General features: G+C 41.1%; 2 protein-coding genes and 1 pseudogene across 5 annotated transcripts; all 3 read right to left on the bottom strand.

The window, feature by feature from the left end:
- Positions 1-961: 961 nt before the first annotated feature.
- On the bottom strand, positions 962-2,179 carry LOC117196046 (zinc finger and BTB domain-containing protein 44-like; annotated as a pseudogene).
- Positions 2,180-10,203: 8,024 nt separating this feature from the next.
- Positions 10,204-37,978, bottom strand: KNG1 (kininogen 1). 4 transcript variants are annotated; one of them, XM_004278470.4, is made up of 11 exons: positions 37,596-37,976; positions 35,268-35,378; positions 34,187-34,271; positions 31,046-31,218; positions 29,811-29,918; positions 20,548-20,632; positions 19,514-19,686; positions 14,054-14,161; positions 13,849-13,935; positions 12,388-12,465; positions 10,204-10,436 (listed from the first exon to the last, which is right to left on the bottom strand). In XM_004278470.4, the coding sequence occupies exons 1-11, from the start codon at positions 37,785-37,787 to the stop codon at positions 10,356-10,358; spliced, it is 1,281 nt and encodes a 426-aa protein (XP_004278518.1). In that variant the 5' UTR covers positions 37,788-37,976; the 3' UTR covers positions 10,204-10,355. The 4 variants fall into 4 exon arrangements, with proteins under 4 accessions (XP_004278518.1, XP_033259120.1, XP_004278517.1 ...); XM_033403229.2 differs by lacking the exon at positions 10,204-10,436 and adding an exon at positions 10,519-11,946 and having other exon boundaries at positions 37,596-37,977; XM_004278469.3 differs by lacking the exon at positions 10,204-10,436 and having other exon boundaries at positions 10,519-12,465; positions 37,596-37,978.
- Positions 37,979-40,789: 2,811 nt separating this feature from the next.
- Positions 40,790-51,945, bottom strand: HRG (histidine rich glycoprotein). Its single transcript, XM_049709847.1, is given in 10 exon segments — positions 40,790-40,920; positions 43,081-43,302; positions 43,305-43,782; positions 44,918-45,019; positions 46,892-46,972; positions 47,971-48,137; positions 49,509-49,599; positions 50,363-50,386; positions 50,388-50,462; positions 51,838-51,945. Coding segments are annotated over 10 exon segments (1,479 nt in total).
- Positions 51,946-54,959: the final 3,014 nt, after the last annotated feature.

The raw sequence follows: 54,959 nt of genomic DNA, 5'->3' as shown, positions 1-54,959 counted from the left end.
CTTACATTGCGTAAAAACTATCCTAACTGCTTTTAATATGACATTTGGCAATGTCTTAAAATATTTTGGAGTAAGGACAATTTATCACTGTCATATGGGTATTTTGTAAACAATCTCAGTTGGGTTAAGAATATAACCTTAGGGCTTCCCTGGTGGCGCAGTGGTTGAGAGTCCGCCTGCCGATGCAGGGGACACGGGTTCGTACCCCGGTCCGGGAAGATCCCACATGCCGCGGAGCGGCTGGGCCAGTGAGCCATGGCTGCTGAGACTGCGCGTTCGGAGCCTGTGCTCCGCAACGGGAGAGGCCACAACAGTGAGAGGCCCGCGTACCACAAAAAAAAAAAAAAAAGAATATAGCCTTAACAGAGAATTCTTTATTTTGTCCAAAACAGCAGAATAAAAACATCCTCAACAATACACAAACCTATGTATAAAATATAGAACATCTCCAGTATATCTCCTTTTCATGGGATCATGCCAAACATAGGCAAGAGAAAACTGATTTAGGCAATGACCCAATTAGCCAGGCATTAACATTCAAAGACCAGGTAAACAATAATTTTATCCAGAAAAGCTGTATGAAAGAGTTCCTATGAAGCCGATTCACACACTATATTCTCTGTTCCTGGTCATTTCATGCACAAGTTGACTATCCTTAACCATGCTCCTTCGCCTTCTTTCACAGAAGAAGGATTATTTGGAGGAGTGGTACTATAAAGGTACAGGGAATACCTATCCCAATACCAAATTTTCACCATGAAAAATTATAGTGACAAAGCTTAAAAAAAAAAAAAACACAAAACACGTGGGATTTCAGAAGTATATACCCTAATAATTTTTAAGAAAGCTCACCATAAATACTTCCAAAAACAACAGGCTTTACAAAAGACTGTACAATATCCTGTGTATAGGATATAGGATATTCAGGCCATTTGCCAGATTCACTCAGTAATACGTTTCTGATGTACGCTTTCATTTCAGGAAGGTCAATAATCACCTGATTTCTTCTTGAACTAATGATCTGTTGTTAGCCTACTCCTGATAATGGAAGAGGAAACTGATACCAGTTTTAAGTCAGCTGGTTCTCCTTAAGTCTCAAGGTTTCTATTATATTTCAACACCATGTTATTGTGCACTTACAGAAGCAATCTCTCAGTCATGAAAAATAAAACATCAGTTGCAGAACTTACAAAGTAAAAAGGGAAATTCTTTCCCAAACCCTTTTTTGCTTAAAAAGTTAAATTAAATTCAAATGTACAAGACCAAGCACAGGCACTTTCCAAAAATCAAAAATGAAGCCAAACCATGAAATTACTCAATAGTTACAGAAGACAGCTCTGATTTTGGGGGGGGGGGTCCTCTCTGGTTGCCTCGGCACAAGCACTGTTCTTTGGCTGCCCTGGCATTTCCTCCTCTTTTTCTGTCAGCCCACCAAGAGACCCCAAGGGAAAAGTGCTTTCACAATTCTGGGTCGAGAAGACCTGTGAAATTACAGGCATCTGGACAGAGGAGTTGTCTTCAAAACTGTGTTCTCCAAGATCCTACTGAACAAGGGTCTCTTCTTGCTCCTGGTTTAAGTAGTCCGGTACTAGGAAATCACTGCTCTGGAAGTAGTTTGCTAGCTCTGACGTTTCATGGTTCAGACTCCTCAGGGGCACGATTACATTTCCAGAGTTGGTGAACATGGCGCCACATGTTCTGCACTCGTAAATCCGAGGCTTGCGGATAATGTGCCGGGAAACCCTCATGTGGTGTTCATATTCCTCGAAGGAAGTGAAAGTGGCACTACATATCTGGCACCGGAAACAGCGTTTACCTTCATGCTTTAGGCGATGCATCTTTAGCGAGTAAGCCCTGGTGAACTTTTTCCCACAGCGGTCATACTGAAATGGTTTAATTCCTGAGTGGATGAGCATGTGCTGTTTCAGGTTCTGAATCGCACCCCACATGTTGGACACTGAAAAAGTCTATCTGGACCATTTGGACTTGGCCGTTCTGTGCTGCGATCATCATCATCTGCGTGAGCACTGGTGCTAGAAGTGCTCCGAAGTGTAGGTAACCCTTCAGTGACGCCTTCATCTACTGAACATGCGGGCGGCGGTGCCAGGGCCCGGAGACCTGCTGCTCCTCCTCCTCCTCCTCCTCCCCGCCAGGCTGAGGCGGCGAGGGGGTGGTGGCGGCGGTGGCGGCGGCAGCCCCAGGGGGAGGGGGCAGAGCGCGCGGCCTCGCTCCCTCTCTCCTCCCCCGGGGGCGCAGCTGTGTCTTTTTTAAAAATCATTCTCTCTATATATATATATATATTTTTTCTTTTTTTTTCTTTTGGTTGCACCGGGTCTTAGTTGTGGCAGGCAGGCTCCTTAGTTGCGGCTCGTGAGCTCCTTAGTTGCAGCTCACGGGCTCCTTAGTTGTGGCTTGCAGGCTCCTTTGTTGTGGCATGCAAACTCTTAACTGCGGCATGCATGTGGGATCTACTTCCCTGACCAGAGATCGAACCCACATCCCCTGCATTGGAAGGCAGATTCTTAACCACTGCGCCACCAGGGAAGTCCCAGGAAGCTGTGTCTTTATAATTCATCATCTTACAAATGGAAAGGGTCTCCTGTATTTGTTTTTTTCTTTCCCTTTTTGTAACTACTCATTGTTGGCTTGTTGTCAATTTTCCTACCTCTATTTTTTATGTTATAAATAAGAGAGACAAGAGGTCATTCAATGAACGTTAAATTTTCCTTTTTCTCATCTAAAAATGTTTTTGAGAGTGTTTATATTAGAAAACAATAGACATACTCTTTAAATTTTCATTAATAACTTAGTTATCTTTATATCATAATTTATATGTTTTAAGTTTTATTTTGCTCAGAGTTTTAACTGTCATCTAAAACTTAAACTTTTCCGCTTGGAAGGCATCTTTTCCTAGGAAAAAGACTTTTTAAGTTTCAATATTCTGAAGACTACACGTTAACCTACTTGAGGCCTTTCGATAGGCCATAGAGTTTACTGCTGGGCACTTGCAGACAGAGTGACAGCCCAGTATCTATCTTTCCTCACAGCCTGGAGATTTTTTCCTCAGGCGTAATGTCTCATTTTTTTTGAAAATCCTTATGATCCCTTCCCCTAGACTCATAAAGTCTTAGTGGTCTTTTGTCACCAATTATAGGAGTCCCATTAAATTTGAGATATTTTACTGGACTTTATTTTCTAATTTCCTCCATGGGTGAGTCATCCTATATAAGGCAAAGGCACCAAGGCAGGCTCTTGTCCTCTGTCTTTAGTGGCATATCTACACTGGTCTGCCAGAACAGAAAGCTTTTACTGCCAAAGGCTTCAGAAAAGCTAGAGTCCCTTTTGGGGTCCTACATCCTCCTGGGTACATATGGACTTTCACATAGAAAAGTAACCACGGCCATATAACAAAAGGAATCAGTAAGCTCTTAGGCAAAGTGAAATAATACAGCAGCCCTGTAAGAACAAGGAAAAGAAAGGATGCAAATGTATTCATTAAGAAGAGAAAGCACTTTTTCCCAGTGGCCTTGAGTTTCCTAGAAAGACCTTCACTTCTTTTTTTTTCAATCTTTAATTTTTTTAATTGGGGTATAGTTGTTTTACAATGTTGTGTTAGTTTCTATTGTACAGCGAAGTGGAGCTCCCTGCGCTATACAGCAGGTTTTCATTAGTTATCTATTTTATACATATTAGTGTATATATGTCAATCCCAATCTCCCAATTCATACCACCCTCCCTTCCCCCCTTGGTGTCCATACGTTTGTTCTCTACATCTGTGTCTCTATTTCTGCCCTGCAAACCAGTTCATCTGTACCATTTTTCTAACTACACATATATGGGCTAATATACGATATTTGTTTTTCTCTTTCTGACTTACTTCATTCTGTATGACAGTTTCTAGGTCCATCCACATCTCTACACATGACCCAGTTTTGTTCCTTTTTATGGCTGAGAAATATTCCATTGTATATATGTACCACATCTTCTTTATCCCTTCATCTGTCAATGGACATTTAGGTTGCTTCCATGACCTGGCTATTGTAAATAGTGTTGCAATGAACATTGGGGTGTATGTGTCTTTTTGAATTATAGTTTTCTCTGGGTATATGCCCAGTAGTGGGATTGCTGTGTCATATGGTAGTTCTATTTTTAGTTTTTTAAGAAACCTCCATACTGTTCTCCATAGTGGCTGTATCAATTTACATTCCCACCAACAGTGCAAGAGGGTCCCCTTTTCTCACACCCTCTCCAGCATTTGTTGTTTGTAGATTTTCTGATGATGCCCATTCTAACTGGTGTGAGGTGATACCTCATTGTAGTTTTGATTTGCATTTCTCTAATAATTAGTGATGTTGAGCATCTTTTCATGTGTTGTTTGTTGGCCATCTGTATGTCTTCTTTGGAGAAATGTCTATTTATGTCTTCCACCCATTTTTGGATTGGGTTGTTTGGTCTTTTGATATTGAGCTGCATGAGCTGTTTATATATTTTGGAGATTAATCCTTTGTCTGTTGATTCATTTGCAAATATTTTCTCCCATTCTGAGAGTTTTTTCATCTTGTTTATGGTTTCCTTTGCTGTGCAGAAGCTTTTAGGTTTCATCAGGTCCCATTTATTTATTTTTGTTTTTATTTCCATTTCTCTAGGAGGTGGGTCAAAAAAGATCTTGCTGTGATTTATTGTCAAACTGTGTTCTGCCTATGTTTTCCTCTAAGAGTTTTATGGTGTCCGGTAAAGACCTTCACTTCTGCATTTATCCTCTGGGGGTCAGCAGTTCCCCGTAAAGGAGGAAAGATACCCTTGGGAAAGGTGAGGGCCACTGGCAGTCATTCATTTCGTTTCTCATTTTTCCTGGCGGTGAGGGAAAACTTGCTTCTTACTGGGGCTGGACACTCACAAAAAAATCCTCACTCACCTGAATAAGATTTAAGCTGAATCACCTCTCAAATGTAGAAACACTTATTCAGAAAGGACTATTTTGAGTCAGCTACTCACAGATGGGTCTCCACCTATTGTATGGACCCACCTTTTGTAATATCAGTACAGTAACAGCAACAACAAATACCATACTTACTGAATTTTCTTACTAAGATTTTCAGCAGTGTATCATTATTAAAAGTTATTCATATGTTTATCACAATTATGAAGGAACTTATGAAAATCAAGTCTAAGGGCATAAAAAATGGTCATACTTGTTGAATAAAAAAATAGAGATTATATGTTATATTTACAGCATGATTTCCTTTCTGGAATACACATACCTACAGGCATTTTGAGAAAATATTTCTGGAAAGTCATAACCAAAATTTCAACAGTAGTTTCCTTTGGCTGGTGAGATTACAGGAGTTTTTACTTCCGGCTTTAACTTCTTCTGTGTTTTCTAAATTTTCCATACTAAGCATTAAAGTATGTACTATAAAATAGTATATAAAATAAAGAATAGAGATATCATCAACCTTAGAGAAAAAATAATAGTGAAATTCAACATTTAAATGAATATTTAAATGTGAATAGTCTCCATGTTAGTCCTACACTTTCCTGTTACATGTCCTGGCTTTTATTTATTAATATTTACCTAGCATATAGAACTAGCATAAAGTTGTTTGGGGGTAAATAAGATTTCGGCACTGAGTGGTAGTAGATGTTCAAAACAGAGAGAAAAAATGCAGGAGAGAGGCATCTGCTCATTACTACTCTTGCAGGGCACCTGGGCAAATGTCACTGCCCACGTCGTTTTCCTTCTACTCTTGGTCCATCAGTTCTAGATTTCCTCATTATAGGACTCTAGAATCTTGGAGGAGGATGGGCCACCCCTGTCATCCTGTCCTGCCCTTCTACCCAGCTCAGAGACTCTTCCCAGAATACCTCTAACTTCCTGGCCTCTCCTTCAGCACCTCCAGAAATGTGGAGCTCAGTACTTTTGCCTGAAATACTTTCCCCCTTTCTCTGCCTGCAGCACTTCTACTCATCATTCAATATTCAAATCAGGTGCTCAGTTTCTCAGGCCCATGTGGCACAGTCATTGGTGCTTCTGAGTGTGGACTCTGGGGTCAGAAAGACCTGGGTTCCATCCTGCCTCTTCTCCTAACACTTGCTGTGTGATCTTAGCCAGTTTATCTCACCTCTCTGAGCCTCGGTTTTCTTACCTGTAAAATGGGGTTCGCAGATGTGGTCATGTGTATGGGCTCTTCATGTGGTGTCCAGTACGTAGCAAGCAAGTAATAAATGGTAACTGCTACCACTAACATCAGTGGTTTCAACGCTGACCTGCAGATTAAAATCACCTGCAGAGCTTTTAAAACATGATTTAATAGGTCTGGGCTGATGCTCCTAGCAAAGTTTGCATTGTTCGAAAGTTGCCTAAGTGATTCTAATGTGTAGCCTGCCAGGTGGGGAACTGTTACACCAGCAGTTTTGAAAGTATGGTACCTGGACCAACAGCACCAGGGAAACTGTTAGAAACTCAAATTCCAGGGCCCCCTAGCAGACCTACCAAATGAGAAACTCTGGAGGTGAGCCCCAGCAATCTGGGTTTTAACAAGCCTCCCAGGAGATTCTGAGGCATGCTAACATGTGTGAACCACTGCACTAGATTGTAAGCTAAGTAAAGGCAAGAACCGTTTGTCTTGTTCAGTGCCGTACATATTCTTAGGGCTTGACACTGTGCCATACACAAATTCAGTTTAGTTCAACCAAGAAATGTTGGGACTTCCCTGGAGGTCCAGTGGTTACGACTCCATGCTTCCACAGAAGGGGCCTGGGTTCAATCTCTGGTTGGGGAATTAAGATCCTGCAAGCTGCATGGTGCGGGCAAAAAAAAAAGAAAGAAAAAAAAAAGAGAGCTTCCCTGTTGGCGCAGTGGTTAAGAATCCACCTGCTAATGCAGGAGACACAGGTTCGAGCCCTGGTACGGGAAGATCCCACATGCCGCGGAGCAACTAAGCCCGTGTGCCACAACTATTGAGCCTGTGCTCTAGAGCCCGTGAGCCACAACTACTGAGGCCACGTGCCACAACTACTGAAGCCCGCACACCTAGAGCCTGTGCTCCATGACAAGAGAAGCCATCGCAATGAGAAGCCCATGCACCGCAATGAAGAGTAGCCCCTGCTCGCCACAACTAGAGAAAGCCAGTGCGCAGCAATGAAGACCAAATGCAGCCAAAACTAAAAATAAATAAATAAATATTTTTGTTTTAAAAGAAAGAAAGAAATGAAATGAAGAACTGTCGATTGAGTGCTAGTTTTCTTTAAGGCATTGTGCCTGGTCCTGGGGATACGATGCTGTACGAGACAGGTGCTCATCCTCAAGTTGCTTGCAGCCTCTCAGACTCAACTCTTCCTTCCTGCTCTCACTGCTCCTTAAGCACCTACCATTGTAAACTTTATGCTGATTTATATATATTTTTTTATATGTCTGTGTCCCCCACGAAACTGATCTCCTCCGGGCAGGAACAGACTGTACTCATTTCCTAGGAGATGCTCAAAAGCAGTTGCATTGCTGGGCCTGGCTCTGCACTTAAGACCAATGGAATGTGTTCCCCTAATGAAAAATGATGGAGGGAAAAGGCTGGTGTCAGTCAAGGTTTGATCAGGGAAGCAGAACCACTGTGAGGATTACGGTACAAAAGATTTACCTTAGGGCTTCCCTGGTGGCGCAGTGGTTGAGAGTCCGCCTGCCGATGCAGGGGATGCGGGTTCGTGCCCCGGTCCGGGAGGATCCCACATGCCGCAAAGCGGCTGGGCCCGTGAGCCATGGCCGCTGAGCCTGCGCGTCCGGAGCCTGTGCTCCGCAACGGGAGAGGCCACAACAGGGAGAGGCCCGCGTACCGCAAAAAAAAAAAAAAAAAAAAAGAAGCACAAATGGATAAAGCTGTGTGGTTCCAGAGGCAAGGTCATGAACATGGGTGTGCCTTTGGCTTGGGAGTAGGCAGAGGGTGTAGATACTTCAGAAGAGAGAAAGGTAGGTGCTGGGTCTCAGGAAACTCATGATTATTTTATCTAACAAGGGTCTGAGGTGGAAATACTTCCTGTTGTCGAGTAAAGTGAGACCTGTAGACTTTGTATACCAGCCCTGAGAGTGATCATTCTTCTGCTGAGATGTGATGGTCTGGAGATACCCAGAACACTGCCTTGAGTCCAGTCTTGTCTCATCTAATCAGTGCTCTCCAGAATCTTCAGCATACTGCGTCTTAAATGCTCTTTTAGCATGTCTTAGCTCAGGACATGTAAAAGGTACTCTACTGCCTACTTCAATATAAACTCCCACTTGGTAGAACAGGAAACTATACTCAATATCTTGTAATAACCTATAATGGAAAAGAATCTAAAAAAGAATATATATATGTATATATACATACATACACACACATATATCAATTATTTGCTGTATACTTGAAACTAACACATTATAAACCAACTATATTTCAATACAATTTTTTTAAAAGCCGTCCCACTTGGGCTTCATTTTATCTTTTCCAAGTTGGTCCCTCCATCTCTTCTGCATCTTCCTGTCACATTAGTCAGGTTCACTGCTCCACAAAGATCCTACTTGGATTAAATGTCTGTTTCATATGCTTTCGTCTAGGCTTCCCAAAGTGATTGTAAGCTCTTCAAGGGAAAGCATTTATGACTTTTAAAATTTATTTCTCTTCTTTTGCCTTGAGGTTCCCATAGACTGAATATGTGAACACAAGTCAACTAAAGATGAGTAGAAGCACCCGATCACCACATCCGTGCTCTGAGCACCCAGGGAACCCCCCAAATGTGATGAGCCGGCACGTATTTAAACTAAGACTGACAAAAAAGAAGGCTTACGTCAATTTCTGTCATCTTACTGATGGCATCTTCATCTTACTCCGTAATTCTTCTTTTTTTTTAAAATACATAATGATTTTTTTATATATAAATTTTTTTTTTTTTTTTTTTCTGCGTTGGCTCTTCGTTGCGGTGCACAGGCTTCTCATTGTGGTGGCTTCTCTTGTTTTGGAGCACAGGCGCTAGGTGCATGGGCTCAGTAGTTGTGGCTCGTGGGCTCTAGAGCTCAGGTTCAGTAGTTGTGGCGCACGGGTTTAATTGCTCCATGGCATGTGGGATCTTCCCGGACTAGGGCTTGAACCCGTGTCCCCTGCATTGGCAGGTGGATTCTTAACCACTGCGCCACCAGGGAAGTCCCTTACTCAGTAATTCTTTAAAATGATTGCACAGGTTTCTCTTTGTTGACTTTCTCTTCAATCTGGATAGTACAATGGAGTGGGATGTTTTAAATAAAAATTCAATATTAAAAAAAATAATAAGTATTTCTCTTTTTCTCAGGACTGACTATGGTAAATAGCCAATGCCTGTGCTTGACTCCATTCTAGTTTACCATGAGCAGGACTCAGAACAGTACCAGCCAAATGAGATATTTCATAAAGGTTTTGGAGCGAAATAATAATCATCTCAGAATCAGAAATTATCTTGATGTGTCTTTTGTAATGACAACATTGATGATAAAGCCTCGTGATAATATGGTGTAAAGGTGTTCAAGTACTGAGTTTGAATGCCAGCTCTGTCACATATTAACTTTGTGACCCTGGGCAGGGCTCTGTGAGCTAGTTTCCTCATTGTAAAAGAAAGGTGATCACGGGGACCTCAGGGTGGTTGTGAGGACTAAGTTACACACGAAAAGGAGCATTCAATAAATGTGTTTTGCTACAGAAAATTTTAAATCTCTTATTTTTTATTCTACTGGTTTTCTATTTTTTCCTTTACCTGGATCAGAAAGATAATTTTACATTTTCCTTCAACTTTTTTGAAACTTAATATTTTCTGATAATGAGAAGTTGGTAGACATCATATTAACAAAAGATTTTTTTCCTTTTTTGGTAATTACTTGGATCATAACAAATAATAATAAAACAAGACGAATTTCTCTCAGCTTTGGGCTGGGAATCAGGAGGAGGAGGAAGGGAAGGGAGAAAGAGAGTCCTTAGATTGGTGGTAGAAACATAACCCACTAACCCTTGATTGGGCACCCGTGACGAGGTCTCTGTGGTGGGGAAGCCCCACCAAAGGGATCCTTTCTCGGTGAGCAAGAATGCTTCGGGGCTGGGCTGTGAGCTCCCAGGGCAGAGCCCTACTGCCCGCTCTCTGATCAGCTCGACTTTGCTGCAGGTTGGTTGTGACTGAAAGGAGACCACTGTGAATTAACTAGGAGGGAGAACATCAAGTTGGAACTTTATTTCACCCAGCCACAGAGGGATAAAACGGCATTCTTCTCTATTTAAATTCTATCCCATCTTCTTGTCCTTCCACGCAGGACTGCTGACAGAGGTTGTCGGGGCAATTGTGCCAGGTGTGGAGATTCTGCCCACCGGTCAATTGACCTCACTCTCAGATGCTGGCTCTGCCCCTGTCTCTTGAGGTCGGCCCTTGTACTCGCAAGACTTTATGTGCCTCTGTAAGTATAGTAAAACTCCATTAATCTGATGTTATCATGCAAGAAGAGAAAAGTGAAGCCACCAGCTGACAAGATGAGACTTTTTCCTGACATCATAGGTTCTTTATTTGCAAATACAGATAATATTTGAAAGGAAATAAAAACTCAGAGGCTCAAATGCATCCAGTAAATTGAAGGAGCAGTGACACATGCATCCCCAAGTGAGTGTAGCTGTATGAAGCCCTACCTGTTTCCCTAGGCAAAAGCACAGCAAGGGTTATAAAATATATGCCTCCTTCACATTATCAGGCAACTAAAGATAATCATATTATTCTCTTTTGCAAAGTCCGTACACTTCAATGTTGTAGCAAAAAAAAAAAAAAATGCAATTATAAAGTGAGGCTAGAGAGGAGTTTCTCATAAAATTCCTGTAAGTATAGTAAACAAAATTTACATCACATCGCGTGATATTCCCTTATCAATCATTAAAAACAGATTTCCTTAAGCAGGCCTGCCTTTGTATTACTTCTGCTTTTCATCCTTATCATTAAACTCAGAGCTACTGAACACTAAGGATTACTCAATCTAGCCCTGGCAACATATAAACAAACAGAAAACTCCTATTTGAAAGCCCTGTTGCAAAGCACAGTTAATGAGTAAACAGAAATTACTGACTTATAAGAAACACTGTCACCCAGAAGGAGAATTATCAGAATAGCTTTGTCAAGTGGGAGTAACTGTTTAATATAATTAGCCCATTTTGGAAACAGAAAGTCAATAAATTTACTTTCTCTCTCCTGCCTGTGGCCAGTCTGTCTTTCTCTCTTGTCCCTCTTTGACCTCTGGAGGTTTTTATTATTGTTTTTTCCCCATTAAGAAGTTCAGCATTCAGTCTCTTGACTTCCCTTATTTTCACATGTGTTCAGGGCCCAGATGTCACAGTTTATTCAAAATGTCAAGAATCTTTGTATGAAAATTGATGACGTACGTTTTAAGGTACACATTCGTTATCAGAAAAGCAAACTGCAGTAGGCCACGAGTCACATTAGTTTGTCCATTTTCTGTGCTAGTTGAGAAAACTTGTGAGGAAGACTCAGAAAGGAGTTTGAATTCTGCACACAGCTTTATGTCGTCCGTAGAGATTGACGGTGTCCCCATTAGGAGTCTCACCATTTCTCTCTAGGCTGCTCTGAACGTTCATGGTCTTAGTTGTATTATATCAGGATATTTGGACCATGGGGAGAGGGGATGATGAGATGTTAAGGAAATACCCGTGGCTGCATAAATTAATAAAGAGCATCAGAGAGACTGAAATCATGAAATTCTTTCATTTCTACAGTTGGATTCACTCCATTAACTGGCTTCCAGGGGCGTCCAGGACATTTGGGGGAAGTTGTTTCTGGAAAATCTGGAATCAGTTTAAATGCAAGGCTATTTGGCTCTATCTGGATGTCAGGGATCCAATCATCATCACTCTCTGTGGGAGGTGGTAGTGTATTAGGCATCACAGTTGCAACGAGATCTGAGTCCTGTAAGTTAGGAAAGGTATTGGCTACACTTGGCTGGGCTAGGGAAGGGAAGGGTGTTGGCCCTTCTATCTTCTTTTGTACCTGTGAAGAAGAGGTAGTACTATCTTCATAAAAATTTGCCAAATACTCTGTTCTCCAACCATCGTGCTTTCCATTGTTTTTTCCTCTATTTTTATGTTTTCCGTGGCCATGACCACGCTTATGTCCATGGGCTAGGCCATGTCCCCCTTGATGTCCATGACCCCTTTGGTGCCCATGGCCAAGATCATGACCCTTTTGGTGTCCATGGCCTTGGTCATGCTCATGTTTATGGCCATGGCCAAGGCCATGTTTTATTTGCTTTCCATGGCCCCAGCCATGCCTATGAGTGGGTCCTTGTTCTTTTCCTGAATCCCGCTCTTCATCTTGTACAGGTGCCAGGAAAGTGTGGGGTGGACTTACGATTGTTCCTTCTTTAGTTTTCTCCACTGGTACTGATCGGAAAGGTGAAAAACCTGGAGGCCTTTTCATCAGTGTGGTCTAAACAGGAGATATTAAGATGAATGCATTACTGTGAAAACCACACTATCAAAGAAGAAAGAAGGGACAGGGACCTGGCAATGTTATCTCAGTTTACAGTGGGTCATGTCTTTGCCAGATTTTAAGTACTATATTATAAAAATAATCCAAAAAGGATGAAAATGAATAATATTTTTCCTTTTTTGATTGATTTTATAATTTGTAGATATTGATTCTTTTTCTTAATAATACTCTAAACTAGAGAATTTTTTATTTATCTGGAAAAACTGGATGGTTAACTATATAATCTCTAGGGTACTTTCTAAGGCTATGATTCTCTAAAGCCATGGCATATTACTTATTAGTTGATGCTATTTCTATTAGCACAATTACTGCTTTTATCCAAAAAGGCCCTACCTGGCTTTAAGAATGGAATACATAGGCAGCATATACCACAATCACTCTGTTGAACTGAAACACATTAGAATATATATGTTCATAAGCTTGAAACACAGCCTTTGTATAATGTTTGTATTAGAGTATATACATACCTACACATGGCGAAAACCTAAATGAGGACAAAGGGAGCGGAGGCAACTTGCATTGAAGATATGGATTTGTGGATTGTTTCTACCTACACTTTCACTACCTATGAGGACGTGGCAGTCGGAGGCACTGTTTGGTGATGCAAAGAGCATGGCCTTTGAAGTCAAACAAGCCAGACCCTACTAGTTACCAGCGTCTTGGTGAACAGAGTGGGCTCTGATTTGACCTAGATTTGAATCCGAGCACCACTAGCTTCACTTTCCTCATGTGTAAAATAGGCATGATAAAAGCACCTGCCTCATAGAGTTGTCAGGAGGAACGTATGTGTCAGGTCCTCAGTACAGTGCCTGGGAGGGAGGAAGCACTTGAGAAAGTTATTATTCACTTTAGGACTTTAGCATCTTCGTAATTTTTCGTGTCTCAACATTGACAGTGGGGAAAGTATTACTTACCTCCCAGGGTTCTTTTAAGAATTAAAAAAATGATGCAAACTAATGCTTCTCAAACTTGAATATGGGTATGACTCCCTTGGGGACTGTGTTAAAATGCAGCTTTTGATTCAGGAAATGTGGAGTGGAGTATGAGACCTGTGTTTCTCCCAAGCTCCCTGGATGTGCTTCACTAAGAGAGCCTGTGGACCCCTGGGGCACTGACAGTGTCTGAGAAGTGATTAAGAGGACTGCTGCTCTCCTTTCTAGTCATAAAAAAAAAAGAGATCAGCACAGAAATGTGAGAGCTCTCCGCATTTTAAAAAGATAGTCCCCCAATTCACTTAAATAGTGGTTCATTTTCAACCCCAAAATATGATTTTTCAGAATGAGCATAACTAACCCAAACCAACTGTAATTAGAATCATACCTGTCCAAGTGATTGACAGTTGACAGTAGGGTAAATTTTTTTCTCCCAAGGTACCACGTAAACATCAGCTTTACAGTTTAGAATTAGCTATCCACGAAAACAGAAGCCAAAAGAGAGAACAGTGTTATTCATGAGATACATAAACAAGCATAAAACGTCATATAGGTTTCCAGGGAATAAGTAAGATGGTTGCGTTACTACTCACACTATGTTTATTGATCTCACAACTTTTCGTCAACTCTTCATTACTTTCCTTAGAACATGTGGTTTCCCTGGCCGTGAACACAATAGAATATTTTTTTCCAGCTACCACCTGGAAAATGAATTAGTACAACATAGGAGCTTAATTAATACTGTGTAATAAATCATACATTTTACCATAAGGGCTTTTAGGGGAGAATATTGAAATTTTAATTATACATTGACCAAGTGAGAGCTACACTCAAAAAGCACAAATATTTGACAACAAAACTTTGTTTGTACGCATGTTAAAACACTTGGCTATTGGTTGGGCTCGTTTCCTTTTCTAAATGGGAAAAGAAAACCAGGCTATAATTTTTATTTTTATATTTTTCTCAGTTTTATTGTTTAGCAGCTGCAAAATTCACTAGTAATTCTAAGCCTCAAGTCATAATATATAGACTCTAGGAAGAGTAGGAAGTAAAACTTAAACATTTCCTTTAAACACAATCTTATTGTCCTGCCAAATCTTGAATCAGAGAAATACTGAGTTAGTACCACTATAGAAATTATGTGGATTAAATTATGTGAATAGGAAAATGATTTGGATTTCTAGCTCTTCTCTGAGTTTTTTAATATTAAGAAATTATTTTAAGCTCTAGCACTCTAGCAATATTTTTAATCATTACACAATGCTGTCTTCTGTTAACAATTTGTGGCCCAATTTTTTCCTTTTTTTTTTTTTTGGTCTAGAAGAGGCACACTTTATTTACTTAAAAAGTAAAAATCATTGTGCGTGTTTTTTTTTTAATACACTGACTTCAACAAAATCCCGAGCACAGTTTTTTTTTTAAAGCCTTACAGCCTTTATATACTTGAAAAACACACTTTATAAAATGTTTTAAAATTATATATATAAATTTAAAAGTTAGGGACTTCCCTGGTGGTGCAGTGGTTAAGAATCTGCCTGCCAGGGCAGGGGACATGGGTTCGATCCCTGATCTGGGAAGATTCCCACATGCCGTGGAGCAACTAAGCCCATGTGACACAACTACTGAAGCCCACGTGCCTACAGCCTGTGCTCTTCAACAAGAGAAGCCACCACAATGAGAAGCCCACGCACTGCAACAAAGACCCAACACAACCCAAAAAAAAAAAAAAAAAAAAAGTTAGTTGATGTGGCTCAATTTTCAGGCTAAGTTATTCAGTATTTCATTCAAGGATTTAAATGTGTGTGTGTGTGTGTGTGTGTGTCTGTGTGTGTGTATGTGATGGACTGAATGTATCCCTCCCAAATGCATATATTGAAGGCCTAACCTCTAAGGTGATGGTTTTAGGAGGGGGAGCCTTTGGTAGGCAGCTAGGTTTAGATAAAGTCATGATGGTGGGGCCCCCATGATGGGATTAGTGACCTTATAAGAGAGAGACTAGACCCCGTTCTCTCTCTGAAATGTGAGGACACAGTGAGAAGGCAGCCATCTGCAAGCCAAGAAGACAGTCCTTACCAGGGAAACAAACTGGCTGGTTTTTGGACTTTCCAGCCTCCGGAACTGTAAGAAATAAACTGCTGTTGTTTGTCACCTAGTCTATGGTATTTTGTTATGGCCGCCTAAGCAGACTAACACTGTGTGTGTGTGTGTGTGTGTGTGTTTAATATTAAGTAGCTATCAAAAAGAATATATCACATATATATGTTGACCTGGAGGGTTGACTGTTATTGAAAAAATAAAGTTATAGGGTGATAGTATAATCCCATTTTTGTAAAAGCAAATCATAACAGTCTTTCCGCTCTCTATGTTTTCTAAAAGCATGGAGAAATTATGGTGGGAGGAGGATGAGGAGAGCGAAGAGTCACAGGAAGAACTAAACTCCTCTACATTTTCTGGCATCATTTTGCTAGGTAAGCACAGCTAAATTTTTAGGACAAATTTGGTAATTAACTTTTAAAACTCCAGATATGTATAAGTTGGGCAGGAAGGTTTGAAAAGCGTTTTAGAGTCTATACTTCGGTGATCATGAATTTTGTTGCTTATTTCAGAGTATACTTTAATCCAGTTTGTTTGACATTACAGTTGATCAATGTGATGCCGCCTAAGAAAGCTGACAGTATATGACACAAACTGCAGCTGTTGGCTCAACACTATTCCAGGTCCAGAGGGCAGGAATAAAGTAGACCTAATAACGTCTTCTGTTCGAGGGCCTCAAGATCGCATCCACATTGCCATTCTTATCAGGTGCCATTCTTATCAGAAGTCTTCCCTGTTTAAGCCCATCCTGCCCAAGTTTTGCTTTTAAGGTAGAGAACACTATGTAGCAATATAAGTTCCAAATGCATTAAAACATTTAAATTAAAGAAATAAGCTGGAAAGATATAAAAAACATTCATCAGTTCTCAGGATGATGAAGGCTTTTTGTAGGTGAAAAGCAGAGGAAGGAACCAGGAGGAAGGGAAAAATGTCTAAATTTGACTAGACAAAAATGAAAACTGATTCTCAAAAGTCACCATAAGTAAAGTAAAAAGGGTAAACTGGGAAGAATATGATGTAGGGTCAATATGACCAATATTTAGTGTTGGTCATAGAAAGCCCAACACTAAAAAACTGGACAAAGGACATGACCAGATCTTTTGGAGAAGTTAAAATGGTCATTAATCCTGAAAAAAGTTTACCTTCATTAATAACCAAGGATACGTACGTAAAAAAACAATGCAACATCATTTTTAACCTTGCGTGTTGGCAAAGATGAGAAACAGCGATGACACCTGGTGTCGGCCAGGTGTGGGAAACATGCAGCTTCAATCACTGATGGTAGGAATATAATTCAGATCAAGACCATCAACCAGTGTCTTACACCCAGGTGGTGTGAATGTAAATTGGCATAATTGCAAATCACTTGGTGATTTGTCAATTTGCATCATAAGTCTTAGACATCCACATATTCCTTGACATTTCTAGGACTTTGTCAAAGGAAAAATTCTAATGTGCACACACAGATCCTTGAAGTGTGTTCATCTGTGCAGAGGCAGGGAGGGACATTGACAGCAGCGGGGACAGAGGCAGTAGGGACACAGCAAAATGAACGGTATATAACAGAAATCACAACCATTCACATGTGCAAACGAAGGATTTAAGAAATGTTTGGTATCTGAAATATGAAACCAACCTGGAACGGACATGCACCCAAATAGGACTAAACATGCGAAGCCAAGGCAAGACTAAAATTGTAAAACAAATCTAGCAATTTGGCAAATTGGTCATTTGGAGATTGGCTACTGCAAATTCATTATGGTAAGTTGATTTCCAATAATAATAAATTGGCTGCTCCCACTAAGGCTGCCTTGAGTAACCAAATTGCTCTCTTTACATGCAAAAATCAGTAAAGAGTCACCTCTTAAAAGTAAATTTGAAATTCTCACAATATTCCAGATTAATTTAGCAAATGAAGGGATGTCATTCCCTTTCAATTCGTAGCATAATCTATTGTGGTTCCCCTTGCACCCTTAGCGTAAACAAACACACACCCATTCTAGTGTGTCGACTCATTTACAGAAAGAACTGTGACTACCAAGACTAGTAGTTCACACTTGAGAATGAATGGTTCTCTCCTGACAGTAACTCTCTGACATGCAATATATGGTGGAGTACAAGATTGTTCCTGCATCCTTAGGAATAAAGGAATTTCACAGAAAAGCAGAAATATAGAGTGAGAAGAAAAGCTGACACAGACAGGAGTAGTAGGCATTGGTAGCTCCTTCAAGTAAGCCTAATGTGGGTCACATGTCAGTGAAACCAGTGAAAGGAGTTAGCGACTAGGACAGGAATAAGTGCCTGAGTAGGAGAGAGATCAAGTGTCAGTTTTATTTTAATACAGTTTGTTTAGGTCCTTTTTTTCCCCCCAGTTATAAAACTACTACAGGAAACAAGAAAGATGAAAATAAACAGCCCATTGTGCCATTACCTAAAAGCTACCACTATGAATAATCTGAGGTATTTGTTTCTTTTCAGTATTGTTTCCTGTACTGTTTTATTTTTGGTTTTTATTTATTTATTTTCTTTAGGCTGCACAGTGTGGCATGCAGGACCTTAGTTCCCTGACCAGGGATTGAACCCGTGCCATCTGCAGTGGAAGTGCGGAGTCTTAACCACTGGACCACCAGGGAAGTCCTTAAACTTTTTAAAATAACACAACTGAGTACAGAATGTTTATTCAATTTTATGGCCTCTTTTTTTTTTTTTTTACTGAAGTATAGCTGATTTACAATGTTGTGTTAATTTCTGCTGTACAGCAAAATGATTCAGTTATACATATATATACGTTCTTTCTCATGTTCTTTTCCATTATGCTTTATCACAGGATATTGTATATAGTTCCCCGTGTATGGCCTGTTTTTTCGCTGCATATTATAACATAAGCATTTTCCACATCAAGAACTCCTCACAAAGATGATTTAAAATTGCTGGTTAATATTCCATTGTACAAATATACCAGACATTATCTGATCATGTCTATATTACTGATCATTTTTATGGTTTACTTTTTTTGCTTTTGTAGTTAGAGCTGCAATGAATATCATTGTATTTAAAGACTCCTTCTATTTTAGATTTCTAGAAATTCAATTACTTAGCCAGAATTATAAACTTATTTTTAGTGAGATTTTCTTTGTATTGATAGATTATAAAAACCATCTTGGTTTGCTATAGGAGTTTGGTTCTACTTTGATTACTTTTTTTAGCTTGTATTTAGGGAAGCCCGTTTTGAGGTTCCATGAAAGGAATTGTCCATGAATACATCGGTCATAGGCTATTGGAGTTAGAAGGGATTTGGGCTCTTCTAATCCAGCCACTCATTTTACAGATGCTGTGTGAGTCTGAATGACTGCCCAGGATCACCTGGGATGCAAGTGGTGGATGCTGTGGCAGAGCTGAGTCTCCTGACCTCCAGACCAGGATACTCCTTATCCTCTATTGACAAGCATGGACAAGAGAGATGAATCCCCAGAGGCTACATTTGTAGGAGAGAATGACACCCCAGGCAGGGAACAAATGACATGAAGATGAATGTGTGAAGAGAGCCTGGGGGACGATTGGCTGATGTGGCTGAGCGCAAGGCATGAAGTGATGTTAGAATGAGAGATGAGTCTAGAAAGGCAGAGGATAAGTCTCGCTTTTCCTAGCCCTGAATTTTATTAATTATATATATAATCATTGCTAATATTTATATAGCACTTTAGATTTTGAAAAGTGATTGACATACATTATCTTTTTTAACCCTCACTGTAGTCCTTTACGGATAAAAGAGACAATATTTTAAATGACTTGTCCAAGATCACACACCAAGCATGCAGCGAGGTTGGGACCTGAAATTCAAGTCTACCAAATCCCATTCACCAGATATACTGTTTCCCAATCCAGAGCCAAGATCAGTGGCAAAATTAGTAAGCAATTTGCAATAGATAATCAGTATTTTTGTAGCATAATTTACAGACCTGCACTGTTGCTTTTTCCACAGTGTCAATCTTGAAATAGAAGGTTCCATTATTCTCTACATTAAGCTTTGCGATGGAATGTTCCAGAGGCTCCTCCAGCTCTGGGCTGTTGACAGGTATAGATATGGGACAGCCAGCGCAAATCCTGGTGGGTGGTTGTACAAAATCCTCCCCTGAAAGAGGCAGGTTTTATATCAGCGTGTGCACTGAAGGAGCCGTCTAGCCTAGTATTGTACCTTTCCCACATGTGATCCAGCATCCATTTATAGAGGGCCACGTGGCAGCCCAAGGCCCAGCAGTGAGTGGGTGGAGGTTGCCTGTCAGACCTCCAACTTACTGTCTCTCCTCTCTTCCTCTCCTAAGAGCCAAGTGTGTGTAGGGAAACTTTCAATCAGAAGGTGTTAGTTAGTGACAATCAATAGGCCGCACTTTTCTTAAGTTTTTGCATTTTTAATGGAAACTGTGAAAAGCAATGCTTAACGTAAAGGAATGATCTTCTAGTGGGAAAATTCTGGTGAGCAGGCAACTTCCATAATGCTTTATATTGTACAACATATACAACTATCTTCCAAATATGAGAAAAGCCAACTCTTGGTGTAAGAAATACTGACTTGACCTTAAACTTGCACTATCGCCCTTTCCCCACATTATAACATGTAAGGGAAAAAAATCTTTAATTGAAAGGATTTTATTCTGAGTAGTTAAAAATGAGATACAGCTTTCCCAATTCACAATATCCGATGCAGGGACAGCTTGTATATAAGAAAGACCAGCTGACATATCTGAAGGCTAGCTTTGCCCAGAAAACATAAATTTTCCCTTCTGTCACCATATTCCCTTCTGCCACTTGCCAAGCAATCTCAGCTTCACCTGCTGCAGCACAGCAGGGCAGAGATGGGGCACAGTGTTCCTAGTAAGGTCTGTGGGTCATGTAGATTTTGTGGCATATCATGGGAACCAAAGCACAATATCTATGGAAAGATTTAGCCAGTTGTCTGGGACTAACATGAGCACCAATATGTATCATCCTGTACCTGGATAAAGGTCACATTTCTGCGAGAAGGAAGCAATTCTTAGCTGGATATCCACGTATGCTTTATCTGTACATTCACCGATATTCTGGTTTTTAAAAAGCATATAAGAGCATAAATTAAAAACGTTTTTTAAGAATCTTTAAACGACTAGTAAAATTAAAAATAGGATGTTGACTTTGCAAATCATCACGTGGAAAAAAACAAAACATAGTCTATTTTCAAAAGATAGAATAATAAACAATGAAAAAGTAGTACCAACACCAACAGCAAATACATACACACAAACACACAGAAACATGAAAAAAGATGACAAGAATATCTAATGTAGAAATAATAGCCATACAAGTGAATGGGTAACATTTTCTTTTAGCAAGACAAGGACTTTCAGATTAGGTTAAAACCAAAATCAATGTACTACATCTTCAAGAATAATAGCATGTAATAAAAAAGATAAAGAAAGATTAAATATAATGGATGAGCAAAGCCACAAGAAGCAAATATGAACAAAAAAGGAGCTAGAGCATTATTAATACTGGACAAAGTAAAATTCAAGGTAACAACTCATAAAGGTAAAAGAAAGATAATTTTAGTTTTATCTAAAAGCATGGAATCAAAATGCATAAAGCAGAAAACATATAGAAATAGAAATGGATAAAAATAATTGTGCTGGGAAACTCCAATATATAACTATTATACAATAGGCAAAATGTATAAAAAATAAATAAGGTCATAGAAGACTTGAATAACATAATAAAGATTTGTTGAAATGGTATTCTCATATGATACACACGATTTAAAATGATACTCTCATAAGTATGATGCAAATAATATTTCTAATTGCTTTTATACTAGGTTACAAGAAAGTCTCAATAAATTTTGCAAATTGAAAACAATACAGGCATGTTCTTTGACCTCAGCACCACAATGAAACAAAAAAGTCCGTAAAAATTAATAACATAAGTTTAAACAAATAAACAACCAAAAAGTACTTGGAAAAATAAACACACTTTCCTAACTAAAATCTTCATTGATAAGGAAAATAATAAAAAACAAACTGAGAAAAACGAGAATTCCACATGTTGCCAGGGCAGCACTCAGAGTTAACTCCCGGCTTTATACACTTCCACAATTTAAAGAGAGGCAAAAACTATCAAAACACCCCCAACCTCAGTGTTTATCTCAAGAAGTTAGAACAAGAAGAACAATAAACAGCCTTAAGGAAAACAAGAAGGAGGAAACAGTAAAAATAAAAGCAAAGCTGGTGAATTAGAAAACAGAAAGCACTAGCATTAATAAATAAATCCAAATAATCATTCATGGGGTAAGGAAAAATAATCAAATGCATAAAAAAGGAAACCTAACAAAGTATACAGAGAAATGTAAAAATATAAGAAAATATTATGAACAAGTGTATGCTAATTTAAATCTCAAAGAAAGACACTTTTCTGGAAAATATAAATAACCAACACTGACTTAAGAACAAGAAGAAAACTTGAATGGACCAATGACTAAAGAAGAAATGGAGAATGCTATTACTACTCTCAATTTACATCCCATTTTTCACCTCTAAACAGCATAGATGTTTTATAGATGAATAATTTTAAAAATTAAAGAAATATATACTGTATTTCCATGCTATATAAACCATTTCTGAATACAGAGAAACTACCCAATCATTCTATAAAAGTATATTCTGGATACCAAAACCTTAAAAAATAGAATGCACACACAAACACATACCCAGAAAACTGTTACACCACTTTCACTTATAAATGTATACATAGACTGCTTAACTAAACTAGAAATAGAATCCAAATGCATATTTAAAGAAAAATTAACACTAAACAAGTAGAGTTTAGTTTAGGAATCTAAAGATTACTATTAGGAAAGCTGTCAAAACAGCATAGATTAAATTAGAAAAATATGATATTTCAATACATATTCTAAAGCATTTGCTAAATTCAACACCAATTCCTTATTTAAAAACAAAACAAAACTCTTTAAAGAGGAGGAATGTAAGGATGTTTCCTTAACATGAGGAAGAATATCTACCGGGATCCCACAGCAATATTATACGTAATGACAAAATTCTAGAGGCTTTCTCAATAAAATCAGGAATAAAACATGAATTTGTGTGATCACCACTATTTCAAAAAATATCTCTGAAAATTTGGATCAATTCATTGAGACATGAAACAAAAAAATAAACATTGGAAAATAGGAGATAGTATTATTTGCATAAGGTATTATTATAGATCTAGAACAATCAAAAAAATCAATGAAAAGACATTAGAGTTAATCAGAGAGTTCAATAAAGTTTCTGGATATAAGGTAAGCTAATCAAAATGTATACATTTGTAGGGCTTCCCTGGTGGCGCAGTGGTTGAGAGTCCGCCTGCCGATGCAGGGGACACGGGTTCGTGCCCCGGTCCGGGAAGATCCCACATGCCGTGGAGCGGCTTAGCCCGTGAGCCATGGCCGCTGGGCCTGTGCATCCAGAGCCTGTGCTCTGCGACGGGAGAGGCCACAACAGTGAGAGGCCCGCGTACCGCAAAAAAAAAAAAAAAAAAAAAAGTATACATTTGTATATAACAATAACTTGTTTAAAAGAGAATGAAAGGAAAAGGAAAAAAAAAAGGATTTAATTCCTAATAACAATAACCAAAAACAACAAAACAAAACCTAGTAATAACTTTAGTGAGCATTGTTCTGAATATATTTAAGAAAATCACACAACTTTAGAAATATAAAATAAAACTTGACTACATAGAGATGTATACCAAGTTCTTGATTAAAAAGACTAAATATAGTACATATGCCAATTCCTCAAATTAATTTAGAAATGTAATGCAATTCCAATCTATGTGACAGTGTAAGTTTTTCTTCCAAACCTCTTCTAAGATTGGTTTTAAAAATACAAACACTAGAATAATAAAACATGTATTCAAGCTTACTATGAAGCTATGGCTGTTAAAATACGGTAGTGTTGGTACAAAAACAGAGAACAGATTTTTTGTAAGAAATTATTACGGGATAAAGTTTGTTGCAAATTTTGTTGAAGGAAAGACTGTTAAGGTATCTGGTTATTCTCTTGAAAATATCAAGTTAGATACCTCACAAGATACATCAAAATTAATTCCATATAGTTTCAAAAGCTGTATTTAAAAATACTGACCATAGACAAACTAGAAAAAAAAAAAACATATAGTGACTGCTGAGCAAGTTGTAGAAAGATTCAAAAGGAAAATATTGATAGATTTAGTCACCTATAAACAAAAACTATTTGTAAGTCAGAAATACCATAATGAAAACTAAAAAGTAAATAAATGAGAAAATATGACAAAACACTGATACCTTTAATATATAAATACTATTTCTAAGTCATTAAGATTTATCCCAAAAAGAAATGGGCAAAGGATGTAGAAGACAATTCATAAATTCAACCCATAAATTTCTAATGAATGTATGAAAATATAATGCTTAAATAAATGCATATTAACTATGTTATTGATTGAGAAAATAAAAACTAAAAATGTTTTTGTCTATGAATTTAGCTGAGTTAAAAAAATACTGAATTCTATCAAGGGTAAACATTGCTGATGGAATGTAAATTGGTGCATTTAGCAGTTAACCTATATATATATCAAGAGTTTTAAGAGCTTTCATACAATTTTACACTATGTGTAAAGCCAGGACTTTATTCTGAGAAAAACAATGTCAAACAGAAATAGCTGTATTCTAAAAGATGTTTGGTGAGTTATTAATTATAGTAAAAATGGAAACAACCCATTTTCTTGGTGGGTTTTGAACAAATGACCAAAAGTAGGAAAGTAATTTAAAAAATAATCTATGGTATCTTCACTAGGATATTAAAAGTTATTTTAAAAGTTTATCAAGAGTTCTAATGACATAGAAGAATTCTTAGGTGAAAAAAGTGTAGCATGTAAAATAATTACAACTACAAAAAGACAAAAAAGAAAATCACTCAAAATTGCCCGTATTCCCCACCAAAAAAGACAAGAGGGAAATACATTCAGATAACTTTGGGTGTTTGGGTACGTGGTGCAACATTATTTTTTTTTCTTTGTTTCTGCATTGTCTTGAAGCTTTCTATAAATGTATATTTCCAATAAAGGAACACACATATAAGAAATGTACTCCAATAAAGATGTTAAAAAAAAAGTCATGTTTTTTAAAGGTACAGGGAATACCACACTTATAGTACCTTAATTTTGGATGGGGAGAAGGATGCTGGAGATAGCTCAGAAGTTCTCAGTATTATTAGCACATTTGGTTTACCTGAGAAATTTTTAGATCATCTGACTCCAGGGACTCACCCCAGACCAATTAAATCAGAATGTCTGGTATGGTACTGGCACAAAAACAGAAATATAGATCAATGGAACAGGATAGAAAGCCCAGAGATAAACCCACGCACATATGGTCACCTTATCTTTAATAAAGGAGGCAAGAATATACAATGGAGAAAAGACAGCCTCTTCAATAAGTGGTGCTGGGAAAACTGGCCAGCTACATGTAAAAGAATGAAATTAGAACACTCCCTAACACCATACACAAAAATAAACTCAAAATGGATTAAAGACCTAAATGTAAGGCCAGACACTATCAAACTCTTAGAGGAAAACATAGGCAGAACACTCTATGATATACATCACAGCAAGATCCTTTTTGACCCACCTCCTAGAGAAATGGAAATAAAAACAAAAATAAACAAATGGGACCTAATGAAACTTAAAAGCTTTTGCACAGCAAAGGAAACCATAAACAAGCAAAAAGACAACCCTCAGAATGGGAGAAAATATTTGCAAGTGAAGCAACTGACAAAGGATTAATCTCTAAAATTTACAAGCAGCTCATGCAGCTCAATATCAAAAAAAAAACAAACAACCCAATCCAAAAACGGGCAGAAGACCTAAATAGACATTTCTCCAAAGAAGATATACAGATTGCCAACAAACACACGAAAGAATACTCAACATCATTAATCATTAGAGAAATGCAAATCAAAACTACAATGTGATATCATCTCACACCGGTCAGAATGGCCATCATCAAAAAATCTACAAACAGTAAATGCTGGAGAGGGTGTGGAGAAAAGGGAACCCTCATACACTGTTGGTGGGAATGTAAATTGATACGGCCACTATGGAGAACAGTATGGAGGTTTCTTAAAAAACTAAAAATAGAACTACCATACGACCCAGCAATCCCACAACTGGGCATATACCCTGAGAAAACCATAATTCAAAAAGAGTCATGTACCACAATGTTCACTGCAGCTCTATTTACAATAGCCAGGACATGGAAGCAACATAAGTGTCCATCGACAGATGAATGGATAAAGATGTGGCACATATATACAATGGAATATTACTCAGCCATAAAAAGAAATGAAATTGAGTTATCTGTAGTGAGGTGGATGGACCTAGAGTCTGTCATACAGAGTGAAGTAAGCCAGAAAGAGAAAAACAAATACCGTATGCTAACACATATATATGGAATCTGAGAAAAAAAAAAAAGGTCATGAAGAACCTAGGGGCAATACAGGAATAAAGACGCTGACCTACTAGAGAATGGACTTGAGGACATGGGGAAGGGGAAAGGTAAGCTGGGACAAAGTGAGAGTGTGGCATGGACTTATATATACTACCAAATGTAAAATAGATAGCTAGTGGGAAGCAGTCGCACAGCACAGGGAGATCAGCTCAGTGCTTTGTGACCACCTAGAGGGGTGGGATAGGGAGGGTGGGAGGGAGGGAGCCGCAAGAGGGAAGAGATATGGGAACATATGTATATGTATAACTGATTCACTTTGTTATAAAGCAGAAACTAACACACCATTGTAAAGCAATTATACTCCAATAAAAATGTTTAAAAAAAGACTTAAATATTCAGTATGTTCACTGTTGGATGCTGCAACTAAAAAAAAAAAAAAAATCAGAATGTCTGGGGGAGTGATCTGGGAATAGGTGTTTTTTAAATCTAGGCTAGTGCTTCTAAGGTGCAACATGCCCTGAGAACTACGTAGGAAAACCCTTAAATCAGTGCTTTCCAAACTTTAATGTGCAGATGAATCACCTGAGAACCTTGTTAATATGCAGATTCTGATTCAGTAGCTAAGGGTGGAGTTGAGATTCTACTTTGCTAAGAAGCTCCCTCGTGATGCTAATGCACTTTGAATAGCAAGGCCTTAAATCTTACCAATTGTGGGCAAAATATTTCATTTCTATTTCATGTCCTTTAATTACTGTAACAACTCTGTGATATAGGTGCTATTATTCTTCACGATTTTACAAATGAGGAAGTGAAGGCTCAGAAAAGTTATACCAAATCTGATTGGCTTTGTGACTCCAACCAGCCTTTGCAACTCTCTGTGTTGCAAAGAGAAAACTTAACTGGGGGTTTATAAACAGATGCAGCAAGATTAAAGCTAGATAACATTTAGGCCTATATAACCTCAAACGGCTAAGCATAAAAACAGAAGATGTTAACAGATGCTTAAAAGGCCAGACTCAACTCAACCTGACAAAATTAAATAGTGGCTAGAACCTATGTGTTTAGAGGGTTCCTCTCTCTCTCTCTTTCTCTTTTATACTATTTTCTAAAATTCTGGTAAAATATATATAATATAAAATTTGCCATCATAACCATTTTTAAGTGTATAATTCAGGGCCATTTATTACATCCACAGTGCTGTGCAACCATCTCTACTATCTATTTCCAATAGTTTTCATCACCCCAAACACAAATTCTGCAACCATTAAGCAAAATCTCCCCGTTCTCCCTCTTCCCAGCCCCTGGTAAACTCTAACCTACTTTTTGTCTCTATGAATTTGTGTATGTTGGATAATTCATGTAAGTGAAATCATATACTGGTTGTCCTTTTGTGTCTGGCTTATTTCACTTAACATTTTCAAGGTTCATACATGTTGTAGCATATATCAGAATTCCATGCCTTTCTATGGCTAAAGAATTGTTATATGCATGTCACATTGTGTTTATGCATTCCTCTATCGATGAACATTTGGGTTGTTTTCCACCTTTGGCTACTGTGAATAATGCTGCAATGAATATTGGCATATAAGTATCTTTTTGAGTCCCTGTTTTAAATTCTTTGGGGTATATATCTAGGAGTATAATTGCTAGGTCATATGGTAATTCTACATTTAACTTTTTGAGGAACTGCCATACTGGTCTCCACCATGGCTGCATGATTTTACATTTCCATCAGCAATGTACAAAAGTTCCAATTTTTCCACATTCTCCCCAATACTTGGTATTTTACAATTTTTTAAAATTACAGCCATCCTCTAGGTGTGAAGTAGCATCTCATCTGTGGTCTATACTTACATTCCCCCTGATGGCTAATGATGTTGAGTATTTTTCATGTGCTTTTTGACCGTTCGTACGACTTCTTTAGAGAAATGTCTATTTAAGTTGTTTGCCCATTTAAACATTTTGTTGTTGCACCGTGGAAGTTTTTTATATATTCTACATATTAAGCCCTTTTCAGATATATGATTTGCATATATTTTCTCCCATTCTGTGGATTGTCTTTTCACTCTCTTAATAGTGTCCTTTTTACTTCCCCCCCATTTATGAAACAAACACATGCTTGATTAGAAACATTGGGAAGTATTGAAGAGTTTCAAAAAGTATAAAAAATCAGAAAAAACAGCCATAGTTCCAACTAAAAGTTAGCCATATTTTATATTTTGGCATATTTGTTTTTCATCACTTTTTATGTTTACATCTACTTTATGTACCTGAGTAAATCTGTATGTGTAATTTTGTACCGTGCTTTTTTTTGTTTTTTACTTAACATACCGTAACCATTTTACTAGGTCACTAAAATCTCTGCAAACATAATTTTAATGGCTGCACATATTCTACTGTATGGATATACTGTAATTTGCTTAACCATTCCATATGTTGAAAATATGTTATTTTTAATATTTTCCTTTTAATAAAAAGTCAAAATTAACATCTTGCTGCCTGGATTTCTCATTTTCTTCCCATATAATGGACGTTGAGAAGTAGAATGACTAGGTCAGTGGTCCTCAACCTTTCTGGCACTAGGGACTGATTTCGTGGAAGACAATTTTTCCACAGATGGTAGGGAGTGGTGGGGTGGGGGAGATGGTTCAGGCAGTAACACGAGCGATGGGGGAGTGATGGGGAGCAATGGGGAGCGGTGGGGAGCGATGGGGAGTGCTGGGGAGCGATGGGGAGCGATGGGGAGTGATGGGGAGCGATGGGGAGCCGTGGGGAGCCATGGGGAGTGGTGGGGAGCGGTGGGGAGCGATGGGGAGCCATGCGGAGCCATGGGGAGCGATGGGGAGCGATGGGGAGGGATGGGGAGGGATGGGGAGCCGTGGGGAGCGATGGGGAGGGATGGGGAGCCATGGGGAGCGATGGGGAGGGATGGGGAGCCATGGGGAGCGGTGGGGAGTGGTGGGGAGCTGTGGGGAGTGATGGGGAGGGATGGGGAGCGTCAGATGAAGCTTCGCTCACTCGCCCGCAGCTCCCCTCCTGCTGTGTGGCCCGGTTCCTAACAGGCCTCAAACTGGTACCGGTCCACGGCCCAGGGGTTGGAGACCCCTGGACTAGATGAAGGGACTTGCAGCCACCCCTTGCTTAAAGAACAGCCTTCTGCTAAAATGCAAATAGCCCTGGGAAGGTCATCATGCCTTATCATCTTAACATGCACTAACTCCTGCCACTTTGAGATGCTCTCTTTTAACATAATTTTGGTTCAGGTAATAAGATATCAACCTGGAAAGGGCCACTAAGGGAGAGAGACACAGGATGTACTTATTAAAGATAAAAGTAGGGGAGGGAAGGTGAAAGAACAAGCAGAGACAAGTTGGAAGTGAAGGAGTGTCCTGGGTAGAGCTCGGGAGCCTTGTAAGGATATTGAGCACACGGGGAGGAAAGGAGACAGGAAAGCGTGAAGACATGAAAAGACAAACTTGACCGTGGCATCATTTTGTCTCAGGCTATTCCTAGCCTCTGGTTATATCTGTAAATGCTTATTGCCAGATGTACAGACTCTGACCAGCTGGGTAAGCAGCTTGACCAATGATGTGAACTGTAGAGTCTCAAGTGAAAGTGAATGTGAGCTGCGTATGTCATCAAAACTTTTAGTGACTGAGACTTCCTCCACAGCTGAGAGTTCCCACACCTGTAAATACTGGACACAAAAGGCTAAGAACTTTATGATTAGATTTTTGCCTACTTACACCATTTGAAAGGGACTTGCAGTCTGGAGTTAAGAATAGAAAATTCTCCTTGGAACAATTAGTCTGCACAATTGAGTAAGTAATTTCATAGTTCCATCCAGCCACCACCTGAAACGATTTTGGATTGAATATTTAAAGGGCAGTTTAAACATAATTCATAGTGTTAGGAGGAGCTTAGTGTTAGGAGGAGCCTGATATTTCATAAGTGTTCAAAAATACAAACTATTATTATTACTAGGCAAAAGTCATTACTGAATAAATATTGAGCACATTATGACTCTCACACCCTTCAACACAACACACACACACACACAGCTACACATCTGAAAATGAAAAGCAATTTATAGATGGAGTTAATGTATTTCCTTAAGTAAGACCTAGCAATATTTCCTCTGCCAGGCAACAGGGAAAAAATGATCTGTTGAATTTTGTAAAATATTAATAATGCTTTTCTAGATGGATAAAGAAAACTTTGGAGCTGGAGTGGCCTTGACCAGTAGCTCCTTAGGTTCCCAGACTGCCAGACAGTAAGATTTCTCCTGCTTTATCTAGGGTGGGTCCCACCCTGATAGCTGGATATGGACAGAACTGAGGAGAGCATGCATCTTGCATGAAGGCAAGTCGGAAGGTCAATTAAAAGCAGGAAATGCTACTGACCAAAGTGGGTCCCTCATAATTAGAGGCTGAAATCCAAGGGGCCCAGTCAGTTGTCAGTAAAGTCTTCATGAACTGAGGCAACAGAAAGGACCAGATTTACAAGTATTTGCTTTTTTCTCTGCTGAAATGGAAACCATAATTTAGAGGGTACCCAGCAAGCTTTGCCAACTTTTTTAGGTACAATTTAATATTGGGGGGCCATGTTTGCCTCCTAATAGTTAGGTGATGAGAGAGTCTTCTTAAAACCCTAAGGCCAGAATGACTTTTCCTTTTTACCATCTCTAGGAGAACATGCAATGCTGACCACCCATTCATTAAAAACAAATCTCCCAGGAAGGGCGTCTGATTAGGCTCCCTTTCCCCATTTACATACTGCAGTATCCAAATCATTGTGCCTGAAGAGAAAGCCTTTGCCTCCTGAGCTAGTCGTATGAGAACATGAAAGAGTTCCTCACCACCACCTGTGGAATCATATGTTTTCCTCGGCCAAAGGTTTATTTTAGGTAATGAAACCCTAAACCATAAAGATCTAACAAATTCTAACAATACTATGACACGGGAAAAATTAAAGAACAAACCTGTCTTTGGGCCTTTTTTACTTCTTTAAGATCAAAGAGGTGGGAGTGATCAGTGTTGTTGTTAAAGTGTTGAATGGCATGTCTCAGTACAGGTTCCAAGTCGGGGCTTTCGGTTGATATGGGGTGCAGGCAGCCAAGGCAGTCGTACTGGGCTGTCACCAGGGGGCCCTCGGCTTGACAAAGAGCAAGCAAAAGGGCAGCGTTAACAAGCAAAATCTGCATTCACATACATTGCCCTAAATAAGTCAGATAATTTGGAAGGCCCTGATAAGCAAACTTTCCAGTAAGTCCTAGTATGCACTGGAAAAAGAGAACACAAGACTGAATGATAGGGAAGACCTATCATTCACTTAGGGACATCTTATATGCATCCTATTGTGCATAATTATTTTAAATTTATTTTAAAGTCATTTTAAATTACGGAAGTGATACACGAATTTATCCTCATAAAATTAAAACATTACAGGTGCATTTTTATTTCTTTTTCAGTGTTAACCAAAGCTCCTTGAAGCCGGGAGCAGGACGTAATACATTTTGTATCAATTCAATCCAACAAACATGTATTTCGCACCTGCTATAACATGCCCTGTGTTGAGCATGGCTGCATGGATGCATTAATTCGTTAGTAATGGCCACTGCCATGAAGGAGTCGGGAAAAGTCAAGGGGGAGAGACCGAACTGGAGATGGATGATTTCAGTATAATTCAGCAAGAGATTGGAAAGGCAGGAGCCCAGAGTGAGCCCAGGGAAGCCTTTCCTGAGGAGAACAGGCTGAGCTAAGAAGGGTGAAGAGCAGTCAAGGTCAACCTCTCAAAACAAGGTGTGAGGCCTGAGGAGAAGGGAGGGACGGCGCCTGAGGAAGAAGGATGAGGCAGGGACCGTGTTGTACACACATCTTAACCAGAGCTTATAGCAGGAGGCAGGGAGGGGTGGTCTGAAGTGTGAGCAGTCTGAAGGGAGGCCTCTGCTGTGGAGTCTGGGCTGTGCTCTGTAGGCAGGGATTCTTAACTATTTTCCTGGGTCATAGGCTCCTTTGATGACCCTAACGTAAGCTATGGCGCCCTCTCCTGGAAGATGCACATACTCACAACCTTCTCCACTTCTGGGCATTCCTAGATCCTCTGAGGTGAATTGAGATTGGTCCCCTGTAAGAATGGGGAGCCACCGAATGGGTTTTAATAAAATGATGTAAAATATTTTTAAAAGGAGAGAGTCTGTGTTAAATCACCACTGTTCATGACACACAGCCCTGACTCCCTGGTCAGTAGCAGTACATGTGGCAAAAAGGGGAAGAAATGAAGGAGTCCTGGGCCCCTTGGCCCTGGGGCTCTCACAGCCCGAGGATGTAAGATCCCCCAGTCAGCAGTTCAACGCAACCCCCCTTGCAACTGTTTCTCGGCATTCTCTCCATAAGTTTGTGTCAGGAAATGACATATTGTGTGAATATTCATAGCTTTCCCCCCTCCTTTCCTTGTAGAAGTTAGGTTGAATCAGGGTAATGGGCAAAGTTAAAAAACTAGAGGGAAATAAATAAATAAATACTGTTGAAATAATATTTACATTTTTTCCGAGAAAAATATACAGACCCTTTGAATAAAATTGTTTCTAAGATGGTTTCTGTTAAAAAAAAAAAAACTAGAGGGGATGACATGGGAAAGATGAGAGAATTACTGATGGGAAAACAAAACAAAAAAAGATGAACACAGGAGGTGAAAGGGAGAGATGGAGAAAAGCCCAGAGGCTGGTTTGCCTGACCTCAAGGGCAGTTCCCACTGGTGTAGGGGAAGCAATGGAGCAGCCTTTGAGGGTGAGATGAACAGGGAAAGATGCAAACTCAGTTTTTCTGGGTGACAATGATTTTCCACCCTGCCTCAACATTTCCAGAGAGATTTTTAAATTAAAATGTTTCAAATTTTGAATTCTGAAACATATCTGGCCAAAAAGTTTTCAGATAAGAGATTGTGGACCTAGCACTAATTTCTGAAGGTGTGGCAAAGAGCTTTTTCTCTCATGGTACATAACGTGCTCTGCTCTGGATAATGTTAAAATGTGCTTACGAGATAGAGCTCTTAAACCAAATAATAAAAAGCTACCCCTATCAAAAGATTTTAATTACTTGTGATTTCTGTTTTGGACTATTTTTCTTTGAATGCAACTTCTTGCAGGAATGGAAACTCGAGGGATATCGTTTTTGTGGGTACCATTTAGGGGATTAAGGCTGGAATAGAAGGACCACTACTACAGTGGGGTTCAATAGCATGGCTGAGGATGCTGTTCTGGAGCTTAGGTACAAAAACGCTATCATGCAGAAGGCCAGTTCCAGGATGGCTTTTGTGACTGACTTCACCTCGACGTGCCCATCCTTCTGTATGTGGCATCTCTGCCACAAGAGGGAAGGAGCTAACAGTGGTCATCTGTTGAGAAGTTTCTCCATACTTAGATTCTAAAGGAATATCGTTTATGGAGGGTCTATTCCACCAACTCTGCTAACTGCTAGCTGTGGGGTCTTGGGCAAGATATTTGACTGCTGTGGGCCTGTTTCCTCATCTGTGAACTGGGGATATTAACATTTGCCTCATAGAGTTGTTCTGAGGAATAGATATGTTAATACACATGAAGTGATTAGAACTGTGGCTAGTAATAAGGGCTCAATAAATGTTAGCTATTATTACCTTTTCCTTGATTATCATTAATACATTATTATGATTACATCTTCAGGTGTATCATCTAGTTTCATTCTAAACAATTGTGCAAAGTGGGAATTACTGTGATCTCCTCTTATAGGTAAGGAAAAGGAAAGCCAAGAAGGTGAGAGCTTTGAAAGGTTCCAGGCCAGATCTGACCTCAAAGCCTGTGCTACTCTCACTCTAGGACGCTGCCTACAGTTGAAGCCAGTTCTGTGGCTTCTCATCCTTTTGCACACACCTAACACAATGCTGCTCTTGAGGAAGAGAATCAGGATAGCGCTGAGGGGCGTGAGCCCGGCCCCACCTCAGGACTCTGCCGCTCCACCCCCTCCAGCGCCCCCGCAAAGCTGCAAGTGGTATTGCCACTGCTGCTCTCCGGGAAAGAGGGGTCTTTGGTGTCACACAGAAGAGGTTCATTTTTCCCCAGGGCAGCACCACCAGGCACAGCAGCTACCTGGAGTAATCTGGCAGGTCTGGGTAGCCACGGAGAACTTCATATTCCCCCTCTTTGCCACCGTCGCTGTGCATTCCCCTGTAGCCTAAGAAGAAGAAGAAAAAAGGATTAAAAAAAAAGATTTATCTTAATCTTTCAGATGAAAGCCACCTAGTACTATTGCTAAATACGGCTTTCCTTTATAAAACCTTGTCAAGGGCTTCCCTGGTGGCACAGTGGTTGAGAGTCCGCCTGCCGGTGCAGGGGACGTGGGTTCGTGCCCCAGTCCGGGAGGATCCCACATTCTCCGGAGCGGCTGGGCCCGTGAGCCATGGCCGCTGAGCCTGCGCGTCCAGAGCCTGTGCTGCGCAACGGGAGAGGCCACAGCAGTGAGAGGCCCGCGTACCGCAAAACAAAACAAACAAAAAACAACCTTGTCAAGATTTTTTATGTTTTCTAGCAGAGTTTTGAGACACAAGAATGAATGTTTTGCAGCCTAATCATTATTTTATGCAAGCCACTGATATTCGTGAAATATTGGAGGAAAGGCAGTTTAAATGGCGAGGTTTTAGAGTATGAACCTTTGTGTTGTTTGTTTTTGCTGTACGGGGGGCCTCTCACTGTTGTGGCCTCTCCCGTTGCGGAGCACAGGCTCCGGACGCGCAGGCTCAGCGGCCATGGCTCACGGGCCAGCCGCTCCGCGGCATGTGGGATCTTCGCGGACCGGGGCACGAACCCGTGAACCCTGCATCGGCAGGCGGACTCTCAACCACTGCACCACCAGGGAAGCCCTGAATCTTTGTTTTGAGCCCCAGAGATATTTCTATTTCATCAAGATGCACACAGTGCCTGAGAACCAGCCTGCTAAACTGTCCTCTTGATTTACCTTTCAATTTCAGTGTTCAAACTGCATACAGGAAGCCAGGGTTTTGACATTGAAGAGGTGGCTCCCTGGACTGGGAGGAGAGTGGCTTGCTTCTCCCTCAATTACGGCCCAGCAAGAAGCTGTGCTGTGCCAGGGCAGGGTAGGCGTTAGGTTAAGACAGGCCTTGGTAAACTTGGCCGAGAAAACTGGAGGCTCGGAAACTGTCAACACACTCACAGCTTGTGCAGAGTCATTGTAGTCACAATCCTGCCAGGTTTTGTCACTTTGAACAGGACAGTTGCCCTCCTTGATTTGGTACTTGAAGGAATAAAACGTGTCAGGATCATCCTGAAAAACAGCAACCAAAGATACGTACGGTTCATCTAACTGACCCAACGGCAAATCATTTGAGTGGGATCTGGTGCAGTTATATTTGATCTTGATTTGATTCAATGAAGGCAAAAACATTTATTAAAAATATTGAAAGTTTATAAATATTTACTTGGAGGAATGTTCATAATATACTATTTACAAATATATATATATATTTAAATTTCAAAGTAGATCCATAGTTTTAGCCCATTTTTGTAGAAACCAATTTATATGTAAATATATATAAATTTTTTTTTTTAAGTCTGGAAAAGTACGCAGCAAAGCTGTTAAAATGTGTGTCTTTCAGTGATGGGAGTACAGTTCTCTTTCACTTTCTTCTTTCAACAAACATTCCTGAATTGTCTATTTTTTTTGAACAAACATTATTTTTACAGTTAGAAAACAAACCAGAAGCCTATTTTTCATTAAAAAAAAAAAGTAACAGTTATCTGGATAGTGGGAATAATTATGGGTAATTTTAGTATTTTTATTGGCATTGTTTTGTTTTCTATTTAGTATAGCATGACGTGAAATAATAAATTAAACTTTTAAAGTATAAAGGTGCTGATTTAGATGAGCCTTCAGATGCAACGTCCTGGTGTGTCAGAACAGCAAGGGACTCAGAGGGGATGTTGTCCATCTTCTCTGTTTGCAGGTGAGAGAAAGGAGGCCCCAGGTAGATGGCGTATGCCTTAGGCAGCCTCCCCACCTTGGAAAGGCAGAGCCAGCTCCGGATGGCAGGTCTCCTGACTCACCAGGCAGTGCTCTCTCCACAGTGTTTGCATTTGGGAGATGATGGAATCAGACAAGATAGACTCTTCTAGTTCCTCCTAGGTCTCAGATTTTAATAAAACCTAAGTGGTCATGGTACAGGCAGTCCCCACACAGCAAGGTAGAGATAAAGAGTGATTCTACGGACATTTTAGAATAAAAAACCACCTTTGCCATGGATGTCTGCCAATAAAGACTACAACCATACTAGAGAACACTAGGACTCACAGGACTGCACAAATTTGTGAAACAGAAAGGCCAGACTTTCAGAAGACAAACAAACAAAAACATATCTACTGGGCTTTTTCCTTTTTCCTTATCATATCAAATACCTGGGGTTTTTTTCCACCAAAGTAATCAATTGCTTAACTATCACAGAAACACAATGTTTTATAGTGAAATTCACTTAAACAAACTATTGAAAAGATTTGTAATTCTTGAAGTCACATACCCTGTCAGGGTTTGTCTCCATCCTGAGTGCATCGATCATTGATTTTAAAAAAGTGCTAAAAATCAAGTAGAACATGGCTGTTACCTTGATGCATTCAGCCATATGGACTTCATGGTAGGTATTGTGTCCAATGCAGTTGAACCAAGTTAGTCTCATTTCTGACTCCTCTTAGACAAACCTTCCCTTTCCCCTAGCTTAATTGAGGTATAATTGACAAATAAAAATTGTATATATTTAAGGGGTACAATCGGATGAACTGAAACACATGTATATTGTGCAATGATTACCACAAACAAGCTAATTAACACACCCATCACCTCACATACTTATATTTTTGTGGTGAGAATACTTAAGATCTAGGCTTTCAACAAATTTCAAGTGTACAATAAAGTATTATTAGCTATAATCACCACACTCCACATTAGATCCTCAGGACCTATTCATCGTATAACTGAAAGTTTGCACCCTTTGACCAGCGTCTCCCCATTTCCCCACCTCCCAGTCCCTGGCAATTGCCATTCTACTTTCTGTGTCTGTGAGTTTGAACTTTTAGACTCCACACATAAGTGAGATCATATCATACTTGTTAGACGTACCCCTTTAAGAACCCATTTCCCACCTGAGGTCCGGAGGTCTTCATATTTTTGTCTAGGACTGGTCACCCAGTAGATCCTGCTGCTGCAGCCTGACCGAGTTCCTGGATTCTCCCACTCTGCACAGTCCCTTTAAAATTTCTCCATCTACCTTTGTTTCATTTCACCCTAGGATATGCTGCTCTGATCACCCAGGAGGAGTCATACCTTTCCCTTCACCCCCAGGCCAGAGAATGGTGTTGGTCTTTTCTAAGAGCTGTAAGCTTCCCTTCGATTATCAGTTCTTTGGTGATTGGGGTGCGTGTGTGGCGTGAGGCCTGGGCTCCAAGTGACAGCACAAACCCCCAATGACCTCAAGGTTAAACACAGCTCACTCACCGTCCTGATGACCTCAGTTATGCGGTACAATACAAATTGGTTGCCACTTTTGTTTCCACTGTTATATTTCTTCAGAGCAGTGTCCACAGCTTGAAATACATCCGGGTCGTTGCAGTCGATTTCTTGCGAGGAATCCTGGGTTAAACTTGGTAGCAGCCTGGAGCAAAGAAAAAGGATGGTGATTAATTTCATGATTTAAGTCTCCCTCTGGGAGTTTCACGAAGAATTGGGAGCCAATTAAGATGCTGATTTTAACTATCTTCAGCCTCTATTTCCTCCGGGCTCTCCTCTTCCTGCTGACTCAGTGCTCTGGGGGCCTGGCTAATTCCTGCTGCCATGCACTATTTGCTTATTCCAAAAGGACAAATGGCCCTGCTGGGTAATCCAAGCAGATTTCAGGCTGAAACATTACAACACTGGGGTTGTTGACCTACTTGTTTGCATTTGGGGAGCATGTGGGAGCACAGAGCACATCTCCTGGTGGTTGCACAACTTTGTCTAGCAAATCAGAGCAGACTCTAATAAAGGAAGAGAAAAAAACACCAACTACCTCTGTTATTCCCTTGTGACTTTCCCAAAGCCATTTATGAAGGTCACGGCTTGTGGCAACAATGCAACTGTAGATACAATGTGCAGACACCTTTCAATTAAATTGCTCTGCATGTTAACTTCTCTAGCTACAGAGAAGCAAGCTGCCAGCAATCATATTGCGTGCCTGGGGAGCCCATTCACAGTGACGTAGTAAGTGCTGGCGGTCCTACACCAGGATATTGGTGCAACTAAAAATAAAATATGGACATCCTTTCTGGTCTGTGTTCAAGCCAGCCTCTCTCCACTCACTTGCATTAGTTCTAGAAAGGAAAATGCTCCCCAGGGTGGAGGAGAGAGAGGAGAAGCATAAGAAGAGACGGGTTGGGTGAAGCCCTGCATCCCCAGGCCTTGCTTCTGGCTTGGTGTCTTTCACTACCAAGCCTCCACCACCTGTCTGAGAAAGATGGACCGTTCGGGGAGAGGTGGTCTAAGACAAGGGCTAGCCCCTAGCAGAAGTTTGCCCTCAAGTCTTGTCCCCTCCCTCACAAAAAAGGTGTTTGACTTCTTTGTTGTTGATAGGGTCTCTAGCTTGGCAATTCGGTCTCCCTGAGAGCCCTTGGAAAAGAGGGGTCAATGTGGGCTGAATGGCGGCCTTGTAGTGGAGTGGCAGGAACATTTCACTTGACAGTAATCCAACCTTGATTCCAATCTAGTTCTGCTCCTTAATTGCTCTGTGTTCCTGAGCAAGCCAGGGTCATATAACCTTTCTGAGCTTCAGTTTCCTCCTCTGTTAAACGTAGAATAGTATCTTCATGTTTTTTTTTTTTTTTTTTTTGAGGCGTGAATGAATTAAGATATGTACAGGGCCTGGTAATTAGTTCTTATAAATTATAAACACATTTAGAGTGGGATGGTTAAGAATCCCTGATTTACTGAAGTGGTTTCAGGTACATGGTGATAGCAGAAGGTAGATTCCAGTATGTGTGTGTATTGAGGCGGGGTCGGGGGTGGTGTAGGAAAAAAAAAAGCTAGAGGTGAAAGAGACTTAGGTAAGTTCTTAGGCTGGGAAGAAGGAGAGATGTGCAAAGATGGAGATGCTGAAGCTGGGAGAGTGAGCTGAAGCTGGGAGAGTGAGTGGCTGAAGGTGCACGGTCCAGGAGGACTCGGAAAGGAATACAAGGCTGATCGTGGTGATGTTTCAAGTGAAGACTCAAAAACCGGACTTGGAGGAAGGTGCTCAACAGACACAAACGTTCAGTTATGAGATAAATAAGCACTAGGGCTATAATGCACATCATGGTGACTATATAGCTGACACTGCTGTGTGATATATAGGAAAGTCATTAAGAGTAGATCCTAAGGGTTCTCGTCGCAAGAAGAATTTTTTTCTTTTTTTTTTAATTGTATCTATATGAGATGATGGATGTTAACTAAACCTACTGTGATCATCATTTCACATTTATGTATATCAAAGCATCATGCAGAACACAAACTTACACAGTGATGTATGTCAATTATTTCTCAATAAAACTGACAAAAAATTTAAAAACACAGGACTTGGCAGTGTATACAGGAAATATAATAAGTAGCAAAGAATGTGACTTTGGAGGAGGCTGATCTGGGTTGTAATCCCAGACCCACAATTTACTGACTGTAAGATCCTAAGAAAGGAATTAAACGTCTTTGGGCCTCATCTTTCTTCTCTAAATAATAGTAATGGTGGCAACCCATTTTTCTTTCCTCCTTGGAATGCAGCTAGACTTCATTTCCTGGAGCCACAGTGTTGATACTCTAAGTATTCAATAACTAATATGACGAAAGCACTGACCAATCAGACCAGATACAACAACCAGTCAGAAGAGTCACCAGCCATAGACAACTAGGGTGGCACCTGCTGAACGCCAGCCCTGCAGAATCACATTCCTCCATGAAGGCATGGACACAGGGAGTGGAAAAAGGTGAAATCCAGGAAGACCAAAAAAACACATAGCTTAATAACCCACAGAAGCATTTGAGCAGTGTTTTATAATTTTTATTAAGTCCTTTCACAAATATTGCTTGAGTTATTAAAACTACTTCCTGGGAAACATAGGATTGAATGCTCTCAATTCATTTAATTAAATGCATTCATAATACGCAAATAGTTGCTACAGGTGAATAATGGGGTAAGAAAGGATTCCTACTTACTTTAGGGACCTTACATTGTTCTAGAGGTTTAGACAATATACCACTGATTGCTCCTTTTCTAGATTTTTGTTGTTGTTGTCATATGATAGCTAAAAAGTATTCGAATGCTTCTTTAATGTTTGTTATAATTAGTAAATTGTGGGACTTGGATTAGAACTCAGATCAGTGTCCTTCAAAGTCACTCTTTCCTATCAGTTATACACCTGTATACAGTGCCAAGTCCAGTTGTAACTGAACAGGACCCTTTGGGGCCTTCCCAGGACCAGACCCCCACCGCATGTCCTCTGCCTGCCTCTTGTTTGTAAAAAGGTTTTAGTCTCCTAGACCTTCCCTGAGTTCCAAAGACAGATTCGAACAGTTACTAACTAGGGAAGTGAGGGAATGCAGAGGAAGAAAAATCAAGTCCAACATAATCTTAGCCATGGCTGTTAGTTTAAACTAATGCCTTGATTTATGACCCCAAACTGTCCTGTGGCTTAAACCAGCTGGCTCCAAGCGGGCTTAAAATTGATGACCCTGGGAGGGTCAATTAAGAATCGAAACTCCTGAACCATCACGAAGGCTCTAAGAAATAATAAAATGCCTCCACCATCGCTGTTGCTCTCTCCTAGAAAGAAGTTAAGGGATCACAAGACCACCATTGACTAATTTGCTTTGCAGGAACACATAGATCAATCACAATCACCAAGAACACATCGAGTCACAAGATGGCGCCAGGATGTCTGCAACCGAGGTCTTATCAGGAAGCGAAAATCACAAAGATCCCCTCCCCTTTACTTTTTTGCCTTTCAGAACCTTGTACCCCGGCCAGCCAGGAAGATAAATTTGAGAAAAGTCCCATCTTCCACGCTGGCGCCTCCTCAACTAATAAACCTTTCTCTGATCCAAACTCTGACATTTTTTTTTGGCTTCACAGTGCGTCAGGCACACAAACTTAGGTTCGAAAACACTGTTTTTGAGTTTTCACTTGAAACACCACTGTGATCGGCCGTGTATTCCTTTCCAACTCGTGGACCGTGCACCTTCAGCCATCCCCTCACTCTCTCAGCTTCAGCTTCTCCATCTTTGCGTATTTCTCCTTCTTCCCAGTCTAAGAGCTTAGTTGCTTTCACCCTTAGCTTTTTTTCCTACCCCACCCGCAGCCCTGCTGTTAGAATCTAACTTCTGCCAACACCATACACCTGAAACTGCTTCACTAAGTCAGGTAGAGAGAATCTAAAGTCTTAGTAGCCTGTGTCTATGCTTGAGACTTGTTTGGGAAGAAGGAGAAAGAAAGAGGATCCAAGTGTGAGAAAGGAGTCTTTTGAGCAAAAACGAATAAAGAGAAGTTATCTGAGACTAGAGTGTCCCTAGCCTGGGGAGAAGAGAAGAGAAGAACAGAGGACTTGTGAAGCAGAGGACACCTCTGTCCTGCTTTCTGGGGCTGTAGCTTGGAGGCAGCAAGATCTCAGGGAGAGACCAGCCATATGGTGTCTCTTGGCAGTCATGTCCATTAGCATCTTACGGAGACTCCTATATCCCAGTTTGGTACAGAAGAAGCAGATAAACGAGACCTAAAGAGAGATGTGAACAGGGTAGTAAGCATCCCTCAGCCGGGGGACCTGGTGGATTAGTGATGAAGAATCAGACCTCTGGGCTTCCCTGGTGGCGCAGTGGTTCAGAGTCCGCCTGCCGATGCAGGGGACACGGGTTCGTACCCCGGTCCGGGAAGATCCCACATGCCGCGGAGCGGCTGGGCCCATGAGCCATGGCCGCTGAGCCTGCGCGTCCGGAGCCTGTGCTCCGCAACGGGAGAGGCCACAACAGTGAGAGGCCTGCGTACCGCAAAAAAAAAAAAAAAAAAAGAATCAGACCTCCTTCTCATGCCCACCACCCAAACACCTTGGCACTATGAGAGTAAAACTCGGCACCACTTCGTGTGGGAAGTAGCAGGAACTCCAAGAAGGACTGAGGTTAAATTTCCCATTAGCTCAGTTAGGACATCAACCTGAAATCGAAATTAATTTGTTCCAAAAAACAAATGGGCTGGAAAAAACAAGTGGAAGAGAATTTGGGTCCCTTTTATAAGAATAATCCTTTAAGTGAGAATACATTCCTTCTTGGTAGGCCCAACCTCAGCATAAGTGCTAGTAGAGAAAAGACGCTAGAATTAAAGGAGTGAAGTTCAGGAAGAAAGAAATTCTGAGGATCAGAGATTTGCCTCAAGTGATGTAATAGGCAGTGATGGACTTAACTTCTAATCTGTAGTGCTTAGATCTTTCCTCTCCTTTCCAGTTGTCTCCCTCTTCTCATGCCATTTCCACCCCCACTCATATTTTTCCCGATGCTGAGTATGAATATAAGGTTAAAATAACTTGTCATTTTGCATTTGTTACTGGTCACATTTTATTTATGTTTCTAATCTAGGACATGATTCATTTTTCCCATAAGGAAATCAGATTTTACTTTTTTTTTATTATTACTTTTTTAAAAATTTATTTTTGGCTGTGTCGGGTCTTCGTTGCTGCATGCAGGCTTTCTCTAGTTGAGGCAAGCAGGGGCTTCTCATTGTGGTGGCTTCTCTTGTTGTGGAGCACGGCCTCTAGGCACGTGGGCTTCAGTAGTTGTGGCCTGTGCGCTAAGTAGTTGTGGTACACAGGCTTAGTTGCTCCATGGCATGTGGGATCTTCCCGGACCAGGGATCGAACCCGTGTCCCCTGCATTGGCAGGTAGATTCTTAACCACTGTGCCACCAGGGAAGTTTGGAAATCAGATTTTATTTTAGAACTGTATATGCAAAAAAACTTTGAGATTTGTAGAAACTCATTCTTGAATTCTCCTGGACATGATTCAGAGGCTGATTGGGGGAAGGCCTGAATCTCTGGCTGTAGGGGATTATTGTGGTTTGGCAATGAGAAGCTGGGAAAATTGGCTTCGGGAAGAGGGAGAACTTCACCTTTCTTTAGTGGAGGGAGTCAGTGAACATATTCAATTTGTCTCCAATGGAAGGTCCTTTACCTGGACCTCTTTCTTCTGAGTGCCTAGGTGGTGGGCCATGGCCTCGGCGATGGTGGTCTTGGGGACCTTGGCTATGGGGTGGTGGGTCACAGGGTCCATGGTCGTAGAAATCATGGCCATGGGGATGGTGGCCATGGGGATGGTGACTGTGAGGACGATGTGTGTGTGGATAGCACTCACCTGAACTATGATCATGAGGGGGCCCATGGGTCCCACTGGTGTCAAAATGAGGGTGATGGCATCTTGACCCTGGACGGGGCAATGGTAGAGGAACTCCTACTCAAAATGGTGGACTGTCTGAGTAATTTTTGTCTTCTAGAGGAGGTGGGCATCTAAAGTTATGTGACTCGTGGGGATTATGGTGATCTCTAGATCCATTGGGCTTAAATGGAGTCCTGCCAGCAGGAGAATGCTCACCAGGTTGGAGGGCATGGCCCAAACGATGCTTCACACCACTGATGTTTGTATGTTCCTGGTGAAGGACACAGAAGAGTGAATATCATCCTGTAACACAAAAGAAGTTAGATGTTTAATTTAATTTACACCAATGGTTTCCAGACTTTTGGATTTCACAACTAATTTTAAAAATAGGAGACCCAAAAAAATGGTTCCTCGAATTCTTATCTAGCCAACTTGGCATTTAAAATATGAACAAAACTATCATCTACCACCATTATTATTTCACAATAGGAATAATACTTTGATAACACGAGTCAGAAAGTTAATCTCAGAGTAAAGGATACTCCTTTTGATGGAATAAATGTTGTATTATGAAAACTTTCCTTATTATTATTCTTCTCATTTCAACATAATCTGGTGAAATTATATTATAAAATGATACTCATCTATAGATCAACCTTTGGGAAACTAGCGCTTTGTAATTTATATTCTCAAGAGTTGAGGCTTTATGGTACAAACATCTCCTACTCCTAAAGGATGAGCACTTACCTCTTTGCACTTGTGGAGCCATGTTCATGGTGACAAGCCTGCCCCCTCCATTTTGGGGGTGAGGGTTGGTACATGGACATTTGGATTATACTCAGGGTTTTTTTTTTGTTTTGTGTGTGTTTTTTTTGCTGATGTAAAAAATACTGTGAAGAATATCTTGGTATAGAACAAAACTTTCTGGGACATATGTAAAATATTGTTTTGAATCTTATTTCATGTACCTTTATATAGTAAATTTTAGGCTAATTCATTCTTCTTAGGTTCTATGCCTAATAATAAAAGCTAGGAATTATTAAGTGTCAGCACTGGAATCCTGACTACAAGGGCCACTTTCAAATTCATTAGAGGTTGATTGAATTGATCATGATTTTACTTTTCTGGCAAATCTTACCCTCAATTCTTGGGGAAAAATTCATACTTTTGGTGTCATATCAACAATTGTACTTTCCCAGGGGCCTATTTTCTCTATTTCTCCTCCCCCCCATCTCTCATCCATCATCTCTCTCTCTCCCTCTCCCTATTCTCTCTCTCTCTGTCTCTGTCTCTCTCTCTCACACACACAATATACACCAACAGCCATAAGAACAAAATACACTATATGTGTGAAAATATCACTTAGTTTGGCACTGCTCATGAGAAAGCCTACTTAAGCAACCCACCTTAAGATTGAAAACTTCACAGTTTATGACAATGTCTTTTGGGGTTTCCAAGTCAGAGTCTTCTACATCATAGGACAGATCTGCTCTGCAGAATCCAAAGATCTATAAAGAAGAGATAAACCTGTTAGTGTCTGTGTATGTGTATTTGAGTGTGTGTGTGCAGGTGGTATGAAGGTGCCCAGCTCTTGTTGTGAACTTCCAGACATTTGGGAAAGGAAAACAGGCTTTCGAAAAATCAGGGTAATATTATCAAATATCTCCATCAGCTATTTAACCATTTTTCCTAGTCAACACTTCAGGGAAAGTGTACGTTCTGAAGGGTTTCATTCCAAGTTGCAGTGGTTCCCTTCCATGAGTGGTCCCCCGCGCTGGGCTTCCCCATGGGCTGTAGGAGGAACTCTGCATCATTGATACCTTGCCTTTAGCCCAATCTTCTGCATGAAGACCTGAGTTGCCTGTGTCTAGAGAGAGTGAAGAGTGGTGCAGAAGAGGGATTTGCACAACCTAAACCGGGCCCTTGGAAGAAAATGTTGGGAAGAAGGGAGCCAGTATAAAAGTGGGTTTGCACAGACCCTGTCAAAGTGACTGTCTGCTGGCCCTACCCTAGGTACCGAGGCTACAACTGGTTGGCACCGCTATGCCCCAGAGGCCCCAATACCCAGCTGTCAACGTTAGACTAGGACAAGAAGAAAACTCTTTTTTTAGAAGAGACTGTTAAGCATTGAGGATCTGAGGACAGTTTTGGAGTCAAACAGACCTATGTTAATCTTGGCTTTGCCATTTACTGGTTGTGAGTTTAAGCAAGTTACATAAAATTTCTGGATTTGTCTTTAGAAAGTGAGCACAATGCTACCTTACCTATCCACACGTTGTGGGAAGGCTTAATTAAATGAGATAATATGCTGGAAAACACTTAGCACTGAGCTCCTCTTCTCCAGCTGCCATGTTTCTCTACTGGGTTTGCATTACCTACACCAAGATAGGGGTTTGTTGGGGATGGAAATGGAGGAGGTGGGGTGTCTTTCCTGGTAGCTATTAAGCAGGATTCTAGAACTGCTTGAGGTTGAAAAGTTGAACAGTGAGAGAAGGAACGAATGAATGCCTCCTTTCTTTCCGTCCTGGAGAATGTGTTATTAAACCTCAGAAAATTCCTGGACTTGAAATCAAAAGGCCACCATTAACATCCTGTGTCCTAACACTTTCTAGCTAAGTGCCCTTAGGCAAGTGTTTAAACTTCTAGACCATCTTGTTCCAGGCAAATGGAGGCAAACACTTGCTTCTCCTCAGAGGGCTTGTCACAGGGCTCCAATGAGGCAATAACATGGGTGCTTTGTAAACTGTAAGTCACCATACAAATGCTGAGTGTTATTAAGGAGATCTTCCTGCAGGTACCTGAGTATCAAAGTATAAGTGACTAGGGGAGCAATCTCATCGATTGAGCAACTGGAGGACTGGATTCTAACCTCAGCTCAGTTGTGAACATCAGGCAGGGAGGGAGACGCAAGAGGGAAGAGATATGGGAAGATATGTATATGTATAACGGATTCACTTTGTTATAAAGCAGAAACTAACACACCTCCCTCTGTTGAGCCTCAGTTACCTCCTCGTTTATCAAATGGGGTCACTGAGTGGAGTAAACGAGGTGAAGTGAGTGAAAGCACTCTTGGGTGTCAGTTCTTAATACAAGCAAGTTATTAGTTTTAGCTAAGTCTTTAATCCTAATGGGTAAAGAACCTGGTGTTGAGGTATATAGCATATATAATTCTATAATATACATGATACTCTCATGATTCACTTAACTTCTCTGTGCCTCAGTTTCCCCATCTGTAAATCGGGAATAAAAATAGTACCTCCTTCATAGGGTGGTGGTGGGTTAATAAGGTCACATACGTAAAGCACTTAGAAAGTTGCCTGGCCCATAGTAAGTGGTCTCTAAATGTTACCTAGTATTTCACAGAGGCTGATTATACTCACGTGAGAGTGCCTGGGAAAGTGGTGACTGGAGCAGTTCCTCACAGAGAAGTCCAGGTAGTAATTGGTTCTTTCCCCTCCTCTCTAGAACAAGTTGAATCCAAGCAGTTTCGGGACGTAAAAAGTAAAAAAGGCAGTGGATACCTACGATCCAATATTCAATATAGCACTATGAGGATTCAAAAGCCCCAATATGTGCCATTTTTCTGATGGTCTCTGCCTGTAAAATATTTATCACATAAGTGATACGGTGAATACTATTTCATTGAAACGTTCAACTAACACAGACGTACTCAAGCACAGTGTGAAAAATCACCCTTCCTGCACCCCAGCCTCCCTTTCTCAGAGGTTCCATTATCATCCACTTGATGAGTTTTTCCTTCAAGCCTTTTCCTAAATATGTTGCACATATACACATATATCTAATTATTTAACATAAATAGGATCATATTCTAAGTATTGTTCTGTAACCTGTTTTTTCCATTAGCAATGTATCTTGAAACACTTTCCAGGGCATATACATCCAAAACGTTGTTTTTAGTAATTACGTTGTATTCATTCTATTGCTTGGATTCACCGTAATCTATTTAACTTCGCATTTTCAAAATGCACAACAGACATCAACTAGCTGCTCGACAAGACCCCTCTGGGTGGGAAGCACTTAGGTCCCTGGACTGGGAGGCAGAACTGCCCCACTCGAGCCACGCCACTGGGTGTGGTGAGATAGGCACTCTGAGCCTCGGTCTTCCATTGTAATAGAAGGAGGTTAGGACCTGATGATTTTAATGACTCGCATCATCTTATTATGCTCTTTCTTCTGTCTTTCCCTCTTCCTTGTTTGGGTTTTCCCTTTTCTCTGTTAGATATTCAGATACACACACCCCAACTCCAAAGTCTAAAGAACTGAAGGAGGGCAGTTCTATGGTATCTGCTGCCTCTCTGCTGAGGCTGCAACAGAAGTCTCAAGGTAAAAGGCAGCTGGCCGAGCGAGGCCAGCGGAGAGGAACAGTGCTGCTGAGTTTGCACCTGCCAGGGTGGAGCCTGGGCCCTCAAACTCTAGCTAAACGTTAGTGGTGATTCACAACTCTTGCAACCCTCTTCACTTTGTCCACTCTGAAAGAAGCAAAGTCACCATTCTCCTTTTTGTACTTCTCCAGGGCTTTGTCAGCTTGTTTTCTGTAGAGCTCTGTATCCGCAAAGAAATTTGAGAGTACTGGGCTGTCTTTAGTATTGACCAGTGCCGAAGAGACTAGAGAAAGCAGTTGGCAGCTTTGTGGTTACTGGGTTACAATGTCAATGCTAGGACTTAACACATATAAGCATGGCAGCAAGAATAACAATAGCTTCCAATTTATAGATGGACAAATTGAGGGTTGGGGAGGCTAAGTAACTTGTCTAAGATCAAATCAGCCAATCAGCAGCCACGTCTCTTAAACCCAGATCCTTCCGATGCTCAAGTCTCTGTTGTGACCCTTATTCACGATGCCCCCACCCCCATCACTCATAAAACGCTAATATATATATTTTGCGGTACGCGGGCCTCTCACTGTTGTGGCCTCTCCCGTTGCGGAGCACAGGCTCCGGACGCACAGGCTCAGCGGCCATGGCTCACGGGCCCAGACGCTCCGCGGCATGTGGGATCTTCCCGGACCAGGGCACGAACCCGTGTTCCCTGCATAGGCAGGCGGACTCTCAACCACTGCGCCACCAGCGAAGCCCTAGAACGCTAATATTTTAATGACCTCTTCCTGTCTCTGCCAACGAGAGAGAGGCATCGTTAACAGAGAGAGGAGAAGGTACAGCTCAATCTTTCTTTAAGGCAACCTCCTGAGGGAGTTGCTTGACTGTTGAATTTTTATGTGTTGAAACATGTTAAGATTAATTATTTTAAAAGAAGTTCTGTGATAATTCTTTTTGAAAAAGTGAATTAAAAGAGCATGGAATTTAGAGTCAACACCGGTGGTAAAGGGTCCTGACTTTGCCACACTTTGGCTGTGTTCCCCGGGCAGGTCATTGAATCTCTTTGAGGCTCAGTTATTTTATCTCTAAAATAGAAAGGATCATAATCTTTACTTCATAGTCTTGTTGTGAGATTAAAGGAGATAATATATCCTTTGTATGACTGCTTTGTGAACATACATAACTTTCAGATGTTGATGGCAATACTCGAGTGCTAAGTACTTTGCAAAGTGTACTACACAGACAATTTTATTTAATTCTGAGAAGGAACCAAAGGGATAATATTATTGTTATCCTCATTTTACAAAGGAGGAAAGCTTGAAGTGGTTAAGTAACTTGCCCTCAAGACCACACAACTGGTAAGTGATAAGGCTGGGATTTAAACTCAAACAAATCTGACCCCAGAGCTTATGTTCTCTATGATGATTCTATACAGCCTCTTGTAAATTTCTATTTTTATATGTTGAATTTATTTAAAAGAAGGTGTGCCAGTAATAGGAAAACCCCTCTCTCTTCTCTTCTCAGGAGAGCAAGTAATAATACGTCCACAAGGGCAGGAACCATTTCTGATGTGTACTTCATAGTCTTATATGATGATACCACTGTAAGACTGAATTTTGTATTAATTAGAATTAATTAGCATTTTAACAGATGATCATACCAGAACTTGTGGTGCAGTTAAAGTCATTCACTCTAAGATTCTGAGACCCATCCAAAAGTGTTATAGCTATTACCTTACATTGTCCAATCACCTGCAAGAAAGAGGGGTTTATATTATTGTCTACTGCTTTCCTCAGGTTGACACGAGGGAACAAAAAAGTGAGGCAACATACTCCTACTAACCATTTGAAATTTGTCTGTGCTTTCTCTCACCAAACCCTCTCTCAAAAACCTGTATTTTCTTAGCATATTTCTGTGATCTGGATGCTATAAGCATCCAAAACCCTCATGAGAACCACGGAGAAACTGTTGAAACAGATCATGGCCATACCCCAAATATTTGGAAGGGAAAAAAATGCTAAAACCCCTGGGCATGTAAACATCTTATTTTCTGGAGTTGAAATCTTATATCTGTGCTCTTTCATCTTTGTGTCCTCCTCCTGTGGCAGGGAGCCTGGGCTCTGAGTACCCGCGTGCAACGTGCAGAACAAGACCCTATTCCTCATGGTGACTGCAACTAATCCCTTTGGCCATTTCTGTTAGTGGGACCAGTATTCATAGGACACGGTTACAAGTTCATAGGTTCTTAGACGTTAGGTGATTTGCTCAAGGCCTTACAGCTGGTCATGCTATCACATGGGACCACAAGCCCCACTGACTTTTCTTGAACTGGGTTCCAGGGTGTAGCTCTCAAGAAAATATTACTCAAGGTCAACACAGTCTTCATGAGCCAAGAGGCAGAAGCTGCTCTTACTCTTTTACAGTGTTAGCCCAGGTATGCAGCCACCCTGGGCAAGCACAATAGACAGAAGTCAAGAACGCTAAGAGGAGAGGAATGGAACCGTGTTTACTTACGATTTCAGATGGACGAATAGAAACAGCTTGGCTCACCGTCAGCCCAGTGTTTCCTGGATAGGACTGAACAGTCAGATTCTTTCACATCCAAGACTAAATACTAGACAGCTGTGGATCCCTGGGGAATACCAAGAAAGCAGTGGGTGGGTAGCATGTGGGAGCCCAGAGTTTTCTTCAAAAAAACCCCAATCTTTTTATTTCCTAAATAGAATTCCTGCTCCTCTCCAAGTCATTGCAGATGTCCTACCTTTGCGTCATTTGATCTATTTATTTAATAAAACGCTTCAGAGAGTTACTTCTGAATGCTCTTTTTAACTGGTCACAATGTTGCTTCTGCCCTTGAACTTTCAAAAGCAATCACTAAAAAGCAGTGTTGGTTTGGATGGAGGTGTTGAAGGTACAAGCCTAGAATATAAGTGCTGACAGTCACATCACGGCCTCCAATCTGTATATGCAGTCGTGTCCTCTCATCCAGCTCTATTCCTGAACTTGGATTTCTTGTCTTTTTTTGAAAATATAGATTGACTTTTTTCCCTTTTGGCTGCACTGCGTGGCTTGCAGGATCCTAGTTCCCTGACCAGGGAATCAAACCTGTGTCCCCGGCAGTGGAAGCACAGAGTCTTAACCACTGGACCGCCAGGGAAGTCTCAGATTTCTTGTCTTGATTTCAACTTGCCCAAAGCTAAATTCAGTCTCTTCTCTTACAAACCAGCTCCCTCTCTCAACTTCTTTTGTCTGGTCAGTGGCACCATTAATCATTTATTGCCTTAGTCTTTGTCTTAAAGAATGTCCTGTCCTCAAGGCTTGAATGGTCTTTCTTTGAAACATCTCATGTCTTTTCTTTACTCTCATTGCCCTAATTCCCACTGCCTGGGGCTGCTCCTCATGTCGTCATTCCTGAACCAGCTCCTAGTTGTGTCCCTGCTCCGGCCCCTATCTTCCCAGGTACAGGGAGATCCGCCCCCCCACCCCCACCCCTTCCCCACTGCCACTCAGAGGTCGCACTGTGCTGATTCATCCTGTGTCCTATGATTCATCCTGTGTCCTACACATGTGGCAGAGAGCCTGGAAGGGGGTGACTGGTCATCAGATTGCTAGTGGAATCCTAAATCCCTCCACTCTCGTTCTCTGTAACCTTTAGGGCCTTGGTTTCTAACACTGTAACAAGTATAAATATCTCTGCTTGTCCTCTTTGGTGCCCCATGGTCTCGCCTCCCTGATTTCAGTGGTTCCACCAAAGGGTAGGTTATTTCTGGGGTGGTGGTGGAGAAGCAGGACTCCTTCCATAATCTCTATCAAGCCCTCAAATGCACTCCGAATAAACATATAACCTAAATGAAAACAGTAGGCTTGCTTTCTTCAAGCCTACGGTCTCTCTTCCAAGGTGATGACTGCTCCAAAGCCCACAGAGAACTGCTGGAACCCCTCTGCTTTTGCTCCGCTTCTCCCTAACACCTTCCTTCCTGATTCCCTACCCACATAGAGGTGGTATGGCTGGCATTCTCCTGGAAGGCCATTACACAAGCCACCATCCTATTCAAATCCTCCTCACCCTTCAGGACGCAAAGGAAGCCTTCTCCCATCCCATCGAAATAGTCCTTTTATGAGATCACTCCTGCATCTATACCACTCACTTGGTCACTTGAATATACCCCATCTTATGCAGTTCACATATGTGTGCATGTGAGCTGATTATTATTTCTTTGAGAGCAAGTCCCACAGTTTATTCTAATCTTTCTCTTACAGTACTGAGCCTTTGACTGGGCTCTGCATAAGTGTTTACAAGTACTTACAGGCTGTTTCATAGTTAAGGACATACTAGTAACAAACATTCATCTGAAGGAAAAAAGAACAGTCACAGCAGCCCACAGATGAAACAGAAAACCCTGCCCAAAGCCAATCCACTGTGCAAAGCAGCAGGCTTAGGGGCTAGAGTCTCAGTTACCCCTGGTACATCATCTCCCCACTCAGCTCTGCCATGGGCAGCGCCACAGCATTTTGTCCAAGTGGACATCAGCGACCCACAGCAACTGGAAAAGGTAGCCATCCCACCGTCCTTTATTGATCAGGTCTAGAGCTTTCCCAGCCACGGGCTCAGCAGCATCACAGCCTGTGGGACTCACAGCACAGGAATGCTGCAGTGGGATCAAAAGGATGAAAAACAGTGCTGCAGTGAGTAACTTCATTTTGTTAAAATGTGAAAACCATTCTTTGCTCTGGGATACCACAGCAGAGAAGTTTATACAGATTTTCTAAAACACACACACATACACACACGATTGATTCAACAAAGTCTTTATCCGTTTTTGTTATGTAACTGGGTATGTTCACCTTGACCCCTGGTTCACATATCAGTCAACACGCTGTAAATGATTAGTGGGTCTTGGGGACAGAAAGTTGAAACATGCCACCAGTGAGTGGGTGAAACTGTAATCTGCACAAATCTGGTTATTACTAGTAGGTAGCAGATCCAAAGTGTGTTTTTGGCCGTAAGCACTGCCTGCATTGGTATACGAGGTCGAGTCAGAAATAATTTTCCTCCATCTGCCAGCCAGAAATCTCCGCCATCAGTCCCTTCTTTGGATTGTGGCACTGAAAGTCCTCAGTAGAATGTAGCTGCATTATTGAAGGGAGGAGACATGTTAAATGGTTAACACCATAAAAGGAAGACAGTTCAGGTAGAGGAGAAGGATTAAGAGGCTGTCGCTTTGCAGTCAGATCTGAATTTCAACCCTGGGCCTGTTACTCTCTTACTGTGTGATGCTGGGTAAGCTATAAAACTTCTCTGATCCTTAGTTTCCTCGTTTATAAAATAGGGTTTAAAAATCTCTCGGCAGGCTTGTGTGATGATTAAATAAGAAAACATGCATAAAAAGTCACCAATACAATTCTTAGCACAGATCCAGGTGCTGAATACATAATGCTATTTTATTACTATAATTAGTGTGACTGGGAAGAAGTTGGGGGCACACTCATGTCATTCCAGTTCTTTGTGACCCTTAAAGTATGCTAAAGAGAATTAGTTCATGTGGAAGAGGATGGTGGTGAGGGTAGAAGTCAAGCCATTCTATGCCCATTCCAGAGAAGGGGTTAGAGGGACTAGACCATTGGGGGAGGGGCTCAGCACTGGAGGACAGGGCTGGGATTAAGCTGCTTCCCCCCACCCTCACTCCTCCTAAAAAGTCAATATTGGCTTCCCTGGTGGCGCAGTGGTTGAGAATCTGCCTGCCAAAGCAGGGGACACGGGTTCGAGCCCTGGTCTGGGAGGATCCCACATGCCGCGGAGTAACTAGGCTCGTGAGCCACAGCTACTGAGCCTGCGCGTCTGGAGCCTGTGCTCCACAAAAAGAGAGGCGGCGATAGTAAGAGGTCCGCGCACCGCGATGAAGAGTGGCCCCCACTTTCCGCAACTAGAGAAAGCCCTTGCACAGAAACGAAGACCCAACACAGCCAAAAATAAATATAAAAATAAATAAATGAATAAAATAGTTATCTATTAAAACAAAAATAAGTCAATATACCTGCAGGGATCCCTCATGCCAGCAGAGACCAGCGGCGTCAGAAAGGACCAGAGAGGGCTTCCCTGGTGGCGCAGTGGTTGAGAGTCTGCCTGTCGATGCAGGGGACACAGGTTCGTGCCCCGGTCCGGGAAGATCCCACATGCCGCGGAGCGGCTGGGCCCGTGAGCCATGGCCGCTGAGCCTGCGCATCCGGAGCCTGTGCTCTGCAACGGGAGAGGCCACAGCAGTAAGGGGCCCGCGTACCGCAAAAAAAAAAAAGGACCAGAGGGAGTCAGCCCAGCTTGCTTCCCCACTACCAGGGACTTAAACGGCATCTGCCTTCCTCCCCACTCTCTTCTCTGCGGTGAGTCACCCGAGATGCTTTTCAGAATCCTTACTTCCAGGCCTCCCTCAGAGCAATTAAATCAGGATCTCTGGAGATGGGTCCAGGTGTTGGGAGTTCTTCCAATGTGCAGCCAAGGCTGGGAACTGGTGAAGCTCTAGACAGAACCTGCATGGAGGGAAAGAGTTTGAAGAGAGAAGCAATGGGGACGGGGGTATGGAAAGCAGACCTCACTTCCCAGAGTCACAGGTTGGTTTAGCAAGTGTTAAAAGGGGAAGAAACCCATTTCGGATTATATTTGAGATTGAACTTTTAATATTAGTAACACTAGCTTTTAAATATCCAAACAGGACAGCTTCAGTGTAGTTTAGAATGACAGGATTAGTATGGAATCTGGCCAAGATGTTACTAAGCGGCTCCAACCCAGGGTTGGAGGTGGAGAAAGCCATTAATTAGAACAAAACCGTTTTATGTTTCAATAAGTTGAGCTCCTTAATGAGGCTTTTCTATTATTGCTACACTGGTCACACCCAATATGGAGCGCCCTGGGTGAGCTAAATGCTGGTGGAGGGAAAGAGATGGGAACGCTGAGCGGATGGGAAAGGGCACCGAGGGTGAGAATCAGCTTTTCCTACATACTCTTGTGCTGAGACCTAGGGGTAGTCACTAGAGCCATGAATTCCCTTCCGCTCACTTTATTGAACCTGAAAGACAAATACAGTGCTAGTGATGCATTGTGTTTCTTGCTAGACCC

The sequence above is a fragment of the Orcinus orca genome, chromosome 5, assembly GCF_937001465.1.
Source record: "Orcinus orca chromosome 5, mOrcOrc1.1, whole genome shotgun sequence".
Lineage (NCBI taxonomy): Eukaryota > Metazoa > Chordata > Mammalia > Artiodactyla > Delphinidae > Orcinus > Orcinus orca.
The sequence above is the reverse complement of the archived record's forward strand: the minus strand, read 5'-3'. Positions and strand labels throughout refer to the sequence as shown.

What these genes read in the sequence shown, in the direction of transcription:
- KNG1 (XM_004278469.3), bottom strand. Translation starts at nt 37,787, where the DNA reads ATGAAATTAATCACCATCCTTTTTCTTTGCTCCAGGCTGCTACCAAGT. An exon ending in GACCTGCCAGATTACTCCAG is followed by an intron (nt 31,219 to 34,186) that starts GTAGCTGCTGTG and finishes CTCTTTGTCAAG; the next exon opens with CCGAGGGCCCCCTGGTGACA. An exon ending in GAAATGTGACCTTTATCCAG is followed by an intron (nt 19,687 to 20,547) that starts GTACAGGATGAT and finishes TGCCTCTTTCAG; the next exon opens with GGGAGGATTTTGTACAACCA.